This window comes from Hyla sarda, chromosome 5 (genome assembly GCF_029499605.1).
Source record: "Hyla sarda isolate aHylSar1 chromosome 5, aHylSar1.hap1, whole genome shotgun sequence".
NCBI lineage: Eukaryota > Metazoa > Chordata > Amphibia > Anura > Hylidae > Hyla > Hyla sarda.
This window is the reverse complement of record NC_079193.1, coordinates 197745288-197817376: the sequence shown is the minus strand read 5'-3', so window position 1 is coordinate 197817376 and position 72089 is coordinate 197745288.

The following is a 72089-nucleotide window of genomic DNA, read 5'->3' as shown; positions in this document are numbered from 1 at the left end:
TGTATGTCAGTGTGTGTATGTATATATGTTAGTGATTGTATGTCAGTGTGTGTGTATGTATATATGTGAGTGATTGTATGTCAGTGTGTGTATGTATGTATATATGTGAGTGATTGTATGTCAGTGTGTGTGTATGTATTATGTGAGTGATTGTATGTCAGTGTGTGTATGTATATATGTGAGTGATTGTATGTCAGTGTGTGTGTATATGTATATATGTGAGTGATTGTATGTCAGTGTGTGTGTATGTATATATGTGAGTGATTGTATGTCAGTGTGTGTGTGTATGTATATATGTGAGTGATTGTATGTCAGTGTGTGTGTATGTATATATATGTGTGTGATTGTATGTCAGTGTGTGTATGTATATATGTGAGTGATTGTATGTCAGTGTGTGTGTATGTATATATGTGAGTGATTGTATGTCAGTGTGTGTGTATGTATATATGTGAGTGATTGTATGTCAGTGTGTGTATATGTATATATGTGAGTGATTGTATGTCAGTGTGTGTATGTATATACGTGAGTGATTGTATGTCAGTGTGTGTATGTATATACGTGAGTGATTGTATGTCAGTGTGTGTGTATGTATATATGTGAGTGATTGTATGTCAGTGTGTGTGTATGTATATATGTGAGTGATTGTATGTCAGTGTGTGTGTATGTATATATGTGAGTGATTGTATGTCAGTGTGTGTATGTATATATGTGAGTGATTGTATGTCAGTGTGTGTATGTATATATGTTAGTGATTGTATGTCAGTGTGTGTGTATGTATATATGTGAGTGATTGTATGTCAGTGTGTGTATGTATGTATATATGTGAGTGATTGTATGTCAGTGTGTGTGTGTATGTATATATGTGAGTGATTGTATGTCAGTGTGTGTGTATGTATATATGTGAGTGATTGTATGTCAGTGTGTGTGTATGTATATATGTGAGTGATTGTATGTCAGTGTGTGTATATGTATATATGTGAGTGATTGTATGTCAGTGTGTGTGTATGTATATATGTGAGTGATTGTATGTCAGTGTGTGTATGTATATATGTGAGTGATTGTATGTCAGTGTGTGTATGTATATACGTGAGTGATTGTATGTCAGTGTGTGTGTATGTATTCATGTGAGTGATTGTATGTCAGTGTGTGTATGTATATATGTTAGTGATTGTATGTCAGTGTGTGTATGTATATATGTTAGTGATTGTATGTCAGTGTGTGTGTATGTATATATGTGAGTGATTGTATGTCAGTGTGTGTATGTATGTATATATGTGAGTGATTGTATGTCAGTGTGTGTGTATGTATATATGTGAGTGATTGTATGTCAGTGTGTGTATGTATATATGTGAGTGATTGTATGTCAGTGTGTGTGTATATGTATATATGTGAGTGATTGTATGTCAGTGTGTGTGTATGTATATATGTGAGTGATTGTATGTCAGTGTGTGTGTGTATGTATATATGTGAGTGATTGTATGTCAGTGTGTGTGTATGTATATATATGTGTGTGATTGTATGTCAGTGTGTGTATGTATATATGTGAGTGATTGTATGTCAGTGTGTGTGTATGTATATATGTGAGTGATTGTATGTCAGTGTGTGTGTATGTATATATGTGAGTGATTGTATGTCAGTGTGTGTATATGTATATATGTGAGTGATTGTATGTCAGTGTGTGTATGTATATACGTGAGTGATTGTATGTCAGTGTGTGTATGTATATACGTGAGTGATTGTATGTCAGTGTGTGTGTATGTATATATGTGAGTGATTGTATGTCAGTGTGTGTGTATGTATATATGTGAGTGATTGTATGTCAGTGTGTGTGTATGTATATATGTGAGTGATTGTATGTCAGTGTGTGTATGTATATATGTGAGTGATTGTATGTCAGTGTGTGTATGTATATATGTTAGTGATTGTATGTCAGTGTGTGTGTATGTATATATGTGAGTGATTGTATGTCAGTGTGTGTATGTATGTATATATGTGAGTGATTGTATGTCAGTGTGTGTGTGTATGTATATATGTGAGTGATTGTATGTCAGTGTGTGTGTATGTATATATGTGAGTGATTGTATGTCAGTGTGTGTGTATGTATATATGTGAGTGATTGTATGTCAGTGTGTGTATATGTATATATGTGAGTGATTGTATGTCAGTGTGTGTGTATGTATATATGTGAGTGATTGTATGTCAGTGTGTGTATGTATATATGTGAGTGATTGTATGTCAGTGTGTGTATGTATATACGTGAGTGATTGTATGTCAGTGTGTGTGTATGTATTCATGTGAGTGATTGTATGTCAGTGTGTGTATGTATATATGTTAGTGATTGTATGTCAGTGTGTGTATGTATATATGTTAGTGATTGTATGTCAGTGTGTGTGTATGTATATATGTGAGTGATTGTATGTCAGTGTGTGTATGTATGTATATATGTGAGTGATTGTATGTCAGTGTGTGTGTATGTATATATGTGAGTGATTGTATGTCAGTGTGTGTATGTATATATGTGAGTGATTGTATGTCAGTGTGTGTGTATATGTATATATGTGAGTGATTGTATGTCAGTGTGTGTGTATGTATATATGTGAGTGATTGTATGTCAGTGTGTGTGTGTATGTATATATGTGAGTGATTGTATGTCAGTGTGTGTGTATGTATATATATGTGTGTGATTGTATGTCAGTGTGTGTATGTATATATGTGAGTGATTGTATGTCAGTGTGTGTGTATGTATATATGTGAGTGATTGTATGTCAGTGTGTGTGTGTATGTATATATATGAGTGATTGTATGTCAGTGTGTGTGTATGTATATATGTGAGTGATTGTATGTCAGTGTGTGTATGTATATATGTGAATGATTTTATGTCAGTGTTTGTATGTATATATATATGAGTGATTGTATGCCAGTGTGTGTATGTATACACGTGAGTGATTGTATGTCAGTGTGTGTATGTATATACGTGAGTGATTGTATGTCAGTGTGTGTATGTATATACGTGAGTGATTGTATGTCAGTGTGTGTATGTATATATGTGAGTGATTGTATGTCAGTGTGTGTATGTATATATGTGAGTGATTGTATGTCAGTGTGTGTATGTATATATGTGAGTGATTGTATGTCAGTGTGTGTATGTATATACGTGAGTGATTGTATGTCAGTGTGTGTATGTATATACGTGAGTGATTGTATGTCAGTGTGTGTATTTATACATGTGAGTGATTGTATGTCAGTGTGTATGTATATATGTGAGTGATTGTATGTCAGTGTGTGTGTATGTATATATGTGAGTGATTGTATGTCAGTGTGTGTATGTATATATGTGAGTGATTGTATGTCAGTGTGTGTATGTATATATGTTAGTGATTGTATGTCAGTGTGTGTATGTATATATGTGAGCGATTGTATGTCAGTGTGTGTATGTATGTATATATGTGAGTGATTGTATGTCATTGTGTGTGTGTATGTATATATGTGAGTGATTGTATGTCAGTGTGTGTGTATGTATATATGTGAGTGATTGTATGTCAGTGTGTGTGTATGTATATATGTGAGTGATTGTATGTCAGTGTGTGTATATGTATATATGTGAGTGATTGTATGTCAGTGTGTGTGTATGTATATATGTGAGTGATTGTATGTCAGTGTGTGTATGTATATATGTGAGTGATTGTATGTCAGTGTGTGTATGTATAGAGGTGCACCGAAATGGAAATTTCAGAACCGAAACAAAACCGAAAAAAAAAAAAATGTCCGGCCGAAACCGATACCGAAACCGAAAATGACTTCTCCCCGTCTTCTGGTAAAATGCAGCGCTCCGCTCATTAGATTAGATTCCCCCACTTTAGATTGCCAGCTCCCCCACATTAGGTCGGGATTTCCCCTACAATTGTAGGCAGCTCTCACACAATAGTAGGCAGCTCCCCCACAATAGTAGGCAGTTCCCCCACAATATTAGGCAGCTCCCCCCAACAATATTAGGCAGCTCCCCCCAACAATATTAGGCAGCTCCCCCCACATTTGTATGCAGCTCCCCCCCCCTCCACATTAGGTCAGCAGTTCCCCCACAATAGTAGGCAGGTTCCCCACAATAGTAGGCAGTTCCCCCACAACATTATTAGGCAGCTCCCCACAACAATATTAGGCAGCTCCCCCCACATTTGTAGGCAGCTCCCCCCACATTTGTAGGCAGCCCCTCCCCCCCACAATATTAGGCAGCTCCCCCCAACATTATTAGGCAGCTCCCCCCAACAATATTAGGCAGCTCCCCCCACAACATTAGGCAGCTCCCCCCCCCACAATATTAGGCAGCTCCCCCCACATTTGTAGGCAGCTCCCCCCCACATTAGGTCAGCAGTTCCCCCACAATAGTAGGCAGGTTCCCCACAATAGTAGGCAGTTCCCCCACAATATTAGGCAGCTCCCCCCAATAATATTAGGCAGCTCCCCCCAACAATAATAAGGCAGCTCCCCTCCACATTTGTAGGCAGCTGCCCCCCAACAATATTAGGCAGCTCCCCCCCCCCCCCACAATATTAGGCAGCTCCCCCCCCCCCCACAATATTAGGCAGCTCCCCCCCCCCACACAATATTAGGCAGCTCCACCCCAACAATATTAAGCAGCTCCCCCCACATTTGTTGGCAGCTCCCCCCCACATTTGGTCAGCAGTTCCCCACAATAGTAGGCAGCTTCCCCCCCCCACCCCACAGACATACAGCTTCCAGCCATATACAGTGTATGGCTGGAGGCTGTATGTCTGTACTGCTGTTACCACAGTGATCTGGTCACCGCTCCTCCAGCCCGGGGTCACATCTAAAGCTATGGCCTATGGACCATAGCAGTAGGTGCCGGGACCGGAGGAGCGGTGACCGGAACACTCAAGAAGATGACGCGGTCACTTACCAGGCCCCGGCCAGCGCGCGTTCTCCTGCGACGATCCTGCGGTCCTCCTGCGTCTCTATGGTTGTACGCATGGGACGTCAGTGACGTCCCGTGCGTACGACCATAGAGGCGGAGAAGCGAGGGACCGAACGAGGATCGCAGGAGGACGCCAGGGAATGGTGAGTGACCGGCGGACATTGTTATGTCCCGAAAAGATTTTTCAGGACACAGGGATGTCCGGGATAGGAATACTTCTTTTTATGTGCTCGGGCCGGCTCCCGTGTGTGGCTGCAGGCGGGGGCCGGCCAGCGCATATAAAACCTAATACTGTATACTAAAAACCAGGGGGCCTCCAGCTGTTGTGAAACTGCAACTCCCAGTATGCCCGGACAGACTTTGCCGGTCCGGGCATGCTGGGAGTTGTAGTTTCACAACAGCTGGAGGCCCCTTGGTTTTTAGTATACAGTATTAGGTTTTATATGCGCTGGCCGGCCCCAGCCTGCAACCACACACGGGAGCCGGCCCGGGCACATAAAAAGAAGTATTCCTATCCCGGAGAGCGCGCCCCCCCAGATGTTGCGCCCGGCCCCCCCTGCACCCCCCACAAGTGCCTCTGCCACTGGCAGTGTTTGCAACTTGTGCTGTGGGCGGGCAGGGGAGGTGGCTCATTATCGGCACATTTTTTGTTGTTTCGGCATTTCCCTGAAACAGCTATTTTCGGCCGATATGTATCGGCCGCCGATATATCGGTGCATCCCTAGTATGTATATATGTGAGTGATTGTATGTCAGTGTGTGTGTATATGTATATATGTGAGTGATTGTATGTCAGTGTGTATATGTATATATGTGAGTGATTGTATGTCAGTGTATGTATATATGTGAGTGATTGTATGTCAGTGTGTGTGTATATGTGATTGATTGTATGCCAGTGTGTGTGTATATGTATATATGTGAGTGATTGTATGTCAGTGTGTGTATATGTATATATGTGAGTGATTGTATGTCAGTGTGTGTGTATGTATATATGTGAGTGATTGTATGTCAGTGTGTATGTATATGTATATATGTGAGTGATTGTATGTCAGTGTGTGTGTATGTATATATGTGAGTGATTGTATGTCAGTGTGTGTGTATGTATATATGTGAGTGATTGTATGTCAGTGTGTGTGTATATGTATATATGTGAGTGATTGTATGTCAGTGTGTGTGTATGTATATATGTGAGTGATTGTGTGTCAGTGTGTGTGTGTATATATGTGAGTGATTGTATGTCAGTGTGTGTGTATAGGTATATATGTGAGTGATTGTATGTCTGTGTGTGTGTATGTATATATGTGAGTGATTGTATGTCAGTGTGTGTGTATGTATATATGTGAGTGATTGTATGTCAGTGTGTGTGTATGTATATATGTGAGTGATTGTATGTCAGTGTGTGTATGTATATATGTGAGTGATTGTATGTCAGTGTGTGTGTATGTATATATGTGAGTGATTGTATGTCAGTGTGTGTATGTATATATGTGAGTGATTGTATGTCAGTGTGTGTGTATATGTATATATGTGAGTGATTGTATGTCAGTGTGTGTGTATGTATATATGTGAGTGATTGCATGTCAGTGTGTGTATGTATATATGTGAGTGATTGTATGTCAGTGTGTGTATATGTATGTATGTGAGTGATTGTATGTCAGTGTGTGTATGTATATATGTGAGTGATTGTATGTCAGTGTGTGTATGTATATATGTGATTGTATGTCAGTGTGTGTGTATATGTATATATGTGAGTGATTGTATGTCAGTGTGTGTGTATATATGTGAGTGATTGTATGTCAGTGTGTGTATGTATATATGTGAGTGATTGTATGTCAGTGTGTGTGTATATATGTATATATGTGAGTGATTGTATGTCAGTGTGTGTGTGTATGTATATATGTGAGTGATTGTATGTCAGTGTGTGTATATATATATGTGAGTGATTGTATGTCAGTGTGTGTATGTATATATGTGAGTGATTGTATGTCAGTGTGTGTATGTATATATGTGAGTGATTGTATGTCAGTGTGTGTATGTATATATGTGAGTGATTGTATGTCAGTGTGTGTGTATATGTATATATGTGAGTGATTGTATGTCAGTGTGTGTGTATGTATATATGTGAGTGATTGCATGTCAGTGTGTATGTATATATGTGAGTGATTGTATGTCAGTGTGTGTATATGTATGTATGTGAGTGATTGTATGTCAGTGTGTGTATGTATATATGTGAGTGATTGTATGTCAGTGTGTGTATGTATATATGTGAGTGATTGTATGTCAGTGTGTGTGTGTGTGTATATGTGAGTGATTGTATGTCAGTGTATGTATATATGTGAGTGATTGTATGTCAGTGTGTGTGTATATGTGATTGATTGTATGCCAGTGTGTGTGTATATGTATATATGTGAGTGATTGTATGTCAGTGTGTGTATATGTATATATGTGAGTGATTGTATGTCAGTGTGTGTGTATGTATATATGTGAGTGATTGTATGTCAGTGTGTATGTATATGTATATATGTGAGTGATTGTATGTCAGTGTGTGTGTATGTATATATGTGAGTGATTGTATGTCAGTGTGTGTGTATGTATATATGTGAGTGATTGTATGTCAGTGTGTGTGTATATGTATATATGTGAGTGATTGTATGTCAGTGTGTGTGTATGTATATATGTGAGTGATTGTGTGTCAGTGTGTGTGTGTATATATGTGAGTGATTGTATGTCAGTGTGTGTGTATAGGTATATATGTGAGTGATTGTATGTCTGTGTGTGTGTATGTTTATATGTGAGTGATTGTATGTCAGTGTGTGTGTATGTATATATGTGAGTGATTGTATGTCAGTGTGTGTGTATGTATATATGTGAGTGATTGTATGTCAGTGTGTGTGTATGTATATATGTGAGTGATTGTATGTCAGTGTGTGTGTGTATGTATATATGTGAGTGATTGTATGTCAGTGTGTGTGTATGTATATATGTGAGTGATTGCATGTCAGTGTGTGTATGTATATATGTGAGTGATTGTATGTCAGTGTGTGTGTATGTATATATGTGAGTGATTGTATGTCAGTGTGTGTATGTATATATGTGAGTGATTGTATGTCAGTGTGTGTGTATATGTATATATGTGAGTGATTGTATGTCAGTGTGTGTGTATGTATATATGTGAGTGATTGCATGTCAGTGTGTGTATGTATATATGTGAGTGATTGTATGTCAGTGTGTGTATATGTATGTATGTGAGTGATTGTATGTCAGTGTGTGTATGTATATATGTGAGTGATTGTATGTCAGTGTGTGTATGTATATATGTGAGTGATTGTATGTCAGTGTGTGTGTATATGTATATATGTGAGTGATTGTATGTCAGTGTGTGTGTATATATGTGAGTGATTGTATGTCAGTGTGTGTATGTATATATGTGAGTGATTGTATGTCAGTGTGTGTGTATATATGTATATATGTGAGTGATTGTATGTCAGTGTGTGTGTGTATGTATATATGTGAGTGATTGTATGTCAGTGTGTGTATATATATATGTGAGTGATTGTATGTCAGTGTGTGTATGTATATATGTGAGTGATTGTATGTCAGTGTGTGTATGTATATATGTGAGTGATTGTATGTCAGTGTGTGTATGTATATATGTGAGTGATTGTATGTCAGTGTGTGTGTATATGTATATATGTGAGTGATTGTATGTCAGTGTGTGTGTTTGTATATATGTGAGTGATTGCATGTCAGTGTGTATGTATATATGTGAGTGATTGTATGTCAGTGTGTGTATATGTATGTATGTGAGTGATTGTATGTCAGTGTGTGTATGTATATATGTGAGTGATTGTATGTCAGTGTGTGTATGTATATATGTGAGTGATTGTATGTCAGTGTGTGTGTGTGTATATGTGAGTGATTGTATGTCAGTGTGTGTGTATGTATATATGTGAGTGATTGTATGTCAGTGTGTGTGTATATGTATATATGTGAGTGATTGTATGTCAGTGTGTGTATGTATATATGTGAGTGATTGTATGTCAGTGTGTGTATGTATACATGTGAGTGATTGTATGTCAGTGTGTGTATGTATATATGTGAGTGATTGTATGTCAGTGTGTGTATGTATATATGTGAGTGATTGTATGTCAGTGTGTGTATGTATATATGTGAGTGATTGTATGTCAGTGTGTGTGTATGTATACATATATGTGTGTGTGAATGTGTGTGTGTGTGTCTATCTCTATGTATGTGCAGAGAGGGATGGCTGGGGCCTTAGTGTAAGTGACTGTGTATATATGTGAGTGAGTGATTGTATGTCAGTGTGTGTGTGTGTATATATGTGAGTGAGTGATTGTATGTCAGTGTGTGTGTGTGTATATATGTGAGTGATTGTATGTGTGTACATGTATGTATGATGTGCTTATTGGCTATATCTTTTAGTATATATTCCATGTTATATGTGTGTCTGTGTATTTATGTTTCTTAATGTATATTTGTACCTGTATGTATGTGTCATAGTGTCTCTTTGTATGTGTGTATATTACCTATGTACTGTATGTGCCTTTATGTTATGTGCTTGTATGTATTGTATGAAGCACATTATTATGGAATTATTGGAGGAATGTAAGCACAGTATATAGGGAATTTATGGAAGCACAGTATATATTTCAATATATTGGAAAATTATATGTTCATGTATGCTGGCACTGTGTATAGATCCTTAGGGTGCGTTCACATGTGCCTATTTTTGCTGCAGGTTTTGCTGCTGCAGATTTTGCTTCCCATTGATAAATCTGCTAAAGCAAATCTGCAGCAGAAAATATGCACGTGTGAACGCACCCTTAGTGGTGGCACAGTATAGTTAAATAATAGTGGCACAGTATGTAGTTCATTAATGGTGGCACAGTATATAGGGAATTAATAGATGAATGGTGGCACAGTATATAGTTCATTAATGGTGGCACAGTATATAGGGAATTAATAGATGAATGGTGGCACAGTATATAGTTCATTAATGGTGGCACAGTATATAGGGAATTAATAGATGAATGGTGGCACAGTATATAGGTAATTAATAGATGAATGGTGGCACAGTATATAGTTCATTAATGGTAGCACAGTATATAGGGAATTAATAGATGAATGGTGGCACAGTATATAGGTAATTAATAGATGAATGGTGGCACAGTATATAGTTCATTAATGGTAGCACAGTATATAGGGAATTAATAGATGAATGGTGGCACAGTATATAGGTAATTAATAGATGAATGGTGGCATAGTATAGTTAAATAATAGTGGCACAGTATATAGGGAATTAATAGATGAATGGTGGCACAGTATATAGGGAATTAATAGATGAATGGTGGCACAGTATATAGGGAATTAATAGATGAATGGTGGCGCAGTATATAGGGAATTAATAGATGTATGGTGGCACAGTATATAGGGAATTAAAAGATGAATGGTGGCAAAGTATATTGGGAATTAATAGATTAATGGTGGCACAGTATATAGGGAATTAATAGATGAATGGTGGCACAGTATATAGGGAATTAAGGGGGGGTATGGTATATAATTAAAGGGAAACTGACAGGCTGTTTACTCGCACTAAACCCAATACACTAGGTTACAGTGTAGTATATAAAAATTGGTCTTTCCATTTTCTAGGTATTGCCCCACATTGCTAGTATGCAAAGTCAGTCTTGTGCGCAATGGAGGCGGAGCTTCCCTGCCTCCATCCTGTATGCTGTGCTATGCCTGGCCGTCTTTGTATATTTAAAATTCTTTTTTTTTTTTTTGCCAACTCTAGTATATTGTAGACTGTAAGCATATATTAGTGTGGTGTCCATCTCTTCAGTGTAAGAACCAAAGCTGTGTGGAGATTCTTGCATAAGGTGGGTGATTGGTGCTGGGTGATTGGTGCTGGGTGATTGGTGCTGGGTGCTGGGTGATTGGTGCTGGGTGATTGGTGCTGGGTGATTGGTGCTGGGTGCTGGGTGATGGGTGGTGGGTGATGGGTGCTGGGTGATGGGTGCTGGGTGATGGGTGCTGGGTGATGGGTGCTGGGTGATTGGTGCTGGGTGATGGGTGCTGGGTCATGGGTGCTGGGTGATGGGTGCTGGGTGATTGGTGATGGGTGCTGGGTGATTGGTGATGGGTTCTGTCATATAGAGGTCAGACCGGGGCATATAGGGGGAGATTTATTAAAACCTTTGTAGAGAAAAAGCCCTCTGCAAAACGATCTGATTGGTTGCTATGGGCGACTGCACCGATCTTTCTCTGCACAGGTTTGATAAATCTCCTCTATAATACAGTATATTATAGGGCAGCTGTCACATGTTTTCTGTAAATAAGACTGACAGCACAGACAAAGTGTATATACACATGAAAGACCTTCATAGAAAATGTTCTTGACTTGATTTTACAAAAACACCAACTTTTTAGGAATGTCGAGGAGGCCCGGCGGGAGTCCACTGCTGTGTCCCTGAGCCGCAGTACATCTGCCCATTAAGTCTGGCAGACGTTTTTTAAATTATGAAAAGTGCCCTCTTTTTTTTACTTGAGCCCCTGCCCTTCAAAATGTCTGTGCACGTCCCTGGACAGAAGTGTCAGCAAAGAGCACTTGTGGTCAGACAGAAAGGAAATTCAAAAATAATATAACTTCCTCTGTAGTATACAGCAGCTAAAAAGTACCGGAAGATTTAACATTTTTTATAGAAGTAATTAACAAATCTGTTTAACTTTCTGGCACCAGTTGATTTAAAAGAAAATATTATCCAGTGGAGTACCCCTTTAATTCAAGCTCAGTCTTACATTAATTCTGCTTACTGGACTATCGTTGTAATAAATCATGTGTATCATTAAAGTGTAATATACATTAAGAATCAACAAGCAGTACATTTACAGTGTCATACTTCGTAGTGGACACTTCAGAAGTTTTTTGTTTGTTTGTTTGTTTTTCTTCTGCTAATAGAAGCCATTGCAATTTTATCAGCAGGCAAAACAACCTCTCATTTGTTAATGCTCCTGGGAGAGAATAGCCAGACCTTAATAAATCATAAGCAAGAGTAAAAGCAATGAGCATTTGTCTTCCCAACCTTGTAAAGGAATCTAATATAACCAAGGATATACTGTTACTGTGGTTGTAATCACAGCTCAAGGCTAAAAGGTGCAATTTTTCTGGCTAACAATTGAGTCTCTCATCTGTGAAATATATAAGTCTTGATATTAAGATTTGCACCTGGATATGCACTTAGGTACTCAGCTACCACAGAAGAGTCATTTATTTGCTTCTTCTTTTAGTTTCCCTAAAAAATTGACACACACATTATTGTATATGGCAAAATGTGGGGAAAAATATATGTTGATTCTTGAAGCTAAAAGAATACTGGCAAAAAAAAAAATTCTCAGCTCATTGCCCCCCCGACCCACCCACACACACACACACACACACAGACAGATAGACAGACAGATAGATAGATAGATAGATAGATAGATAGATACCAGAGGCATTATTCTTTTATTTAATGACAAACACAGTTGACTAAAATCCTGGCGTGTGGCTTCCTACAAATGACAAATCACTTTTTGGGTATCTTTTGCTAATATTCCTTCTTATTATTGTCCACTATCTCTTTATAAAGACATTCTACCTCTATATTTTTTTCTTAATAAATGGTACTTCATATGATATTGTAGAGAAGGACATCCAAAAAGCAACTTTGTACCTTACAGTAATATAAATACCTCCAAGGGTCTCAAGGCATTCACCTACCTCCAAATTTCTTTATGAATTATTTATTTTCTCCCAAAACCCTTTATTTTTGGGCATGCCCACCTGTGGAAGTTGATTACAATGATTCTGCCTACCGATCAATATTTTAATACTTATATACCATTAGAGTTGAGGGGCATAGGCTATATTTGAATTCGCAATATTTTGCGAATATATGGACGAATATTCGTCATATATTTTCAAAATTCGCATAATCGTAATATTTCCGGCCTTTTTTTACTATGCGCCATAAAATTTGCATGTGCATGCGCAATATCACGTGATAAATGAGCTAAAAGAAGGGAGGGGTCAATATGCCCCAAAATTTGCATATGTGAATATTCGCATATGCAAATTTCTGGGCACTCGCCAGTCTGACACAGTAACTAGTATTTGGGCCTTGTTTACACCACAAGCTGGAAGCAGGGAGGGATGATCACTGTGATGTGTCCTGTGGAAAAAAAATTTGAATATTCGTAATTGCAAATATTTAGCGCTATATTCGCAAAGTTTGCAAATTCGCAAATATGCGATATTCGCACCCAACACTATATACCATTGCTAATGCTGCAAAAAGATATTTGTTACCCATCCTTAACCTATATGCCCAGCTTGCTATCTGTTCGTGACTAAGATAGAGACCTTGGAATGAGGCCAAAAGAAGTGAGATAAGAAGAGGAGTTGGAAGTTTAGAGACAAAATATGGCCAAGAGAGAAATGAATGATAATATGCTAATATATACATACGCAATACTCAATTAACCAATCAAAATATAACTAACCTGCCCTTTTTGTCAAAAATAAAAACGAATGTACTTCCGTATAATAAATTGATCTGGGGTACCAATTGGAGTCCTGAAAACCACCATGTAGCTCTGAACCCCTAAATGCAGCAGCTACCATTGACCGGGTCTTTTTATAGGATTAAATGGTGGGCAGCATTACTTCCTGCTGGTGGTGACGTATGTCAACTGCATATAGCAGGCAGAAGCTGCATTGTGGAGCAGGCTCAGCTGCTTCCATTGACTTCAATAGGAAATGGTTAAAATAGCATTTGGTTTTCAAAAATCAGTGATAAAAAAACAAATTATATGTCCCTTTTTCAAAGTGATTCCACTTTGAACCTCATGTTGAAATCAATGGAAAATACAATGTTTGGAAAGCCACATGAAACAGTTTGTGCAGGAATATTTTAAGAAGCTTATTTTAACTAAGTAAGAAAACCCCAAATGCAAGTTAATTTTAAAGATCTCCATTGGTGAGTACTGCACTGTTGTCGACTACTCTACTGGTCTTTTGCTGTACTTACAGAGCAACACATTGGGGAAAGTGTCAGTGGTTTATCCATGGTGCAATGAGTGGAGTGAATGGGAAAGATAGTGTGATTTCTTACTCTTTGGTAGAGGATGATTAGAATTTGTTTTTGCAGCTGTAGAAGCTTGTGCAAGATATTTTGGAAACACTGTAAAGGTGTTTTAAAGGAAACCTGTAATCAGATTTTACCTGGCAATGTGTTATATATGGTAACATTTTCTTCCTCACCATGCACGGGAGACATTTCTGCCGGCAGTGATGTGAGGATATGTTTTTTGAAAGGTGTCCGTACATGGTCCTCTGGGCCATCCTCTCCAGTCCTGTCTGTTTGGGCTGTATTCAATACTCTGCTTCAGGGCCTGACTGGGACCGTAAATAGGCGCGGGCATTTTAGACTAAGCAGCCCATTTCAGTCATGGGTGTGGCTATGTGAAGGCAGAGCCACAAAGGGTAGGGGCCAAAAGTCAATAATTTTTGGGTATAAAAGCATGCTAAGAGCCTCCATTTTTTGACCAAGAGTGCTGCTGTGTGGAGTGGATCCTGCATGTCACCCAGTCATAGGCCATATGCCCAGCAGAAGGTGAATTGATTTAGCATGTTGGGGTCCCATCCGAAATGAGGCCACCTCCGCGTTGTGGATGGGGGGACACATTTTGATCAAAAAGTTTGCCAAGAGCCTCCATTTTTTCCCCAAGAGTACTGCTGCAACCTTTCTTTCTTTTATATATACTCAGTATTTGCCACAGCAGCGTGCACCCATGTGTTAGGTAGTTGTGCTGGCTATTTTTCTTTTTTGTGTTCTTGTTTACAAGCAAGGGGGAGTGGCACCCTTTCACGCCCTGCACCCCTCCCTGTTCACAGGAGGTTTTAAATTGGTAGAGGATCCTGCATATCACCCAGTCAGAGGCCATATGCCCATCAGAAGGTGAGTAATTCAAGCATTCAAAATGGGGCCACCTCATAGGAGGTTTTAAATTTCAATTTGATAGTGGATCCTGCATGTAACCCAGTCAGAGGCCATATGCCCAGCAGAAGGTGAATTGATTTAGGGTCCCATGCAAAATGAGGCCACCTCCGCGTGGTGGATGGGGGACACATTTTTATCAAAAAGTGCACTAAGAGCCTCCATTTTTTGGAGTGCTGCTGCAACCTTTCTTTCTTTTTGTATAAAAGCATACCTAATGTGAAAAAGTTTGCATACACACACACACACACACGCACAATATACATTATCATAGGTAAGACATTTTTATATTCATCTCTAAATAAATCATATAGTTATAAAATATCATATAGTTACCAAATTATGCAAGGAGGAATATTATCACCATAAATGTACATATTACCATCATACTGTTACTCACCAAATTCTGCATACTAAGACAAATGTTACAAATAATAGCAATATACAAAGAGGAAAAATAGCCCCTATATAGTGGTAGATATCAGCTGTCCACAGGCTCTTATATCTGATGTAAATAATTATATACAGTCACATCATCGAAGGTGACATCTTCTTTAATTGGAGTCCTTTCCTTTCTCTTCTTCCTGGCAGACAATAATGGAGTATAATATGAAGAGATGCAAAGAAATTCATCTGGAACACTCACCAGGTAATTTTGATAGAAGTATCTTTATTGATAACAATCCAAACAGCTTAAAGTCCATAGCCCAAGAGAGGAAGTGACAGCGGCATGACGTAGGGTTATACGCTCCAGGAGCTCCTCCCTACCCACCTGGGAACGCAATGGCTGCTGCTGCTGAGGGGAAGATTGAAGGCTCCGGCCCCCACATGGACCAGGTGCTTGCTGGCTTTGAGGAGGACCCATGGGAAAGGAGAGCTGGGATTGGATCTGCTGGAGCCCCATGTGTGGAATGCTGTGGTCACCCCTGGTGTGGCCGTCCTATCAGACTGGCTTGGGGTGGAGGGTGGGAGGGTGCAGGGATTGAGGTGCAGGGTGGGAGGGGATAGGGGCAGCTCAGCTTGCTGTGCACGCCTCCTCCCTTCTCCCTGTGGACTTGAAGAGGGGTTGCCTGAGCCCTCTCTGTTGCTCCAGTGCTGCAGAATGATGTATGGCACAGATGGCAGAGGGGAGAGGAGGAGGGAGAGAGAGCAGACATGTGGCTTATTAGCAGCATCATAAAACAGAGCCCAGTGGGATGATTACATGGACAAGGCAGGAGTTAGCTGAGCATAGATGCAAGGAGGCTCAGCCATTATCTCCCTGTACCTTCCCTGGACTCAAGCAAGGTGGACATATCCTGCACCTACTAATCCCCAAAAGGCAAGGTATTGGAACTTGTAATTTTATGAAAGTTACCTCTGCTTATGGAATGTATTATGAGGGAAGGCTGGGGGGCCGCATAGGGAACAGAGTGAACTGTATTAGTTATTTTATGTTGTAGGCAGTGGAGGCTGCTGAGGAGACTGTAATCCTATTGTTACGGAGCTGGATGTGGATGCTCTAACCTGTGTGGCTGATGACTCGGACCGTATTGGGGAGTGGAGTCTAAGGTGCCGCTGGTCTTGACCAGAGCCCGCCGCAAGGCAGGATGGGCTTGCTGCAGCAGGCGACACCTAGGTCACTACCCCTGATACGACTTGACCACACAGGTAGCTGGGCAAGGCGAGGTATAGGAGGATAAGGCAGTAGCGTAATCAACGTAGCAGAAGGTCAAGGCAGGCGGCAAATGTGCGGAGTCAAATAACGTAGCAGAAGGTCTGGATACACGGGCAAGGCAAACAGGGTATAGGAAATGCTCAATCTCAGGCTAGGGGCACTGAAGATCTGGCAGGAAAGTGTGGGAGGTGCAGGGACTTTATGAGATAGTGTCAGGTGCAAACAGTAATTATGGGCATACTGGCCCTAGGAGACGGGGATGCGTGCCGGAGCTGAGACACAGCAGAGAAGGCGGCAGCTGTATAGGGTAAGTAAAGGGCTGGGATTCGCATGCAGGTGCATCCCGCGATGCAAATCCCTGCCCCGCTGACAGCCGGGGACAAGTGAATACTGCGCTCGTGGCCGGTGCTGGTGGCCGGAGCGTGAGACGTAACAGTACCCCCCCCTTTGGTCTCCCCCTCTTTTTTAAGGACAAAAACTTGTGGATAAGGTCATGGTCTAGAATGTTGTCCTGTCGCTCCCAAGATCTTTCCTCCAGGACAAATCCTTCCCAATCCATAAGGAAAAAACATTTTCCTCTGACCAACTTGGAGTCCAACATTTCTTTGACGACATAAACATCGGAGGTACCAGAGATGGGAGTAGGAGTGATGATTTTTTTAGAGAAGCGGTTATGGATCACAGGTTTTAAGAGGGATACATGAAAATAATTCTGGATCCGGAGAGAAAAGGGCAGATGGAGAGAATAAGCCACAGGGTTTAAATGTTTTTGATCTTGTAGGGACCCAAATAGCGAGGGCCCAGTTTATAACATGGTACTTTAAAATGGATGAACTTGGAAGACAACCACACTTTGTCCCCTGGGGAGAATTCTGGAGGAGGATGTCTTGTCCGCTTGTGACTACATGCGAGTGGTGGCATGCCGAAGAGAGCCACGTGTCTTTTGCTAGATGGAGACGAAGTTCTGCACTTGATCATCTGGCATGGGAACTCCGGAGGAAGTAGACAAGGGTAAGGGAGGACGAGGAGGAAGTCCATAAACCACAAAGAAAGGAGAAGACCCAGAGGATTCAGAATTCTTATGGTTGTATGAAAATTCAGCCCAGGGTAGCAGATCGGCCCAGTCGTCAGTCGTCAAGACCTGGTTTACTCTTTCGACCTGTCCATTGGATTGAGGGTGGTAACCCGAAAAGAGATCCAATTTAACTTGAAGCCGTGAACAGAGGGCCCTCCAGAACTTAGAGACAAATTGGACTCCTCAGTCGGAGATAATATGGGAGGGCAATCCATGCAGGTGGAAGATATGGCAGAGAAACAACTTGGCAAGCTGTGGTGCAGAAGGTAATCCCGGTAAGGGCACAAAATGAGCCATTTTAGAGAACCTATCCACAACAACCCAAATGACCATATTACGGCCAGAAGAGGGAGGATCGGTGATAAAATCCATTGCAATATTGTTCCAAGGTTTCTCTGGAACAGGCAAAGGATTTAGTAGACCAGCAGGCTTGGAACAAAATCAACGACATCCTGTTTTAGAGTGGGCCACCAATACTGTCCAGCAATGAGCTGTATGGACTTACGAATTCCAGAATGACCGGCCAATAAAGAGGAATTACCCCATTTGAGGACTTGGAGTCTTAAACGGGGAGATAAATGTGACTTCCCTGGTGGCAAGTGCTGAAGACACACTGGTGTTGCAGAGATGAGACGATCTGGGGAAATAATATGTTGAGAATGGGATTCCAGGCCTTGAATATCTGAGGATCTGGACAGAGCGTCTGCACGAAGATTCTTTTCTGCAGGACAGAAGTGGATTAAGAAGTTAAACCTGGAGAAAAACAGAGACCAACAAGCCTGTCGAGGGTTGAGCCGATGAGCAGACTGGAGATAGAGCAAGTTCTTGTTGTCGGAATAGATAGTAAGCGGGTGTACAGAGCCTTCCAAGAGGTGATGCCATTCTTCCAATGCCAACTTAATGGTTAAGAGCTCGCGATCTTCGATGGTGCATTTTCTCTTCGCAGGGGAGAAGGTTTTGGAGTAAAATCTGCAGGTTAAAGTTCTCCCCTTAGAAGACTTCTGTGTCAACACTGGACCTGCTCCAACAGACGAAGCATCTACTTCCAAGATAAATGGCTTGCTAGGATCGAGTCTAGACCGAACAGGAGCAGAAGCGAAGGCAGACTTTAACTGTTTGAAAGCTTCTTTAGCATCAGGAGTCCAAACTCTTGGATTATCAGTCTTCTTGGTAAGCGAGACGATGGGAGCTACCAGAGTTGAGTAGTGAGGAATAAACTGTCGACAGTAATTGGCAAAGCCGAGAAAGCGCTGAATTGCTTTCAAGCCCAAAGGTTGAGGCCAGTCTAGTACTGCGGACAGCTTGTTGGGATCCATTTGGAGGCCTTGACTGGTAATAATATACCCCAGAAATGGAAGGCTGTTTTTTTCAAACGTACATTTATCTAGTTTAGCGTAGAGATGATTTTCTCAGAGACGCTGTAAGACTTGACGTAGGTGAGAGCGAGGAAAGTGAACATTGGGCGAGTAGATGAGTATGCCATCCAAGTAAACAACGACACAGGAGTACGGGAGGTCTCGGAAAATATCATTAACAAACTCCTGAAAAACTGATGGAGCATTGCAGAGTCCGAATGGCATCACAAGATTCTCAGTGTCAATCATGAGTATTAAATGCGGTCTTCCATTCGTCCCTTTCTCGTATGCGAATCAAATTATAGGCCCCACGAAGATCCAACTTAGAGAAGATTTTGGCACCTCACAGATGATCAAACAACTCCGAGATTAAAGGAAGTGGGTAGCGGTTCATTACAGTAATTTTATTCAGACCACGGTAGTCGATGCAATGTCGCAGAGACCGTCTTTCTTTTCCACGCAGAAGAAACCAGCTCCGGCAGGGGAGGAGGACTTCCTGATGAATCCCTTCTGAAGGTTCTCCTGAATATAATTAGTCATGGCCTGAGTTTCGGGAACAGATAAAGGGTAGATTCTGCCCCTGGGGGGTATGGTGATGGGTAGCAAATAAATTTGAAAATCGTAGGGGCGATGTGGTGGTAACACTTTGGCTTGTTTTTCACTGAAGACATCAGCATAGTCCAGAAGAAAGGAAGGCAAACAGGGCAGTGGACAAGATGATGGTTCCAATTTTTTGACACGTATGTGGTTACAGTTTTTGTTGCAATGCAGACCCCAGCGAAGAACTTCTCCAGTGTTCCAATCCCGCTGCGGAGCATGGAGTTGCAACCATGGTAGGCCAAGCAAGAGAGGATAAGTACAATGTGGGAGAACATAGAAGGACAAGTTCTCCCTATGCGAGACTCCGACCTGCATAGTCAGCGGTTCTGTGCGATATAGCACGGTACAATCCAGTCTTTCACCATTCACCGAGGACATGAAGAAAGGCTTTAACAGGCGGGACACCGGCAGACGATGCCTATGCACTAGGGAAGCATCAATAAAATTTCCAGAAGAGTCCAGAAAGGCAATAACGGAGATGATCTCTTCGGAAGGTAGAAAAAGCTGGACCGTCATATTTAAGCGTGGAGAGGTGGAATTCACACCTAGAGAGGCCTCTCCCACAAACCCTAGGTGTGAGCGTTTCCCTGGCTGAGGACGCAGAGGATAGTCTTTTAGGAAGGGATCTGCACTGACGCAGTATAGGCAGAGATCCTCAGTTCCTCGGCGAGTACTTTCCTGCGGGGTCAGGCGAGACCGATCCACCTGCATAGCTTCCACTGCAGGAGGCAAGGGAGAAGGTTGCGGTGGTTGCTGGAAGGCTGGTGCCAGAAGAGGAAAGCACCGAGGTCGTGCAGACTCCCTTTCTTGGTGTAGTTCCTTACGTCGCTCTGAGAAACGAATATCAATCCGGGATGCCAACTGTACAAGGTTATTGAGATAAGATGGCAATTCCCGGGCAGCGAGAACATCCTTGATTTGACTTGACAGTTGTTACGCCGAGCGCTCGCGGCGTTCCTCTCTCTGCAGCGCCCCGGTCAGACCCGCTGACCGGGAGCGCTGCACTGACATTGCCGGCGGGGATGCGATTCGCATAGCGGGACGCGCCCGCTCGCGAATCGCATCCCAAGTTACTCACCTGTCCCGGTCCCCGGCTGTCATGTCCTGGCACGCGCCAGGGGCGCGCGCGCCAGCTCTCTAAGATTTAAAGGGCCAGTGCACCAATGATTGGTGCCTGGCCCAATCTGTCTGATTAGCTTCCACCTGTGCACCTGTCTATATAACCTCACTTCCCCTTCCCTTCCTGGCCGGATCTTGTTGCCATTGTGCCAGTGAAAGCGTTCCTTGTATGTCCCAAGTAGTGTTGAGCGGCATAGGCTATATTCAAATTCGCGAATATTCGCGAATATATGGACGAATATTCGTCATATATTCGCGAATATTCGCATATTTGTAATATTCTTGTTTTATTTTCGCATATGCGAAAATTCGTGTATGCGAAAATAACATATGCGAAAATTTGCATATAAAAAATTAGCATAAGCATAAATTCGCATATGCGAAAATTATCATATGCTAATTTTCGCATATGCGAAAATTCGCACACCAGTCTCTCACAGTAGTATTAGAGCCTTCTTTACACCACACAAGCTGGAAGCAGAGAGGGGCGATCAGTGTGATGTGTACTGTGAAAAAAACAAAAACAAAAACAAAAAACAATATTCGTAATTACGAATATATAGCGCTATATTCGTGAATATTCACGAATTCGCGAATATGAGATATTCGCGAATAAAATTTGTATTGCGAATATTCACGAGCAACACTAGTCCCAAGCCAGTGTTTCAGACCTCTTGCCGTTGCCCCTGACTACGATCCTTGCTGCCTGCCCTGACCTTCTGCTACGTCCGACCTTGCTCTTGCCTAATCCCTTGTACCGCGCCTATCTCAGCAGTCAGAGAGGTTGAGCCGTTGCCGGTGGATACGACCTGATTGCTACCGCCGCTGCAAGACCATCCCGCTTTGTGGCGGGCTCTGGTGAATACCAGTAGCAACTTAGAACCGGTCCGCCGGCACTGTCCACGCCAATCCCTCTCTGACACAGAGGATCCACCTCCAGCCTGCCGAATCCTAACAGTAGATCCGGCCATGGATCCCGCTGAGGTGCCGCTGCCAAGTCTCGCTGACATATCCACGGTGGTCGCCCAGCAATCCCGACTGATCGCCCAACAAGGTCACCAGCTGTCGCAGTTGACCGCCATGCTACAGCAACTTCAGTCACAGCTACAGCAGCAAACATCTCCTCCGCCGGCTCCTGCACCTCCTTCACAGCGAGTGGCCGCTCCTAACCTCCGCTTTTCCCTGCCGGACAAATATGATGGGGACTCTAGACTCTGCCGTGGTTTCCTGTCTCAATGTTCCCTACATTTGGAGATGTTGACGGACCAATTTCCTACAGAACGGTCGAAGGTGGCTTTCGTGGTTAGTCTCCTGTTTGGGAAGGCCCTGTCATGGGCCAAACCGCTCTGGGACCGCAATGATCCTGTCACTGACACTGTACAGTCCTTCTTCGCTGAGGTTCGTAGTGTCTTCGAGGAACCAACCGAGCTTCTTCTGCCGAAACTGCCTTGCTGAACCTGGTCCAGGGTAATTCTTCAGTAGGCGAGTACGCCATCCAATTTCGTACCCTCGCCTCCGAATTATCTTGGAATAACGAGGCCCTCTGCGCGATCTTCAAAAAAGGCCTATCCAGTAACATCAAAGATGTGCTGGCCGCACGAGAAATCCCTGCCAACCTGCATGAACTTATTCATTTGGCCACCCGCATTGACATGCGCTTTTCCGAAAGACACCAGGAGCTCCGCCAGGAAAAAGACCTTGATCTCTGGGCACCTCTCTCCCAATATACTTTGCAAACTACCCCTGTGCCTCCCGCCGAGGAGGCTATGCAAGTGGATCGGTCTCGTCTGACCCATGAAGAGAGGACTCGCCGCAGGGATAAAAATTTATGTCTGTACTGCGCTAGCACCGAACATGTCCTAGTAGATTGCCCTATTCGTCCTCCACGTCTGGGAAACGCACACACCCAGCTCACGTGGGAGTGGCGTCTCTTGGTATGAAGTCTGCTTCTCCACATCTCACTGTGCCCGTGCGGATTTCTCCTTCTGCCAACTCTTCCTTCTCAGCTATGGCCTTCTTGGACTCTGGTTCTGCGGGAAATTTCATTTTGGCCTCTTTTGTTAATAAGTTCAACATCCCTGTGACCCGTCTCGTCAAGCCGCTCGACATTTCCTCGGTCAACGGAGTAAAATTGGACTGCACTGTGCGTTACCGCACAGAACCCCTGCTCATGAGCATTGGACTGCATCACAAAAAAATGTAATTTTTTGTTTTGCCCAACTGCACCTCTGAAGTCCTCCTCGGTCTGCCATGGCTCCAACGCCACTCTCCTACCCTTAACTGGACCAAAAGGGAGATCAAGAGCTGGGGTGCTTCTTGCCACACAAAATGCCTCACGTCTGCTCCCAGTCCCGTCGGTCAAACCTCAGTGTCTCCTCCTCTTAGCCCCCGTCCTGGTAACACTCTGCCCTGTGCCAAGCTTCACCCTCTGCCCCCCTCCCCATTCCCACTCCTTCTTGACTGCCTGCCTTTGATGAGTTTTCCCAGGACTTCTCTGTCTTCCAGAAGGAAACTCTAGAATCGCTCCCAATGTCCTCGTCCCATGTGAAGCGACAACCGGACAAAAAGAGGGGAAGACCTAAGGGGGGGGTACTGTAACGCCGATCGCTCCGGGTCCCTGCTCCTCCCCGGAGCGCTCTCGGCGCTCCTCTCTCTGCAGCGCCCCGGTCAGACCCGCTGACCGGGAGCGCTGCACTGACATTGCCGGCGGGGATGCGATTCGCATAGCGGGACGCGCCCGCTCGTGAATCGCTTCCCAATCACTCACCTGTCCCGGTCCCCGGCTGTCACGTCCTGGCGCGTGCGGCTCCACTCCTTAGGGCGCGCGCGCACCAGCTCTCTAAGATTTAAAGGGCCAGTGCACCAATGGTGCCTGGCCCAATCTGTCTGATTAGCTTCCACCTGTGCACCTGTCTATATAACCTCACTTCCCCTTCCCTTCCTGGCCGGATCTTGTTGCCAGTGTGCCAGTGAAAGCGTTCCTAGTATGTCCCAAGCCAGTGTTCCAGACCTCTTGCCGTTGCCCCTGACTACGATCCTTGCTGCCTGCCCTGACCTTCTGCTACGTCCAACCTTGCTCTTGCCTAATCCCTTTTACCGCGCCTATCTCAGCAGTCAGAGAGGTTGAGCCATTGCCGGTGGATACGACCTGGTTGCTACCACCCCTGCAAGACCATCCCGCTTTGCGGCAGGCTCTGGTGAATAACAGTAGCAACTTAGAACCGGTCCGCCGGCACGGTCCACGCCAATCCCTCTCTGACACAGAGGATCCACCTCCAGCCTGCCGAATCCTGACAACAGTCCTCTCTTGAAGGTGGTGCAGACAGCTTCTTCATTCCATACTAACTCCAATACCAGGGTACGAAAGTGAATGGCATACTCGCCCAAAGAGGAGTTGCCCTGAGTAAGGCTCAGCAATGCCGTCTCAGTGGAGGAAGTTCGAGCAGGTTCTTCGAAGACACCCCCAAATTCCGTCAGGAACGCCTGGAGATTGGTAGTGAGAGCATCACTGCGGTCCCAAAAGTGCAGTTGCCCAGGCCAAAGCCCTTCCAGTTAAAAGACTGAGGATGAAGGCCATCTTTGCTCGTTCCATAGGGAACAAATCTGTCATGAGTTCTATGTGCATGGAGCACTGAGTCACAAAACTACGACAGGACTTTGGATCCCCCTCATATTTCTCGGGAAGAGACAGGCAGAGTCTAGAACTGGAGACGACTGCAGGAGCAGAAGGCACCACCGGAGCAGGAGGAGGCTGTGGTTGTGATGGTGTCTGCTGAGCAGTTAGCAACTGCTGCATCAAGGTGGATAACTGGCTCATCTGCTGTGCCTGCTGGACCAACTGCTGGGACTGGAGCGCCATGGTAGAAGCAAGATCCGGACAGAGGAACCCCAGCAGGATCCATGGCTGGATCTTGCTGTTACGAAACTGGATGTGGATCCTCTAACCTTTGTGGTTGATGACTCGGACCGCATGGGGAGCGGAGTCTAAAGTGATGTGGTCTTAACCAGAGCCCGCCACAAGCCCATCCTGCAGGTGACACCCAGGTCGCTACCCCCCAAGACGGCTCAACCGCACAGGTAGCTGAGCAAGGCAAGGTAAAGGAGGATAAGGCAGTAGCGTAGTCAACGTAGCAGAAGGTCAAGGCAGGCGACAAAGGTGCCGAGTAAAAATAAAGTAGCGGAAGGTCTGGATACACGGGCAAGGCAAACAGGCTATAGGGAATGCTTAATCTCAGGCTAGGGGCACTGAAAATCCAGCAGGGAAGTGTGGGAGGTGCAGGGACTTTATAAGATAATGTCAGGTGCAAACACTAATTATTGGTGTACTGGCCCTTTAAATTTCAGAGCTACGGCGCGCACGCGCCAGAGCTGAGACACAGCAGAGGAGGCGGCAGCCATACAGGGTAAGTGACAGACTGGGATTCGCATGCGGGCGCGTCCCGTGATGCGAATCCCAGCTCTGCCAACAGCCGGGAACAAGTGAACACTGAGCTCGCGGACGGTGCAGGTGGCCAGAGCGTGGGACGTAACAGTACCCCCCCCCCCTTTGGTCTCTTCCTATTTGAATATGCAAATAGGAAGAGTCTCATTAGATATTTCTCTAATACACCAGGATCATAGTAAGATGCGGGACAAGATTAATGAATTAGAATTTATGTCCCCAAGCTGGACAATAGAATGTGAGGAGTAGAAAATTATGTGAAATTGTTAAAAAAGGAAAATGGAGAGCTGAAATTTTAAGTATCGGACCTAAAAGATCTTTCTAGGCACTGTAATGTTAGGGTTGTTGGGCTACCTGAGGGAATAGAAGGAGATCACCCTGTGGAATGTATGACAGATTGGATAAAGGAGATGGTAGGAAGTGGTAATCTTTCACATGTTTTTGGTATTGAGAGAGCACACAGAGTACCAAATAAAGTCCCCCCTCCTGGCTCTCCTCCTAGAACAATGTTGTTAAAAAAAATGTCTTCAAGCGATAGATATAGTATCCTCAGGAAAGTGAGAGAAGGGGGTACTCCAACTTATAATAACTGCAACATTTTTCTGTACCCTGATTTTTCTAGAGAAACCCAGAAAAGATGAGCTTCCTTTAGAGAAGTCAAAAGTTGGTTAAGGGCAGCCAGGGTGTCTTTTTCTTTGCTATTCCCCACCCAATTGAGAATTGAGCATAAAAATATTGTAAAAAATGTTCAGGACTCTCAGGAAGTAGTTGATTTGATAGAGAGGGAGGGAACTGAGCAGCCATGATAATATGTGGATAGGTGTTAGGTGGAGTGGGGGAGGAGGAAGGAGTTAGTCACTGGGGAAGAGACATGCCTAGTATATCTATGTACGTCATTAAGAAGCAGGGGTTGGGAGGTGGGAGGGGGAGGAGAAAGAGAGTTTTCTATTTTTTTTCACTTTCTTTTCTGAGTAATGAGTCTTAAAATTTTAGTATGGAACATTTGTGGTATGGCCGGGTAGAAAAAAAATGCGCTATATTTTCGATGCAATTCAAAGACATTTGCCAGCTATTTTTGCCCTGGTTGAGACCCATAATGGACTAGATAAAAATATATTGAGAAATCAACCCCAGTATGGACAAAATGAGTAGAAATAAAAAAGGGTTCAGTGAGGACTCTCCTCTCTCTAGATTTTGAAGGGAAGTGGGGTGGAAGGAGGCATGGCAGAGTTTTAATCCAGTTCACCTGTTTTAGTATGTCATATGAAGATGCTGTTACGCCGAGCGCTCCGGGTCCCCGCTCCTCCCCGGAGCGCTCGCTACACTCTCCTCACTGCAGCGCTCCGGTCGGATCCACTGACCCGGGGCGCTGCGATACCGCCTCCAGCCGGGATGCGATTCGCGATGCGGGTAGCGCCCGCTCGCGATGCGCACCCCGGCTCCCGTACCTGACTCGCTCTCCGTCGGTCCTGTCCCGGCGCGCGCGGCCCCGCTCCCTCGGGCGCGCGCGCGCCGGGTCTTTGCGATTTAAAGGGCCACTGCGCCGCTGATTGGCGCAGTGGTTCCAATTAGTGTGATCACCTGTGCACTTCCCTATATCACCTCACTTCCCCTGCACTTCCTTGCCGGATCTTGTTGCCATCGTGCCAGTGAAAGCGTTTCCTTGTGTGTTCCTAGCCTGTGTTCCAGACCTCCTGCCGTTGCCCCTGACTACGATCCTTGCTGCCTGCCCCGACCTTCTGCTACGTCCGACCTTGCTTCTGTCTACTCCCTTGTACCGCGCCTATCTTCAGCAGCCAGAGAGGTTGAGCCGTTGCTAGTGGATACGACCTGGTCACTACCGCCGCAGCAAGACCATCCCGCTTTGCGGCGGGCTCTGGTGAAAACCAGTAGTGACTTAGAATACTACCACAGCTTCAGCAATCATCTCCTCCGCCAGCTCCTGCACCTCCCCCGCAGCGAGTGGCCGCTTCTGGTCTACGACTATCCTTGCCGGATAAATTTGATGGGGACTCTAAGTTTTGCCGTGGCTTTCTTTCCCAATGTTCCCTGCACTTGGAGATGATGTCGGACCAGTTTCCCACTGAAAGGTCTAAGGTGGCTTTCGTAGTCAGCCTTCTGTCTGGAAAAGCCCTGTCTTGGGCCACACCGCTCTGGGACCGCAATGACCCCGTCACTGCCTCTGTACACTCCTTCTTCTCGGAAATTCGAAGTGTCTTTGAGGAACCTGCCCGAGCCTCTTCTGCTGAGACTGCCCTGTTGAACCTGGTCCAGGGTAATTCTTCCGTTGGCGAGTATGCCGTACAATTCCGTACTCTTGCTTCAGAATTATCCTGGAATAATGAGGCCCTCTGCGCGACCTTTAAAAAAGGCCTATCCAGCAACATTAAAGATGTTCTGGCCGCACGAGAAATCCCTGCTAATCTACATGAACTCATTCACCTAGCCACTCGCATTGACATGCGTTTTTCCGAAAGGCGTAAGGAGCTCCGCCAGGATTTGGACTCTGTTCGCACGAGGCGTTTCTTCTCCCCGGCTCCTCTCTCCTCTGGTCCCCTGCAATCTGTTCCTGTGCCTCCCGCCGTGGAGGCTATGCAGGTCGACCGGTCTCGCCTGACACCTCAAGAGAGGACACGACGCCGCATGGAGAATCTCTGCCTGTACTGTGCTAGTACCGAACACTTCCTGAAGGATTGTCCTATCCGTCCTCCTCGCCTGGAAAGACGTACGCTGACTCCGCACAAAGGTGAGGCAGTCCTTGATGTCTACTCTGCTTCTCCACGTCTTACTGTGCCTGTGCGGATATCTGCCTCTGCCTTCTCCTTCTCTACTATGGCCTTCTTGGACTCCGGATCTGCAGGAAATTTTATTTTGGCCTCTCTCGTCAACAGGTTCAACATCCCGGTGACCAGTCTCGCCAGACCCCTCTACATCAATTGTGTAAACAATGAAAGATTGGACTGTACCATACGTTTCCGCACGGAGCCCCTTCTAATGTGCATCGGATCTCATCACGAGAAGATTGAACTTTTGGTCCTCCCCAATTGCACTTCTGAAATTCTCCTTGGACTTCCCTGGCTTCAACTTCATTCCCCGACCCTGGATTGGTCCACTGGGGAGATCAAGAGTTGGGGGCCCTCTTGTTCCAAGGACTGCCTAAAACCGGTTCCCAGTAACCCTTGCCGTGACTCTGTGGTTCCTCCTGTAACCGGTCTCCCTAAGGCCTATATGGACTTTGCGGATGTTTTTTGCAAAAAACAAGCTGAGACTCTACCTCCTCACAGGCCTTATGATTGTCCTATCGACCTCCTCCCGGGCACTACTCCACCCCGGGGCAGAATTTATCCTCTGTCCGCCCCAGAGACTCTTGCCATGTCTGAATACGTCCAGGAAAATTTAAAAAAGGGCTTTATCCGTAAATCCTCCTCTCCTGCCGGAGCCGGATTTTTCTTTGTGTCCAAAAAAGATGGCTCTCTACGTCCTTGCATTGACTACCGCGGTCTTAATAAAATCACGGTTAAGAACCGCTACCCCCTACCCCTCATCTCTGAACTCTTTGATCGCCTCCAAGGTGCCCACATCTTTACCAAACTGGACTTAAGAGGTGCTTATAATCTCATCCGCATCAGAGAGGGGGATGAATGGAAAACGGCATTTAACACCAGAGATGGACACTTTGAGTATCTGGTCATGCCCTTTGGCCTGTGCAACGCCCCTGCCGTCTTCCAAGACTTTGTTAATGAAATTTTTCGTGATCTTTTATACTCCTGTGTTGTTGTATATCTGGACGATATCCTGATTTTTTCTGCCAATCTAGAAGAACACCGCCAGCATGTCCGTATGGTTCTTCAGAGACTTCGTGACAATCAACTCTATGCCAAAATAGAGAAATGTCTGTTTGAATGCCAATCTCTTCCTTTCCTAGGATACTTGGTCTCTGGCCAGGGACTACAAATGGATCCAGACAAACTCTCTGCCGTCTTAGATTGGCCACGCCCCTCCGGACTCCGTGCTATCCAACGTTTTTTGGGGTTCGCCAATTATTACAGGCAATTTATTCCACATTTTTCTACCGTTGTGGCTCCTATCGTGGCTTTAACCAAAAAAAATGCCGATCCCAAGTCTTGGCCTCCTCAAGCGGAAGACGCCTTTAAACGGCTCAAGTCTGCCTTTTCTTCGGCTCCCGTGCTCTCCAGACCTGACCCATCTAAACCCTTCCTATTGGAGGTTGATGCCTCCTCAGTGGGAGCTGGAGCTGTCCTTCTACAAAAAAATTCTTCCGGGCATGCTGTTACTTGTGGTTTTTTTTCTAGGACCTTCTCTCCGGCGGAGAGGAACTACTCCATCGGGGATCGAGAGCTTCTAGCCATTAAATTAGCACTTGAGGAATGGAGGCATCTGCTGGAGGGATCAAGATTTCCAGTTATTATTTACACCGATCACAAGAACCTCTCCTACCTCCAGTCTGCCCAACGGCTGAATCCTCGCCAGGCCAGGTGGTCTCTGTTCTTTGCCCGATTTAATTTTGAAATTCACTTTCGGCCTGCCGATAAGAACATTAGGGCCGATGCTCTCTCTCGTTCCTCGGATGCTTCTGAAGTTGAACTCTCTCCGCAACACATCATTCCACCTGACTGCCTGATCTCCACTTCTCCAGCCTCCATCAGGCAAACTCCTCCAGGAAAGACCTTTGTTTCTCCACGCCAACGCCTCGGAATCCTCAAATGGGGTCACTCCTCCCATCTCGCAGGTCATGCGGGCATCAAGAAATCTGTGCAACTCATCTCTCGCTTCTATTGGTGGCCGACTCTGGAGACGGATGTTGTGGACTTTGTGCGAGCCTGCACTATCTGTGCCCGGGATAAGACTCCTCGCCAGAAGCCCGCTGGTTTTCTTCATCCTCTGCCTGTCCCCGAACAGCCTTGGTCTCTGATTGGTATGGATTTTATTACTGACTTACCCCCTTCCCGTGGCAACACTGTTATTTGGGTGGTCGTTGATCGATTCTCCAAAATGGCACATTTCATCCCTCTTCCTGGTCTTCCTTCAGCGCCTCAGTTGGCTAAACAATTTTTTGTACACATTTTTCGTCTTCACGGGTTGCCTACGCAGATCGTCTCGGATAGAGGCGTCCAATTCGTGTCTAAATTCTGGAGGGCTCTCTGTAAACAACTCAAGATTAAATTAAATTTTTCTTCTGCATATCATCCTCAATCCAATGGACAAGTAGAAAGAATTAACCAGGTCTTGGGTGATTATTTACGACATTTTGTTTCCTCCCGCCAGGATGACTGGGCAGATCTTCTACCATGGGCCGAATTCTCGTATAACTTCAGAGTCTCTGAATCTTCCTCCAAATCCCCATTTTTCGTGGTGTACGGCCGTCACCCTCTTCCCCCCCTCCCTACCCCCTTGCCCTCTGGTCTGCCCGCTGTGGATGAAATTTCTCGTGATCTTTCCATCATATGGAGAGAGACCCAAAATTCTCTCTTACAGGCTTCATCACGCATGAAGAAGTTCGCGGATAACAAAAGAAGAGCTCCTCCCATTTTTTCCCCTGGAGACAAGGTATGGCTCTCCGCTAAATATGTCCGCTTCCGTGTCCCTAGCTACAAGTTGGGACCACGCTATCTTGGTCCTTTCAAAATTTTGTGCCAGATTAATCCTGTCTCTTACAAACTTCTTCTTCCTCCTTCTCTTCGTATTCCTAATGCCTTTCACGTTTCTCTTCTTAAACCACTTATCATCAACCGTTTCTCTCCCAAATCTGTTCCTCCCACTCCTGTTTCCGGCTCCTCGGACATCTTCTCCGTCAAAGAGATTCTGGCATCCAAAAAGGTCAGAGGGAAAACCTTTTTTTTGGTGGATTGGGAGGGTTGTGGTCCAGAGGAGAGATCCTGGGAACCTGAGGACAATATCCTGGACAAAAGTCTGCTCCTCAGGTTCTCAGGCTCTAAGAAGAGGGGGAGACCCAAGGGGGGGGTACTGTTACGCCGAGCGCTCCGGGTCCCCGCTCCTCCCCGGAGCGCTCGCTACACTCTCCTCACTGCAGCGCTCCGGTCAGATCCACTGACCCGGGGCGCTGCGATACCGCCTCCAGCCGGGATGCGATTCGCGATGCGGGTAGCGCCCGCTCGCGATGCGCACCCCGGCTCCCGTACCTGACTCGCTCTCCGTCGGTCCTGTCCCGGCGCGTGCGGCCCCGCTCCCTAGGGCGCGCGCGCGCCGGGTCTTTGCGATTTAAAGGGCCACTGCGCCGCTGATTGGCGCAGTGGTTCCAATTAGTGCGATCACCTGTGCACTTCCCTATATCACCTCACTTCCCCTGCACTTCCTTGCCGGATCTTGTTGCCATCGTGCCAGTGAAAGCGTTTCCTTGTGTGTTCCTAGCCTGTGTTCCAGACCTCCTGCCGTTGCCCCTGACTACGATCCTTGCTGCCTGCCCCGACCTTCTGCTACGTCCGACCTTGCTTCTGTCTACTCCCTTGTACCGCGCCTATCTTCAGCAGCCAGAGAGGTTGAGCCGTTGCTAGTGGATACGACCTGGTCACTACCGCCGCAGCAAGACCATCCCGCTTTGCGGCGGGCTCTGGTGAAAACCAGTAGTGACTTAGAACCGATCCACTAGCACGGTCCACGCCAATCCCTCTCTGGCACAGAGGATCCACTACCTGCCAGCCGGCATCGTGACAGATGCGTCTAGAATTGATTTGTGCTTATGTGAAAGTCGGTCTTTAAAGTATATAAAAAAGATAGCATATCAAGTAAAACATATATCTGATCACTCTCCCTTGATTATGGAGTTGACCGGACCAGATAATAGGGGAAAACGCATACATTTCAAATTAAATCCCCATTGGATAAATCTAGTTGGGGACAAAGAATGGTTTATTAAAGAACTAGAAACATTCTGGGAAATAAATATAAACTCAACCAATCACGGTATTTAAATTTATGGGATACAATGAAGGCAGTAGTACGGGGTCTTTATAAACAGGAAATCTCGAGGGGAAAAAAAGTTTGAATCCACAGAAAGTAAATTACATAACAAAGTTCTGGGGATAGAACTAAAGGAAGGACTAGGTAGTGAAGAATGTCATAAGAAGTTAAGAGAAGCTCGAGGTAAATATGTGTCTTACCTGTTAGAAAAAGCCCATTTTTGGGCAGAGAAATTATTTTGAAAAAGGGAAACCTAATAAATTACTATCCCAAACTCTCAAAACTGGAGAGAAAACAATGAAATCATTATGTTAAGGAATGTAAAAGGAGAGATAATAGGGGCAGTGAAAAGATAGAACTGGAGTTAGTCTCATTTTACTCAGATTTGTGCAGATCTGAAGGGAGATCAAAAGATGAAGAGGTATGTAAATTTTTGGATGTCAAACTACCAAAACTGCCAGAAACAAGTATTGCAGAATTGGAAAGGGAGATCTTGAACCAGGACATACAGGAGGCTTTATTGTCAATTTGCAGCAATACCATTCCTGGATCAGATGGCCTGCCTTTCCAAAATTTATAGAAATTATGCAAAATTTTTTATTACCAAAACTGTCGGTAGTTATAAATTAATCCTAGATAGGGGGAGCCTAAATCAATGCGGGAAGCAAATATTACCCTTATTAGGAAATAGGATAAGGACCTGTTGGATGTGTGGTCTTACCTCCCCATATCCTCATTGAATACAGATATTAAAGGGGTATTCCGGGCAGAAACATCTTATCCCCTATAGAAAGGATAGGGGATAAGATGTCTGATCGCTGGGGGGCGTGGTGCGATGTCACGTCCCAGTCTCGGAAGCCCGGCGGTTTCCAAAACTGCAGACGCAGCTACACATAGAATGCTGGCTGCTGCAGGGAGATCGTGGGGGGCACCCTGTGATCAGACATCTTATCCCCTATCCTTTCAATAGGGTATAAGATATATAAGGGTATAAGGGTATAAATTAATTGCCAAAGTCCTAGCAAAAAGATTATGTAAAGTAATTGAACAGATAGTAGGAGAAGAACAAGGAGGATTAATTCCAGGATCTACAGTACAGAGGAATATTCAGAGAGTCTATGCAATTTTATGGATCTTGTCCCCGCTCTATCCTGTCATTGGATGCTACAAAGGCATTCAACAGGGTAGAGTGGGGATACCTTTGGAAGGTCTTGGAGCGCTTTGAGCTGGGTCCGAGGTTTATAAGTTATGTTAAATTACTATATACCGCATATCCCGGCGTATAAGACGACTTTTTAACCCCAAATTTTCTTCTGAAAAGTCGGGGGTCATCTTATACGCCGGGTATTGAGGTCCGGGATAGGAATACCTATGATTATCTGCCCGGGCCGGCTCCCGTGTGTGGCTCCAGGCGGGGGCCAGCCAGAGCAAGTAAAAACTAATACTGTATACTAAAAACCAGGGGGCCTCCAGCTGTTGTGAAACTACAACTCCCAGCACGGCAAAGGCTGTCCGGGCATGCTTGGAGGTGTAGTTTTACAACAGCTGGAGGCCCCCTGGTTTTTAGTATACAGTTTTAGTTTTTACCTGCTCTGGCCGGCCCCCGCCTGCAGCCACTCACAAGAGCCGGCCCAGGCAGATAATCATAGGTATTCCTATGCCGGACATCTCTGTGTCCCGAAAAATCTTTTTGGGACATAAGGATGTCCGCCGGTCTCTTACCATTCCCTGGCGTCCTCCTGCGTTCCTCCTTCGGTCCTCCTGCGGTCCGGTCCTCCGTCTCTATGGTTGTACGCACGGGATGTCAGTGACGTCACGTGCCTACAACCACAGATTCAGAGGAGCGCAGGACCAGGAGGACCGCACGAGGACGTGCGCCGACCGGGGCTTGGTGAGTGACCGGTCGTGCTATCTTAAGTGATCCGGTCACCGCTCCCCGGTCCCGGCACCTACTACTATGGTCCATAGGCCATAGCAGTAAATGGGGACCTGGGACGGAGGAGCGGTGAACGGAACACTGTGGGGTCAGTACAGACATACAGCCTCCAGCCATACACTCTATATGGCTGGAACCTGTATGTTTGTTGGGGGGAGCTGCCTACAAATGTGGGGGAGCTGCCTACTATTGTGGGGGAACTGCTGACCTAATATGGGGGGAGCTGGCTACAAATGTGGGGGGAGCTGGCTACTAATGTGGGGGGAGCTGGCTACAAATGTGGGGGGAGCTGCCTACTATTGTGGGGGAAATGCTGACCTAATGTGGGGGAATTGCCTACTAATGTGGGGGAGCTTGCTACTAATGTGGGGGAGCTGCCTACTAATGTGGGGTAACTGCTGACCTAATGTGGGGTAATTCCCGACCTAATGTGGGGGAGCTGCCTACTATTATGGGGGAACTGCCGATCTAATGTGGGGGAGCTGCCGACCTAATGTGGGGGAGCGGGCAACCTAATGTGGGGGATAACTATACTGCCTACCTAATGTGGGGGGAACTATACTGCCTACCTAATGTGGGGGAACATGATGCCTACCTAATGTGGGGGGAAATATAAGGTACGGTACATCGCGGTAGAAGGGGTAGTCTTATTTGGTGAGTATATCCAAAACTCTCTATTTTAACTGTAAAAGTTGGGGGTCGCCTTATACGCCCAGTCGTCTTATACGCCGGCATATACGGTAATCAACTGGAAGCAAATATTTTGATTAATGGTACTCCATCAAAAAAAGTTTGAATTGAGTAGGGAACCAGGCAAGGGTACCCCCTATCACCTTTGTTATTTGTGTTATATATTTAACTGCTGGCAGTATGGATCCAAGAGAAGGGGAATTTCGAGGGATTTGTAGTAGAAGGGGTGAGTAATAAGATCCTTCTGTATGCAGATGATATGCTTTCATCTGTAACTAATGCCTGGGAAAAAGTCCCCTTAATTATTAAGATGGTTGATACTTATGTTCGGTCTCCGGTCTAGATATAAACTGGGGTAAATCGGTGCTACTCCCATTGGATGAAGAAATAGAGACACCAATGAAGAAACTTAAGATCCTTAACAAATCAGAAAATTTTATGTACCTGGGGGTAAAAATATCATCTCAAATTGATAGCTTTCAGAAAGATAATCTTATACCTTGTGTATCTAACTTGACTCGAAGAGAAGAGATATCCGAGAGATCGTCAATTATTAAGATGGTCATTCTGCCCCAAATTCTGTTCTTATTTAATGCTACGCCCATAGGGATAGGACCTTCTTGGTTTAGGAAAGTTGAAGTCCAACTTGGCAAGTTATTGTGGGGACACAAACGAGTATGATTAAAATATCAGAATTTTATGCCCCCCTGGGAAAGGGGAGGTATTAATCTCCCTAACCTAAAAATATATTATATTATTGAAATTGATTAACTGAAAGGAATCTGCAGTCCTCAATAAATTGATAAGAGAAAGGGGCTTAACAAATATCTTTGAGCTTCTCGAACTAGGAATTCAGATGGAATCTGATCAGTGGTTAGGTATCCTTTGGGAAAAATTTAATAAGATATGGTGTATACTAAGAAGTAGTCTGATAGGAGTAAATAGTTTGAATTTTATACCACTGTGGGGGAATCACAAGAACTAATCCTCCTTATCTATCAAATAATATAGTCAAGCATAGCCTTTATTGTAATGTACTAAAAAATATGAAAAAATTAAATGATGAAAAAAAAGGTGTAATAAAGCGCAACACCAACAAAATAAAAAAAAAGCACACGGTAAACAGAGCCCGGGGGTGTATTATCCTGATAACAAAGATGTCAAGATTGAGAGTTAACAGCTGGTTTGACACACAACTGGAGGGCCACCCTAAACAGTAATGGGGAGGTACGGGTACTGATATACAACAGGATAAGTATAACTGTAGGGTGGTAGGATGAAAAGAGGGAGGGATAAGTGCCCACTGACAATTAGAATGGCCGTCCCTCTGTCCCTTCCTTTTGAGGGACCCACCTCCTTAACAGGTTGGCCTCAACCACAGTGTTGTTCCCTACACTACCTAAATGAGGGAGAAAACAACAAATATAGGGGGGTAGGAAATACACCCCGGGGCTCCTCAATAACCCAAATAAAAAATGTGAAACACACACAAGTGTAATAAAATCACCAATGCGGCCAAAAACAATCCCAATTCCAACGCGTTTCACATGTCAGATTGGTACAGGATCATCAGGGAAAACCATTGGCAACAAAAATATATCAGAAAAACAATAGCTGAGTGCACTAATGATAGTTACGGTACACATTGTAGATGGACAACACATAACAATCAATGCCTCATAGAACTGGGCTGTTTATAAAAAAAAAAAAGGGGTAATACGATCTGATGCTAGATACAAAAACAGCACCGTTAACTGGTCAGTTAGTTAACGCACAGCCTTGAGTAAATAAAATGCAATATGGGGCTGAAAACATACATATGTTTTGGTTTAAGATAAAAATCATGCACCAACAACAGATGTTAGTAATTCAACAGGGATGAGAGTTAGCTGATAAACATAATCATAAGCAGCAGTGCCATTTACATGCAGTCATATGAGAGGGTAAATACTGAAGTCGCAATATTGATGCACTGAGAGAAAACCAGCACTGCTGCTTACATACAATATTATGGCACAATAGTAAGCAAAGAAAAGACCCGAGGGGTGTAATGGCACACCACCAGGAGATATACTTAACACCCCCAGAAAGTAGAGTGCTGGTGCGTCAGGAGATCCACCTATCCGCCTAACCGTCTCATGCCATGCTGCGATCTGACTGTGAAGATGTCAGTCAGTATTTTATAAATGGCGTGGCTTACCTAACTACCAGTCGGGCGAGCTGATATCAGACACCACAGACTCTTGCAGGCACGGCTGCGGAAGTACAGAGCCGCATCACGTGCGCAAATGAGTCAAATGAGCGTTCCAAAAGCCAGAAGATTGCATCGGACCTCTGTCTTATGCTTTCCACACAGTGGAAATAGTATTAGCCGGTTAGGGTAGATGTAGATACTCTCAATACTACATAAAAAAAAAACATGGCTAATCTAGATATGATAAGAAAGTAAGTATGAAATTATACAAACAGTTAACATAATCTTAAAATAGTGAACTAGGAGTAAAATTAATAGAATATAATGGCTGTATTGATATTGGCATACAGTAGAGGCTGCTAGATAATGGAAGTGCATAACTCAAAAGGTATACCAATTAGCAACAATGACTAATAACGTTCCCATTTAAGTGGTTGAGATATAGTGATAGAGAATGGAATGGGTCAAAATATTTAAATAGTTGTCAAATATTATTACATTTGAATTGAAGGACATAGGTAGCAAAACATTTAATCATGGGCCTATTCAAAACAAAAAAATACTATTTGTGTGGGGTAATTTATAAGAAAAACACAATTTTGCTAATTTTTGGAAGGTTTCGCTTTCAGGCTGTCAATTTTACGGTAAAAATGATTTATTTTTTTTTATTCTGTGGGTCTATACGATTAAAATGATACCCATGATTACATACTTTTCTATTATTGTACCGCTTTTAAAAAATCTCAAACTTTTTAACCAAATTAATACATATAAAATCCCTCTATTTTGACAACCCATAACTTTTTACATTTTCCGTATAAGCGGTGGAATGAGGGCAAATTTTTTGCACCGTGATCTGTACTTTTTATTGGTACCACATTTGCGTATATAAAACTTTTAGTAAATTTTTTATAAATTTTTGGGGGAATATGATGTGACAAAAAAGCAGCAATTTTAGACTTTTTTTTTCTACATTTACGCTGTTCACCGTACGGGATCATTAACATTATATTTTGATAGTTTGGACATTTGGCGATACCAAATATGTTTCTTAATTATTATTATTATTTTTACACTTTTTGGGGGTAAAATGGGAAAAAGGGACAATTTACATTTTTATTGGGGGAGGGCATTTTTCACATATTTTTTTCCTTTTTTATTTTCCTTTATTTTTTATTTTTTTTATTTTTTACACTTTCTATGTCTATGACTATTTATTGCAATCACTTGATTGCAGATACAGAACAGTGCTATGCATATGGCATGGCACTAATCTTTATTATCGGCTATCTTCTGCTCTAGTCTGCTCGATCGCAGACCAGAGCAGAAGACCCGAGGAAGGCGGAGGAGGCAGGTGAGGGGACTTCTGTCCGCCGTTTTGGATGATCTGCTGTGGGTGATCTGATCATCCATTTTAGTGACATCACTGCCGCAAATGCCGTGATCTGTATTGATCAAGACATCTAAATGTGTTAATGGCACACTTCAGTGGGATCGCTGATGTGCGCCATTACCGGCGGGTCCCTGGCTGCTGATAGCAGCCGGGACCTGCCACGCATGACGTGAGCCCCTCCCCGCTGCTCGCGGTCATGAGCAGGACGTAAATGTGCGTTGTTAAAGGGTTAAGTGCTCTATTGAGCCTCTGCTTTTGAATTGATCTTACATATATTAACCCCTTCCCGACCTATGACATACCTGTACGTCATGGGTGGCAAGGTGTTCCCGACCCATGACATACAGGGACATTACTGCCGCTACTCGCGGCATCCCGCAGCGCCCGGAAAGATGGTGGCTATCACTGATAGCCAGCCATCTTACCGTGCGACCACGGGGGGTTTCGTCCCCCACCCCCCCCAGCGATCGCTGCTATCAGCTGGTCAAATCTGACTAGCTGATAGCAGCGTTTCGCTATCAGAATACTTAGCAGCGCGGTGTGTGAGTCCCGATCACGGGGATCGGGACACACACCGCTCTGCTAAGTGTCCCTGACCCGTCCCCCGGCATCACTTACCCGTCCGAGCGGTGTCCCGAGCGGTCCCGGCGGTCCCGGCGTCCTCCATGCGGTCCTGGCTGCGCTGCGTCCCGGAGGAGAGTTTCCGGCAGCAGTGCGGCATTTTCATTGGCAGCAGTGAGATCGCCGTAAAGCGATCTCACTGCTGCCTCTGAGAGTTTCAAAACTGCAACTCCCAGCATGCCCAGACAGCCTTTGGCTTTCTGGGCATGCTGGGAGTTGTAGTTTTGCAACATCTGGAGGTCCACAGTTTGGAGACCACTGTATAATGGTCTCCAATCTGTGCTCTTCCAGATGTTGCAAAACTACAAATCTCAGCATGCTCAGTCTGTCCAGGCATGCTGGGAGTTGTAGTTCTCTAACATCTGGAAGAGCACAGATTGGAGACCATTATACAGTGGTCTCCAAACTGTGGACCTCCAGATGTTGCAAAACTACAACTCCCAGCATGCCCAGACTGCCCAAGCATGCTGGAAGTTGTAGTTCGGCAACATCTGATCCTTCAGATATTGCCGAACTACAACTTCCAGCATGCCTTGGCAGTCTGGGCATGCTGGGAGTTGTAGTTTTGCAACAACTGGAGGCACACTAGTTGGGAAACATTGTCCGTTTCCTACCTCAGTGCCTCCAGCTGTTGCAATTGTTGCAAAACTATAACTCCCAGCATGCACTGACAGACCATGCATGCTGGGAGTTGTAGTTTTGCAACAGCTGGAGGCACACTGGTTTGGAAACACTAAGTTTGGTTGCAAAACACTTGAAAGTTTATTACTTAACTTAGTGTTTCCAAACCAGTGTTCCTCCAGCTGTTGCAAAACTACAACTCCCAGCATGCACGGACAGCCAAAGGGCATGCTCGGAGTTTGCAACAGCTGGATGTTTGCCCCCTCCCCCCCAATGTGAATGTACAGGGTACACTCACATGGGCGGAGGTTTACAGTGAGTGCTGCAAGTTTGAGATGGCGCAAATTTTGCGCTGCAGCTCAAACTTCCAGCGGCAAACTTGCTGTGAACCTCTGCCCATGTGACTGTACCCTAAAAACACTACACTACACTGACACTAACCTAAAATAAAAAGTAAAAAACACTACATATACACATACCCCTACACAGCCCCCCTCCCCCCAAAAAATGAAAAACGTCTGGTACGCTACTGTTTCCAAAACGGAGCCTCCAGCTGTTGCAAAATAATAACTCCCAGTATTGCCGGACAGCCATTGACTGTCCAGGCATGCTGGGAGTTTTGCAACAGCTGGAGGCACCCTGTTTGGGAATCACTGGCGTAGAATACCCCTATGTCCACCCCTATGCAAATCCCTAATTCAGGCCTCAAATGCGCATGGCGCTCTCTCACTTTGGAGCCCTGTCGTATTTCAGGGCAACAGTTTTGGGACACATATGGGGTATCGCCGTACTCGGGAGAAATTGCCTTACAAATTTTGGGGGGCTTTTTCTTCTTTAACCCCTTATGAAAAGGTGAAGTTGGGGTCTACACCAGCATGTTAGTGTAAAAAAATAAATTTTTTACACTGACATGCTGGTGTTGCCCTATACTTTTCATTTTCACAAGAGGTAAAAGGGAAAAAAGACCCTCTAAATTTGTAACGCAATTTCTCCTGAGTACGGAGATACCCCATATGTGGGCGCAAAGTGCTCTGGGGGCGCACAACAAGGCCCAGAAGGGAGAGTGCACCATGTACATTTGAGGCGATTTGCACAGGGGTGGCTGATTGTTACAGCAGTTCTGACAAACGCAAAACAATAAATATCCACATGTGACCCCATTTTGGAAACTACACCCCTCACGGAATGTAATAAGGGGTGCAGTGAGCATTTACACCCCACTGGTGTATGACAGATTTTTGGAACAGTGGTCTGTGAAAATGAAAAATAAAATTTTTGATTTGCACAGTCCACTGTTTCAAATATCTGTCAAACGCCAGTGGGGTGTAAATGCTCACTGCACCCCTTATTAAATTCCATGAGGGGTATAGTTTCCAAAATGGGGTCACATGTGGGGGGGGTCCACTGTTCTGGCACCATAGGGGCTTCCTAAATGGGACATGCCCCTCAAAAACCCTTTCAGAAAAACTCACTCTCCAAAATCCCATTGTCGCTCCTTCCCTTCTGAGCCCTCTACTGCGCCCGCCGAACACTTTACATACGCATATGAGGTATTTCCTTACTCAAGAGAAATTGGGTTACCAATTTTAGGGTGATTTCTCTCCTTTTACCCCTTGTAAAAATTCAAAAATTGGGTCTACAAGAAAATGCGAGTGTAAAAAATGAAGATTTCGAATTTTCTCCTTCACTTTGCTGCTATTCCTGTGAAACACCTAAAGGGTTAAAACACTTACTGAATGTCATTTTGAATACTTTGGGGGGTGCAGTTTTTATAATGGGGTCATTTATGGGGTATTTCTAATATGAAGATCCTTAAAATCCACTTCCAACCTGAACTGGGCCCTGAAAAATTACGATTTTGAAAATCTTGAGAAAAATTGGAAAATTGCTGCGGAACTTTGAAGCCTTCTGGTGTCTTCCAAAAATAAAAACTTGTCAATTTTTTTAATGCAAACACAAAGTAGACATATTGTATATGTGAATCAATATGTAATTTATTTGGAATATCCATTTTCCTTTCAAGCAGAGACTTTCAAAGTTAGAAAAATGCTAAATTTTCAAAATTTTCATGAAATTTTTTGATTTTTTACCAAGAAAGGATACAAATATCAGTGAAATTTTACCGATAAAATAACGTAGAATATGTCACGAAAAAACAATCTCGGAATAAGTAAAAGCATTCCAAAGTTATTAATGTTTAAAGTGACAGTGGTCAGATTTTCAAAAAATGCCCAGGTCATGAAGGTGAAAATGGGCTGGGTCATGAAGGGGTTAATGGCAATGAAAGATTATTTTCTACCTGAAAATCTATTAAGATTACAAAAATGCCCTAATATTTGTTTGAATATGAAAAAGTTTTAGTGCTGAAATCTTTCTTTTTAAAACTTAATATTATAGCCATGAGTACTTTGATATAAAACGACTGTTGTGCAATTTCATATTATAGACTTTGACAAATGATCCTTTTAGTCTCAAACTTTTTCATTCATGCCATGCATCTTCCAAAAAAAATCAGTTTTTAACATTTTATTTCAGAAACATAAAGCAAAAGTGATTGTCATTTTTCAAGCCGTGAGCTTAAGAAACTAAGGTGTTTTTGGTAAACCTTTTTTTTTTATATATATATATCTTTTGTACTACATAAGTTTGATTTATAACAACATCAAGTTTTAGTTTAAGTTTCTTTTTCTGTGAGCTACAGGCAATTTGCTGCATGACAAGATTTAAGTTTTATTTCAATTTGGAAACAGACAATCAGAGAGTTCTCTTCCTGTCCTATCTATTTCCTAAAATTGTAAATTTCTTCTGTGCAACACAAGCACCTTACAGCAGGTTTCCACTTAAATACATTAACTGCATGGTGCACAGTAGGTTCACATTCTAGACATATTCAGAGTACATTATTAACAACAATTTTTTCCTCAGGATAGACTATTAATAATAGGTTACTAGAAGTTTGACTCCTGGCGCCCCCTCCAATCAGCTGTTTGGAGAAATAGTAAAGGTAAGGTAAGTACAACAGCCATCATGTTTCCTGTTGCTTGTCCTTGTATCGCTGAGCTATTAGAAGCGGTGGCAGAAGTAACTTCACTTGAATTATAGTGATGCTCACGAAAATTCGCAATGCAAATTTTATTTGCGAATATCGCATATTCGCAAATTCGCGAATATTCGCGAATATAGCACTATATATTTGCAATTACGAATATTCTTTTTTTTTTTTCCACAATACACATCACAGTGATCATCCCTCTCTGCTTCAAGCTTGTGTGGTGTAAAGAAGGCTCTTATACTACTGTGTGAGACTGGCATGCAAATTTTTGCTTATGCTAATTTTAGCATGTGCTAATTTTCGCATATGCAAATTTCCGCTTATGCTAATTTTTGTACATGCTAATTTTTGCATATGTGATTTTCCGCTTAAGCAAATTTTCCCATATGCGAAAAAATTTGCATATGTGAATATTCCGAATATGCAAATTTAGCGAATATATGACGAATATTCGTCCATATATTCGTGAAATATCGCTAATTCGAATATGGCCTATGCCGCTCAACACTATTGAATTACACGATATTTCATTACCCCATTCTAATAGAGCAATAAACAATAATAAAGCTGTGGACCTCACAGGTTTTTTGTGGTCCCTTTAAATAGCTGATCAACGTTGGGGGCCAGGGGTCGAACTCCAAATTATCTAAACACTAAGGGGGATATTTATCCATTTATATGTGCTTGGCAAAAAAAAGAAAAATAAATCATATAATTTTTGTGCGAGCACTGTGCGCAAAATATATGCAATTTTTCTCAGTTTTGCACTGCTCTACCCAAATGGGCATGGGTTCATGGAAAAAGGGCGTAGTTGCCCCCAAGTGAAAATTTCAGCGAGGGGCACATAGGCAGCCTTCAATATGCAGGGATTTATGTAGCAGTGTGCAGCTCTATTTAAATCCAGCGTGTCTGTGTGCTTTATTTTCCTCATTCAATGTTTCTTTTAAAAAATGAGATGTGGTAATGCATACAATGAAGAAAACATTGCCTTGAGCAAGAAAAGGAGTCATTTTTTCTCAGGGCAGACTCCTGGCCTTACACATTTCAAAGCTGATCACACTTTACAATTACAATGTATTTACTGTAGTCCTGGTTCTCACAAGCACAGAGTTATATATTATTTACTTTCTGAGATTGTTCTTATTCAAATCTACATTTTGTAATTTTAACATACACCACATAGCCCACAATATCTGTTTGCAGTCCTAATTTGATGAAATATTGGGGCATTCTTAATGTAGTGCTGTAATAACACAGATTGCAAATGATTGATCAGTATGGTGGCAAAATTAAAATAATTAATATTATTTTACTTTGATAGAAACTTGCTGCTTATATTTATACCTATGAATACACTGAACGGTATGCATTCATATGTAAATTGCATGTATTATTATGTTCATTTGAAAGAGTGAGAGGAGGACCTCAGTAGGGTGAGGCAATGGAAAGGCTGCAGAGTATGCTATGTTCCAAAATTCTCACCATAGTGTTCTGCTTTATTTTGTAAGAGTAAAATGACTACAAGTGCAGACTACTTGATGGATGGAGTTTACAACATCAGACAATCTGTGTCTGCAAGTTCCTAAGAATTAAATGAATTTGATGTTTGAACTCTGTTGGCACATTTCTCGTAGAGCAGCTGCTGTATATTAATCAATGTATTAAAAAGTGGGGTAAATGAATGGTAGCACACTTCACTGCATCATGATAATTAGGAATTAGACTTAACTTCAAACAAGAGTGTAACTACAAGAGTCAATAGTATAGCAGCTTTCAAATGACCTAGCATCTGGGTCACCAGTGTTAAAGGGGTATTCCAGGATTTATTTATTTTTTTATTGACTGTGCTGCACGGGCTGTAAATTTTGTGTAGTTCATAATAGTGTCTGTACCTGTGTTTTTTGGATGGTCTTGCAATTCTTATGTGATCTTTGACCCGATGTTCATTTTTATCAGCATACAAAATGAGTATTGTCTTAACTTTTTCCAGGTTGCAGTGCAGCCTGAGACATTACATTACTAGTGAGGTGTTAAAAAGGGGCCTGTCAGTATTTCAATGGGTGGAGCGGCCACTGGGTAGGTGGAAGATCGTTCTTCACAGGGCTGAAGCTGTACTGCAATGGGTGGGGTGGCTAATGTGGGGGAGGGATAGAAATGACCTCACACTTACAAACAAGGGATTCTGGACTTGTAGTTCCAGCGGGATATAGCCACTCCAACAGGAAATAGCCATTTTACAAAAAGAAATCAGCATTGTTATGTTGGACTCACAACAAGGCCATTTACCCTTAAGGCAAGCACTAATCCTTCTTATGCACGTCCATTCCTGTTTGGCAGGTAAGTACTAAAGTCATCTTATGATGGATAACCCCTTTAACTGTTATAGAATGCTCCACTGTACAGAGAATTCAGAAATCATTGAGTTTATACTGTTGAAAAAGGAAGATACAATTAGGCATACAATATGGGAATATAGATTTGACAATGTGATAGAGAAAAGAATAGGTTAAAAGGTCCATTTTTCTTATGGATAGTTAAAATAGCAAGTGTAATTACTTATTTTGCCCAATAAAGCCATATACTTATATTTTGACCATATATTGAGATTAAATGTAAAGTAATGAGGGCACAGCCAGTATAACAGTGTTAAATTTTTCTGTCCCCTCAAAATAACTCAGCACACAACCATTATGTCTAAAGCTTGGTAACAAATGCGAGCACATGTCTAAATGTAAATGTCCATATTGGGACAAAAGTAATTTTTTTTTGTTTTGCCACCATTATTTTTCAGCACTGCCTTAAGCCTCTTGGGCATGGAGTTCACCAGTTTTACAGGTCGCCACTGGAGTTCTCAACTCCTCCATGATGACATAATGTTGCTGGTGGATGCTAAAGATCTTGCTCTCCTCCACTTTTCCTTTGAGGATGCCCCACAGATAGGAGACATGCTTTGCCAGACCATCACCTTAACCCTCAGCATTTTTAGGAAGGCAGTGGTTATCTTGGAGGTATGTTTGGGGTAATTATCATTTTGGATTACTGCCCTGCGGCCTAGTTTCTGAAGGAAGAGGATCATGCTCTGCTTCAGTATGTCACAGTACAAGTTGGCATTCATGGTTCCCTCAATGAGCACTCATGCTTGACTGTAGACATACTTTGTACTACTCATCGGATTGACGCCACACACGCTTGACGCTATCTGAACCGAATAAGTTTATCCTGGTTTCATCAGACTACAGAACATGGTTCCAGCAATCTATTTCCTTAGTCTGTCTTTCTTCAGCAAACTGTGGGATTTCCTGTGCATCATCTTTAGAAAAGTCTTCCTTCCTGGACGACAGCCTTGCAGGCATATGGTCTGAACACTGATGGGCTTACCTCCCACCCCTTCAACCTTTGCAGCAATGCTGGCAGCATTTAAATATCTATTTTACAATTACAGCCTCTGAATATATAACAATAAGCACTTGCACTCAACTTCTTTGGTTGATCATGGCGAGACCTGTTCTGAGTGGAACCTGTTCTTTGAGACCTTGTTACACTAACAAGTCACATGACACGGGGGGGTCGTAAAATGGTTAATTGAGCCCAATTTGGACATTTCCACTTAGGGATGTAGTCAATTTTGTGGCCAAGGTTTAGACATTAATGGTTGTGTTAAAACCAAAGATGCACACAGTAACACCCATATAATATATAATTCAACAAACATTGGTACATCAGTATGAAGGCATGTAGTAAACCAAACATTCTACACGGAATGTACTAAATAAATACAAATACAGGCATTAGTGAAGTAAGTCAGGGTGTTTGAACAAATAGCTACAAGAGGGTATGAGACATAGCCAATGCAGAGCCATTACCACTAGCACTTACCCCATTGTACGTTTTGTGTGATTGCGCTTTGTCAGGGGGCGTGGCTAACTCTGATTCTGGGTACCATATAAATAGAGAGATGGCCAAGCACTACACATCTCAGTATGATTGAAAACCTGTATAACCAGCTTCTAACTCGTGCACAGCATAACACACCTGATGTGAATGCTCACCTTAATGTGTGACGTCTATTGCCCCTACCATCGGTGGATTCCGGCGTCATAGCGCTGGGCAGAAGAGATTAACAACAACAGACATGGCTGAGATCACATGATCAGATTCCAGTCATGTGACCTCATAAGCAGACTAGTATCGGCATATGCAATAGCACTCCAATGACAGTTCCGACACAGTACTAGGCCCAAGCGCAATGGGTGGGGAACAATAAGTCATAGACAAACAAGGCAATAATTATACACATATGGAGTGACCACAGCAAACACAACTAAATGTGACAGTGAACACACTTAAAAAAATGGTGAGTATGTGAAGAAAAGTAAATGCAAAACGCATAGAGTGCTGAATACTATATGATTATACTGTAAATATGATACCCATGGATAATCCAGAATATATACAAAACACAAGCCATCAATAGTGCCATATTAATAAGGTACAACAAGAAAAAAATTACAGAATGAAGATAATAATAAAAATATGAAATAGTGAGAGCTGAAAAATAAATAAAAAATTATAAATTAAAAATGATGAATACAATAAGGTACGTGTGAGTACACTTGGAACGACAAAGAATTATAATGAAACAAAAGAAAAAATTAAAAACAATAATTGATAAAAAAAATATTAGTAAATATATATGGATAGATACAAATGTGAGACAAAAATATTACAATTATGTAATAAATACAAAACATGAGTGTGTGAAAGTATGAATAAATGTATAATGTGAAAACTACCGTATTTATCGGGGTATACCACGCACCGGCCTATAACACGCACCCTCATTTTACCAAGGACATTTGGGTGAAAAAAGTTTTTTACCCAAATATCCATGGTAAAATGAGGGTGCGTGTGTGCGCGTGTATACCCCGATATACCCCCAGGAAAGGCAGGGGGAGAGAGCCCCCTGTCCCCCTGACTATCGGTACCGGCGCCCCATTGCCAGGGGGAGAGAAGGGGGAGAGCCAGGGGGAGAGAAGCGGCGCCGACAGCCAGGGGGAGAGAAGGGGCAGCGGCACCCATTGCCGGCGCCGCTGCCCCGTTGCCTCCCCCCATCCCCGGTGGCATAATTACCTGGGTCCGCGATGCTGCAGGCCTCCGGCGTGCGTCCCCTGCGTCGTTCCTATGCACTGCGCAGCGCACTGACGTCATGCGCCGCACCGTGCAGCGCATAGCAACGACGAAGGGGACGCACGCCGGAGGCCTGGAGCAGCGCGGCCCCGACTCAGGTAATTATGCCACCGGGGATGGGGGGAGGCAACGGGGCAGCGGCGCCGGCAATGGGTGCCGCTGCCCCTTCTCTCCCCCTAGCTATCGGTGCCGGTACCGATAGTCAGGGGGACAGAACGGGCAGCGGCGCCGATAGCCAGGGGGTGAGAAGGGCCGGCAGCCAGGGCTCTAGACCCCAGGGAAGGCAGGGGGAGAGAAGCGGCCTCTCTCCCCCTACCTTTCCTGGGGCGGTATCGGCGTATAACACGCTGTCACGATTCGGCTTGCAGGTAGTGGATCCTCTGTGCCAGAGAGGGATTGGCGTGGACCGTGCTAGTGGACCGGTTCTAAGCCACTACTGGTTTTCACCAGAGCCCGCCGCAAAGCGGGATGGTCTTGCTGCGGCGGTAGTGACCAGGTCGTATCCACTAGCAACGGCTCACCTCTCTGGCTGCTGAAGATAGGCGCGGTACAAGGGAGTAGGCAGAAGCAAGGTCAGACGTAGCAGAAGGTCGGGGGCAGGCGGCAAGGTTCGTAGTCAGGATGGGTAGCAGAAGTTCAGGTACACAGGCTTTGGACACACTAAACGCTTTCACTGGCACAAGGCAACAAGATCCGGCAAGGGAGTGCATGGGAGGAGGTCAGATAAAGGCAGGGAGCAGATGGGAGCCAATTAAGCTAATTGGGCCAGGCACCAATCATTGGTGCGCTGGCCCTTTAAGTCGCAGAGAGCTGGCGCGCGCGCGCCCTAGAGAGCGGAGCCGCGCGCGCCAGCAGATGACAGCAGGGGACCGGGACGGGTAAGTGACCTGGGATGCGATTCGCGAGCGGGCGCGTCCCGCTGTGCGAACCGCATCCCCGACGGCCATGACAGTGCAGCGCTCCCGGTCAGCGGGACTGACCGGGGCGCTGCGGGGAGAGAGACGCCGTGAGCGCTCCGGGGAGGAGCGGGGACCCGGAGCGCTAGGCGTAACAGTACCCCCCCCCTTAGGTCTCCCCTTTTCTTTGACCGGCAACTGCCTCCCCTGGGATGAGGACACCGGGAAAAAATGGAGGGTTTCCTCAACGGCAGGCAGTACAGCAGGAGTGGGAATGGGGAGGGAGGGCAGAGGGCGAAGCCTGGCACGGGGCAGTGTGACACCAGGACGGGGGCCATGAGGAGGCACAGAGGTTTGCCTGACGGGACTGGGAGGGGGGGAGAGGCACTTCCTATGGCAGGCAGAGTCCCAGTTCTTTATCTCCCCGGTGGTCCAATCAAGGGTGGGGGAATGAAGCCGGAGCCATGGCAGACCGAGGAGGACCTCAGAGGTACAACTGGGGAGGATGAAGAACTCAATCCTTTCGTGGTGGGGTCCGATAGACATCAGGAGGGGTTCTGTGCGGTAACGCACGGTGCAGTCCAATCTGGCTCCGTTGACCGCGGAAATGTAGAGCGGTTTGGCGAGACGGGTCACCGGGATGCTGAATTTATTAACAAAGGACTCCAACATAAAATTCCCGGAGGCACCAGAGTCCAAGCAGGCCACGGCTGAGATGGAGGAGTTGGCTGTAGGGGAAATCCGCACGGGCACCGTGAGACGTGGAGAAGAAGACTTAGAAGCAAAAGATGCCACACCCACGTGAGCTGGGTGCGTGCGTGCGTTTCCCAGGCGTGGAGGACGGATAGGGCAATCCACCAAGAAATGCTCAGTACTGGCACAGTACAGACAGAGATTTTCTTCTCTACGGCGATTCCTCTCTTCCTGGGTCAGGCGAGACCGATCCACTTGCATGGCCTCCTCGGCGGGAGGCCCAGGCGAAGACTGCAAAGGATGCTGTGGGAGAGGTGCCCAGAGATCTAAGTCTTTTTCCTGGCGGAGCTCTTGGTGTCGCTCAGAAAAACGCATGTCAATGCGGGTAGCCAAATGGATGAGTTCTTGGAGGTTGGCAGGAATCTCTCGTGCGGCCAGCACATCCTTGATGCGACTGGATAGGCCTTTTTTAAAGGTCGCGCAGAGAGCCTCATTATTCCAGGATAGTTCAGAAGCAAAAGTACGGAATTGTATGGCGTACTCGCCAACGGAAGAATTACCCTGGACCAGGTTCAGCAAGGCAGTCTCAGCAGAAGAGGCTCGGGCAGGTTCCTCAAAGACACTTCGGACTTCAGCAAAGAAGGACTGGACTGTGGCTGTGGCAGGATCATTGCGGTCCCAGAGCGGTGTGGCCCAAGACAAGGCCTTTCCTGAAAGAAGACTTACTACGAACGCCACCTTAGACCGTTCTGTAGGAAACAAGTCTGACAACATCTCCATATGCAGGGAACACTGAGACAAAAATCCACGGCAGAGTCTGGAGTCCCCATCAAATTTGTCCGGCAGGGACAAGCGGAGGTTAGGAGCGGCCACTCGCTGCGGAGGAGGTGCAGGAGCTGGCGGAGGAGATGGTTGCTGCTGTAGCAGAGGCAGAATTTGCTGTAACATGGCGGTCAACTGCGACAGCTGCTGTCCTTGTTGGGCAATCTGCTGCGATTGCTGAGCGACCACCGTGGGAAGATCAGCGAGACTTGGCAGCGGCACCTCAGCGGGATCCAGTGCCGGATCTACTGTCACGATTCGGCTTGCAGGTAGTGGATCCTCTGTGCCAGAGAGGGATTGGCGTGGACCGTGCTAGTGGACCGGTTCTAAGCCACTACTGGTTTTCACCAGAGCCCGCCGCAAAGCGGGATGGTCTTGCTGCGGCGGTAGTGACCAGGTCGTATCCACTAGCAACGGCTCACCTCTCTGGCTGCTGAAGATAGGCGCGGTACAAGGGAGTAGGCAGAAGCAAGGTCAGACGTAGCAGAAGGTCGGGGGCAGGCGGCAAGGTTCGTAGTCAGGATGGGTAGCAGAAGTTCAGGTACACAGGCTTTGGACACACTAAACGCTTTCACTGGCACAAGGCAACAAGATCCGGCAAGGGAGTGCATGGGAGGAGGTCAGATAAAGGCAGGGAGCAGATGGGAGCCAATTAAGCTAATTGGGCCAGGCACCAATCATTGGTGCGCTGGCCCTTTAAGTCGCAGAGAGCTGGCGCGCGCGCGCCCTAGAGAGCGGAGCCGCGCGCGCCAGCAGATGACAGCAGGGGACCGGGACGGGTAAGTGACCTGGGATGCGATTCGCGAGCGGGCGCGTCCCGCTGTGCGAACCGCATCCCCGACGGCCATGACAGTGCAGCGCTCCCGGTCAGCGGGACTGACCGGGGCGCTGCGGGGAGAGAGACGCCGTGAGCGCTCCGGGGAGGAGCGGGGACCCGGAGCGCTAGGCGTAACACACGCACATAGACTTTAGGCTAAAAATTTTAGCCCAAAAAGTGCGTGTTATACGCCGATAAATACGGTATATATACAAATAATCATGATATGGTGCAAATAGATGAATAAAAAATAGGAAATGATAAAATATACAAAGTGTGAAATATACAAAATCTATAGGTGTTTACTAATAAAATATTTGTTAATACAGTTGATATAATATAGAGAGATGAATATGAATCAACTACTAATATAGAATCCCATATAAGGAAATAACACCCCATAAAAAATGCACAAAGATGAATCATACACACACACACACACACACATATATATATATATATATATATATATATATATATATATATATATAATTCATATTTGTGCATTTTTATGGGGTGTTATTCCCTTATTTGGGAATATATATATATATATATATATATATATATATATATATATATATTAATAAAGTGCATTGACATTGGATCTGCAATTACTAGAATAAAGTGCACATAAAGGGAGAAGAATATTGACCGGAAACAAGGACCAATGAAGAAGGTATCCCGTGAAAGAAATGGCAAGAAGAAAACAAGAGAAAGAAGAAAAATTAAAATACCATAAAAGCAGACTATAAACAAATACTAAAATCAGATATAGATACAGGGATGGATCAAAAAATTATTATTACAAAAGGTGGCAATAAATGTTCATTTAAAAAAACGGAGCATAACTGACATAGTAATTTAGACCCAATGGTTGCATTGCTCTCAGCTTGACAATCCATTTAACCTCCCATTGTGCAGTAATGTTTTCCAGTCACCACCATGTGGACTGATGATAATTTTATCAATACCACAGAATTTACATTCAGATGCATCACATTTGTGATGTACTTTGAAGTGCCTTGGGATGGTTGTGAGGCTAGATATGTCCTCCTGATTAGCTGCAGCCTAGGACACCTAGGATACCTAGGACATGTTCACGTATTGTGCGTTTAAATTCGCGAGTTGTGAGACCAATATAAATTAACCCACATGGGCACGAGGGTGGCACCAAAGATATCCGCAGGTCATGTATCAACATGATGATTGTGGATTAGTTTGTTCAGAGGATTTGTAGATCTTCTATAATTAATTAATTGAAGGGTACCCTTGAATATACACCTTCAAACTTGGTACTAGGGTCAAAAGGTCCCAATGTCTTGCCAATGCAGCCCTTATTTCATTTGCTTGTAAATGAAAGGAGGTAATGAATCTCAACTGATTATCTCTGCTGCGTGGTGATCGAGATTGAAGAAGGGCACTGTGGTTGTTAGAGTTGGCTTTGTAATACAGTCGCTATCCCCGCTCTCTAAATCTTTGGCTGAGTTCCTGGGCCTGCATCTCAAATTACTCGTCTGTCGAACAAATACAACAAATACGTAAATATTGGCCTATCGAAATGCCCTGTATTAATTCCCTCGGTTGTGATGAATGGGATGTAATAGCGAGTTGGTTAAGGTAGTTTTTCTATATAAATCAGATTGAATAACCCCATTAAAATCAACCTTGAAGAAACGTCAGGAAAGTCCAAATTCTCTCTACCATAGTTGTAAGTGAATTTGATGTTAAAATTGTTTTGATTTAAATCATTGATAAACTCACTTAATTCCTTTGCTCTACCTTTCCATATGAAGATGATGTCATCGATAAATCTGGCCCACAATTGAACCCTGCCAATGTGACGGTGAATATCAGTAATTAAGACCATAAGTTCCCATGCACCAAAAAACAGGTTGATATATGAGGGTGCACAAGCCACACCCATATCCGTACACTGTAATTGCAGATAAAATGTCTGCCTAAACATGAAGAAGTTGTGAGTTAATGCAAAATGAAGCAGATTGACAATGAACTTACCAGCATCCAAATCCATGTTTGACATCCTCAGAAACGTTCGGACTGCAGTGATCCCCTCCGTGTGTTGAATAGATGTGTATAACGGTTCTATATCGCACGTGACTATTGTCATGTCGTCATCCAAATGGATGTCTTCCATCCTGTGAAGAACATCAGTTGTATCTTTAAGATACGATGGTAACGTTTCAACCATGTTAAGTAGGACAGAAATCAATAAGTTTAGAAATGGATTCGTACATATTGGGGGAGATTTATCAAAACCTGTACAAAGGAAAAGTTGCTAAGTTGCACATAACAACCAATCAGATCACTTCTTTCATTTTGCAGAGGCCTTGTTAAAAATGAAAGAAGCGAGCTGATTGGTTGCTATGGGCAACTGGGCAACTTTTCCTCTGGACAGGTTTTGATAAATCTCCCCCATTGTTCCTACCTGAGATGATCAGTCGACCAGGTGGGGATGTTGGATGTTTATGGACCTTCGGTAATAAATATGGAGTGGCCACTGTGGGATTCTTTACCAAAAGATAGCCCATTTGTTTCTGTGAAATAATGCCCTCTGAGCCAGCTTGAAGTAGAATAGCTTTCAATTCCATCTGAAATTTAAAGTAGGGTTATAGGTAAGGTTTTTCATAGCATGATGAATCACGTAGCTGTTTCATGGCTTCCTTTTCATAAAGGTGGGTGGGCTAAATGACTACATTTCCACCTTTTTCAGATGGTTTAGTAACCACATCTGACATCTGTTGCAATTCCGTAATGGCCACACGTAGACTATCTGTAAAATTATCAAACCTATGGCCCCCTTGAATGTTCTCAATTTCTTTTGTCACCAGTTGTACAAATAAATCAATATTTGGAAACAAGGTTAGTGGGGGGCACTTACGTGACTTCGGGGTTGGTTTGGTTGGAAACCACTCTGGCAGAGATCCATAATTCAGCACTCTATGCTTTTTGCATATACGGTACTTTCCTTCACATACTCACCATTTTTTAATGTGTGTTCACCGTCACATTTAGTTTTTTATTGTGGTCACTTCATATATGTGTAATTGTTGTCTTGTTTGTCTATGTTATTGTTATTATTATTATTATTATTATTATTATTTATATGGTACCCAGAATCAGAGTTAGCCTTCCCCCTGATGAAGCGCAATCGAGCTAAATGTACGTTTGGGTGCTAGTGGTAATGGCTCTGCATTGGCTATATGTCTCATACTCTCTTGTAGCGATTTTTTCGAACACTCTGACTTACTTTAGTAATGCCTGTATTTGTATTTATCTAGTATATTCCATGTAGAATGTTTGCTACATGCCTTCATACTTATGTACCAATGTTTGCGATCCTTACTTCTTGCACTCTGTCCAGCGATGTTCTCTGTGCCTATACTGTTTTTATCATATTTTTATAAAATATGTGTTTAATAAAGATTTATATTTCTTTGTACTGGTGTTACTGTGTGAATCTTTGGTGTTAATTTAAAGGGGTATTCCAGGCAAAAACTTTTTTTTATATATCAACTGGCTCCGGAAAGTTAAACAGATTTGTTAATTACTTCTATAAAAATGTTTTAATCCTTCCAATAGTTATTAGCTTCTGAAGTTTTCTGTCTAACTGCTTAATGATGATGTCACGTCCCGGGAGCTGTACATGATGGGAGAATATCCCCATAGTAGCTGGACAGCTCCCGGGACGTGAGTCATCAGAAAGCAGTTAGACAGAAAACAGCAACTCAACTTCAGAAGCTAATAACTATTGGAAGGATTAAGATTTTTTAATAGAAGTAATTTACAAATCTGTTAAACTTTCTGGAGCGAGTTGATATATATAAAAAAAAGTTTTTGCCTGGAATACCCCTTTAATGTTTGCTCAGCAACACACTTTTTCCCCTTGGTTTGCATTGTTTGGTGACATTAATGGTTGTGTGCTAATTTTGAGAGGACACAACAATAAACACTGTTATACAGGCTGTGCACTCACCACTTTACATTGTAGCAGTGTGTTATTTCTTCAGCATTGTCATGAAAATATATCATAAAATATTTACACAAATATGAGGAATGTACTTCTGTGAGATACTGTGAAGGAGTAATAGATATATTCCTAATGTAGATTCTTTATCTCCTTCCACAATTTGCCCAATTCATGTTGGAACTGCACCCAATTATACCATAATTTAGCACTATGTTGTGTAATTGGAGCACTTACAACACTAGGTTGCGCAATTTGTTACAGTCTACTTACATCTTTGACAGTAAATTTTTATTTTTGTGTTTTTACTTCCCCCTTCACTCCCCCTTTTACTTCCCCCATAACTTTTTTTTAGTTTTCCATATACAGAGACATATCCCTCATATGTGTTGATTTCTATGGGACCAACTGTACTTTTTTATAGAATCTTACATTTTTCCATAGATTTCAATTTGAAGCCAAAATTGAGGAATTAAAAGTAAAGTAGAATATGCAATTCTGTGACTTTGGGGGATTTATTCATGTGCAGTAAAACTGACATGTTACCTTTATTTTACAGGTCAATATGATTACAGTGACACCTAATTCATATAGTTTTTATTGAATCACTACTTTAAAATGTTGTTATCCTATTGTTGTTTCTCTGACCTCTATAACTGTTTTTAGGTAGATGGGGCATTCACTTTTTATTCTTATTTTACTGGTATCAGGCTTTTTTTGGAACATTGTCCTATTTATAGTTCAGTAACATTGTTTTTAATAAATCAAACATTTTCACACATAGAAATTTTTGGGGAGTTTGGACTTTCTTTTTCCATATAGAATTGGTAAAGGAACAATAAAGTGTTTTTAAAACTTTATTTTTCTTATTAGAATTCTAGTGCCCCAAGTGGACTTTATTATTATTATGTGATTTCTTGACTGCTTGGACATCTCACAACAATTTCTATTGTGGCCGCCACAGATGCCTTCAGAAGCCCTGTGACTGCCTTGGCATGCAATTTTCTACTCATTAATATGTATCCAAAGGATAGGGGATGAGTATTTGATCGTGGTGGGGGGGTCCGAGTGCTGGGACCCCCCCCTCCCCCCCCCACGCGATCTCCTGCAAGGGGCCACACCTTCTCCATGTATCTCTATGGGAGAGGAAGGGAGGCAGCATTTGTGCCTTCCCCGCCTCTCCCATAGAACTGTATTAGCCGCTCATATAGAGCGGCAATGCGGGGCCCCGTTTGTGGATAGGGGATAAATTATATTTTGCTGCAGATGTCCCTTGAATGCTTCTGCCAGCTTGTAAATGGTGAAAAGACCTACATAAGAGATAGCTTTGCTATATATGCCTTGGAGGATTAAGGCTTATGCCTTCTAATAAGTTCACATTCTCTGGCCTGTGTGCAGAGTGTCCAGATCAGTAAATGTGTGGTGCCTGAAGGTGAATGTATTATTGTATCATCTCCAATTACTCTTTGACACACCTGGCCTATTGAGTATTCACTGAACAAAAGGCATAATGCATTTGTGCCTCTTGCTCAGTTTCTCATTTCCATGTAGAGGGACAGGGACTAGTTTTATTGGAGTTAAATAAAACATTATTTGGGTGAATATAATCATGATATATGGAAGTGGAGGACTAGTACCCTTTTCAGCCACCTCTAGCTTGGATACAAGATAAGATATGGTTGGACATGGAAGCATACAGTTTCTGTATGGCATTCTGTGGCACATTTGCTGGGCCTGTAGATCCCAAACTTGGTGTACCAGCTTATCCCATACATGTTCAATTGACAACAAATCTGTTGCAATTTTTAATAGACATTCCTTGCAGCGAGCATTATCCCGCTGAAAAATGCTACCTGGAAGCCTTGTCATAAGAAGCAACATATGTGGCCACAGGATGTCTAGAACATATTAGTGAGCTGGTGGTGTACCTTATATCACTACTAAGTGACTGTCATATGCCATGGCTCCTCAGATCATCACCCCAGCAGAGCAACAAAGACAAGATTGAAGTGTTCCCTTTGAGGCATCCATACTTGAGCTTGACTGTTGTCAGATCCCAAAGAGAACCTAGATTTACCACTAAATGTGTTTCTGTATGTGTGTCTGTAGCAGTCAAGGTTTCTTGTTCACAATACCTTTGCAAATACAGGCTACAGTGGCTGTCTGACAATGGCGGGATGCGTAATGGGTGCTATGACACAAAATTTATTTCTGCTACATACCTGTAAATAGTCCAGGATTGAATAAAATAACTTGCTTCAGAAAGCGGTGGTTAACTTTGGGCTGAATGATCCACACAGAGGGTAAAAGACAGTATAAATTTATTTCCCAAGATGCAATAATGTCATTGAGCTCATTCACCTTTAAATAAGAGATATACCACTCTGTTCTGTGACAAATTGCTTTAGTATTTGTATGAACAACCTAATTTTATCCAAACCTGTTGTTTTATCAATGGAATGTATCAATGGAAAAAGTGTCCAAAAGTTAAAAAAAAATAAAAAATAAAAAAAACATGATTTTGTAGTGTTTAGCAGCTTTGCTTTTACAGAGTGCACTTTATGGTAAAATCGACACTATGGGGGGTATTCTTGAAAAGTGGAGGTGGAGAACATCTTTTTACTCCATTAATTCATGTGGTGGAAACTGTGTACCTGCACCAAATGTATTACATGTGAAAAATCTGGTGCTGATCACATTTCCTACTTCAGTACTCAAATTTGTATTGTAGGTGTCCACACTGGTGTGATGCTCAGTGGAGGCCATTGTTTCTATGATGCTTTGTCTGTGGGGTTGTGTGACCCAGAGCCAGGGGCTGCCTGGCCACTGGGTTGTTTACCCTTGTACATGGTGTCACGGAGTCAGTGGTCGCCGCCCGGCGCTAGGCCAGTGTTAGGTTAGGGACCCTCTCTGACTAGGTGGCCTTGACGTGGCGAGTGGGCTTGTACTTTTTGATCAAAATGTTTACTAACAACCTGTCAGTTTTTGAAATTATGCTGAGAAGCAAGTAGATCAAAATACAAATGGTGGATGTGCGGATGTTTCTCTATTTTTGTTCCACTTTGTATTGTGATTCCTTTGCAACTTTTTGTGCACCTCTTAACCCGTGCAATAAATGTGCAACTTTTTCCTAATGCTGTCCACAGTCAGTTTCCAAGCAAACTGAGGACTAGTGCAGAATTGCTCCTCAGCAAGCGCAGTTGCGCCTAATGATATGACAAACTAAAAAATGACAAATCATAAATTCCTCACCACTGCATGATTTCAACTGAAATCATGACTTCCAACGTCACTTTGAAAAAAAATGTTCTATTTGGTTTGGCGCAAAACATTGTTGCAAAAAACAATTGGGTCAAAAAAAAAAGCGACAAATCACAGTCAAAATAATGAAGTAAGAGTTTTCATAAATACCCCTCAATATCTTTATTTTTTGGATCAATATGAATAAAAAAATTTTTTTTAAGTCAGACAAAATAAGTATGCTTAAAATTTACCTATTCTGACCCCAATCAAATTTTTATCTTTAAATATATGGGGCTGTATGAGGGCTTATTTTTGCACCCCAATCTGTTGTTTTTGTTGGTATAAGTTTTTTGTTTTAAATAAACTTTTTGATTACTTTTAGGCTGAAAAATAGCAAAATGTGAAATTAATTAAAGGCTCTGAAGAATTTCCAAATGCACTGAATTTGCTGTCAATAAAAAAAAAAAAAAAACAGTGCACAATTGCAAATTTTACTTTACCCTATTGATACAGAGGAAGAAGAATTAACCCATTAAAACATAAGTCAATCTACCTTATAAGCCAAACTAGTGGTCACTCTGGATCAACATTCATACAGGTACTCTATATAATTTCTTAAGCACTGATGTTAAATTTCTTTTCAAATAAATCATTGAAGCTGTTCTTAATGCGATCAATAGTTTCTGCTAAAACGAACTAAACTTTGGTAAGCGATTCAACAAAAGGTTTTAAAGGAATGTTATCGCCTCTGTAGAATGAACTTTTCTTTCTTCAATTGAAAGGAATGCCCCTTGTCATTTGTTAGCACATTCTGTGCTATATTTCTTTGTAAAGGCCATTTATATACTCATAAATGTATTGTGCCTTGTCTTTTTAAAGGACTAGTCCACTACTTTTCCTCTTTATCCCCTATTCAAAGGATAGGGATAAGTGATTGTGGGAAATCTGACGGCAGGGATCCCCTACACTGACAATCTCCTGTACAGCACCCCTGTTGTTCTTGATGCGCCCTGAATCTCTATGGGAGAGAAAGAGATAAACAAGTACTGCAGGAGAGATGGGGTGCTGTAGAGGAGATCAAGGGGTGTTCCAGCAGTAGGACCCCCGTGATTAGACACTCATCCCCTATCCTGTGAGAAATACCACTTAAATTACCCCATTAAGACAAAATAAATTATATTCTTTATTCTTTCCTTATAACTATGACCATTCATGCTCCTTAGACATGAATTTTCTCTTTGTGTTTTTTCCAACTCCATTATATTCTGTTTTTATGAACTTGTGCCCAGCACTGAACAGCATATGGCAGATGAAGCAGCACTAATGCTTTGTTAATTGTTAAAATATGTCCCTGTCTTGTGATTTCAGGTCACAGCAGTGTTTCACAAAACATCTTCCTCTTTGGTTATACAATATGTATTATAAAAATGTCCTATAGAACTGACTGTTCACAAGAAACTATTAAAGGTACACTAAACAAAAAAAAAAAAAAGCAAGTTGTCAGCAATTACTACTGTCAACATATCAGATGTTAAGCCGGTTCAGAATGCATGTGTGGGACTGGCTTGAGTTTATTTATCGTGCTTCTGGGCATCTGTTATGGAGTATGCTTTCGGTTTAGAAGCACTACTGGCATCATATCTTGTGTTCAGGAGAGAGAAGGGGAGTTAGGTGTTTCCTTGGTGTGTGCAGTCCAGTCAACTGTTTGTTGGTGTTAGATAAGGACCAGTCTCTGGCAGTGCTCTCTGCTGACCTTTGCTGTCCATTTTAGGAACTGTACAGAGCAGCATATGCTTTCTATGGGGATTTTCTCCTTCTCTGGACAGTTCCTAAAATGTACAGCAGAGGTCAGCAGAGAGCACTGTGTTCATGACATCAGAGGAAATGCATTTCTTTTTTGGATTTCTCTTTAGTATACAGCCCCTAAAAAGTACTGGAAGGATTAAGACATTCAATAGAAGTGGTTTACAAATCTGTTCAACTTTCTGGCACCAGTTGATAAAAAAAAAAAAAAAAAAAGTTTCCACGAAAGTACTCCTTTAATGCCAGTTGCATCAGTAACAGACTGACAAGTTTAAGAAAAGAGACAAGTGCGGCAAACTCTAGCCCCACATTTAAAATAACCCTCCTGTTGCAACCACTGACTGCCAAAAGAACTTGTAGACTGCATTATACTAGGAGATAATTTGTCCAGCAAGGTGTGAGCCCTCTTAGGAACAATATGGCAACCATTATACAAAATCTGGTCAAGGATATGGTGCTGTTTAAGAAAATGTAAGTGACAATTGATGATGACCTTAACCTTATTAAATTGGGGGTGAATAGGTTACAGCAAGTATAGTTTTTTTTTTAATCAGAAATTGTATGTGTCCGACCAGTGGATATTAGAGAGTAACATTGTTTACATGCTACCATCTCCTTGGCCCTATTTAAGGGGTGCTGTTCATAGCCTCCCTGTAATGTCCATTTATTTTTGTTTGTATTTTTCTGTTTAGGTGTGTATTCACACAATAGTTTGCTTAGAGCAGTTTGTTATTCTACCTGGATAGGGAATAGTTAATGCCCTGAACGAATGAGTACTTGGGTGGAGTTATTTAATAGGAGTTCTCCTGCATTCTGGTGCTGGTTATTGAGTGCAATACTATTATGTCTGTTTGTGCTATATTCTGACTACATCTGCTTGAGCATTTACCTTGTATTTATCTTGTCTTTTTATCTGGGTTTTTAGCCAAGGGTTATATAGCATGTTCCTTGTATTTAGTGCAAATCCATAGCAAAAGAATATGAAGGCACTCGCCCACTGTACTGTGTCTTCCTCTTTATTTTCAGTGCAGATACATACAGGTATTCGGCGGTTGTATGCCGCTCGCTTTGGGTAGACGCCAGTGCGCTCAAAGTGGTTACAGCTGTTTCTTTCCTTACGGAACTTCAACAGACCATTTCCTCACACCAGTGTTGTGCGTCATAAGTACCCTCCTCTTTCAATGACGTCAGGTACAGGTGAGTGGAGATAGTGATACATATGTGAAATACATAGTGTTAGATATATAATATAATTATAAAAACATTCTCAAATTACATCTTGCTAGATAAAGACACCAATGTCTATCATGTCATTGAGCCCTGCATTTTCTTGCGCTCGTGTCCTAAGTATCCATTTGGCCTCTGTTTGTCTCAGTTTTCTGACTAAGTCTTCTCCTCCTTCAGCATTAACTTTTTGCTTCCCCATAAACGTTAATTTGTCTGTATGTCCGCTGTGTTCTAGGTTTATGTGTTCTATTAGTCTTGGTGAGCCTGTGGTTATTGAACGAATATGTTCTCTGAACCGTGTGTTCATAGCTCTTATTGTGCTACCTATATAATAACGTTTACATTCACATTAGCATTCACATTACATTAGCATAGACTATGTTCTTAGTTCTACAGCACATAAATTCATTTTTCATTTCATTTTTCATTTCTTTTCTTAATTGTAATAACATGAACATGAGGTTCACTTCTAAATGGCATAAACAAGAAATAAAATTCCTTGAGGTTAAAGTCCTCCTACACAATGACCACTTTAAAATGACAGGTTTCTCTAAACCAACAGCTACTAACACTATTCTTCATTACTCTAGTTACCACCCAATTCACACAAGAACAGCAATACCATATGGACAACTATTGCGTTTAAAACGCATAAATAGTTCAGAGGAAGAATCTAATCTACAAGCGGCTGCCCTTATGAAACAACTTACTAACCGAGGTTACCCACAGAAAGTTTTAGAGGAAGCGTATACACGAGTCCAAAAAACAGATCGAAAAACACTACTAAGAAAGACACACAGAAAACATACAAAATTCAAACAAGACAGTGTCAATACCACTGGTCGCTTCTCCTTTTCCTTTAAGTTCAGCCCTCTGGCAGAAACAATAAAAAATTCTATAATGACCCACTGGGGTATTCTCGAGAGAGACCCATCACTTAATTTATTGTGTAAACAAAAACCCATGATAACATTCAAACGTACAAAAAATGTAAACGTTCTCGTAAAAAGCCGATACCAACACAAATAATAAAAACTGCCTTAAAAAAACTGAATTGAAAGGAAACTGGAAATGTGGCCACTGTAATTGGTGTTCATACTATCAGAATGGCAAAACAGTCTCAATAGGTGGTGTGAACAGAGTCTTTAACAAATTTATGTGCTGTAGAACTAAGAATGTAGTCTATGCTGTCATATGTGAATGTAAACTTTATTATAAAGGTAGCACAATTAGAGCAATGAACACACGGTTCAGAGAACATATTTGTTCAATAACCACAGGCAAGACTCACCAAGACTAATAGAACACATAAACCTAGAACGTAGCGGACATACAGACAAATTCATATTTATGGGGATACAAAAAGTTAATGCTGAAGGAGGAGAAGACTTAGTCAGAAAACGGAGACAAACAGAGGCTAAATGGATACTTAGGACACGAGCGCAAGAAAATGCAGGGCTCAATGACAGGATAAACATTGGCGTCTTTATCTAGCAAGATGTAATTTGAGAATGTTTTTATAATTATATTACATATCTAACACTATGTATTTCACATATGTATCACTATCTCCACTCACCTGTGTCTGACGTCATTGAATGAGGAGGGTACTTATGACACACAGCATTGGTCAGAGGAAATGGTCTGTTGAAGTTCCGTAAGGAAAGAAACAGCTGTAACCACTTTGAGCGCACTGGCATCTACTCACAGCGAGTGGCATGCAACCGCCGAATACCTGCATGTATCTCCACTGAAAATAAAGAGGAAGACACAGTACAGTGGGTGAGTGCCTTCGTATTCTTTTGCTATGGATTTGTACACACATGAAGTTTTTCGCACAAATGAGCACCTCTACACTCTGTGCATAAATAGATTTTTCCAGCCAGGAAGCTATCATATCCTCACTAAGAAGACATATCTGCAGTGCCTGCACCTTTGTCTTTCCAGTATTTCCTTGTATTTTAGTCTGTTTTACATTAGTCGGTTTTAGGATTTATAAATCCTTTTTGCTATGTGTCTGTTCACACTGTGTTTTCTCTTGTATCCGTTTATATGAAGCTCTGTGTTTTATATTTATGTTTTCCTACTGGGTCAGCTTCTGACCACACTGTGGAGTGTGCCGCTGGCCAGTAGTCTATTTGGATTTATTATTAATGGCTACTTCGTTAGTGGAGTGGGGAGTCCAGTTTGTATGTTCTGTGTCCCAGTGTGAACGGTGTGCTATATTTATATCCTGTTTGGTTGATCTGATCTTTGTCCTTTGTACTTGTACCTGTTTGTGAAGAGTGTTCTATTTTACCTGTTCTGTTTAGTGTTTTGGCTCTCAGTTCTTCTGTTTATCCCCTTCATCTCCTGGATTCTGGTGGATACTCATATCATGCCTAGTCTTGTTCATTTTATCATGTCTGCTGTTTATCTGATATCCGGTTTATGAACTATTTGTTAATTTAATATATTCTGCTCTGTTTGTGAGTTTATATTCTGCCGTGTTAGTATTTGCATTCTGTCTGTTATATCTGGTTGTCTAGTATTTTTTCTGTTTCTGTTCTGGCCTGTGACCAACTAGGTATATTATGTGTTTTTACGCCACTGCACTTTAGCGCATGAAGGAATCGATCCATTGTTTAGCATGGATGGGCAAGTAGGCAGGGAGAGATGTTTTGGGGTCAGTTTAGGGCTCACTCTCCCTGTCCCCCAGTCGGTCATGACATCCTTTCCTTCAACCTCCATATAAAGTCTTTTGGCTATGTCACAAATAAAAGAGGATCACTACAATTCCACTTCAAACATTTAGTTCTCCTACAGGTATGGCTTTGACAGTATGTGGAGGATGATTACTATCAGCTCTAAGAAAGATGTTACCAGAGACAGGTTTACGGAAAGTAAACTGAAAGAGGCTTTATCATTGGACCTTTCACAGAGGTCCAAATTGATTTGTTGGAGAGTAAGCCCCATTGGTATAGTTACAGGAAAATTCAACTATAAAAAACAATTAATTTATGACCCATTGATATCTCATTTATCTAGTATTTCTCATTTAAATTAGCTCATATCATCAAAATAGTCCAACAGGAAATCTGTTTCAATAGATCAGGCCATACAGATTGTGTTACAATCAGGGAACGATACATCGTTGTCTAAGGAAGATACTGCAGATGCATTCAGGGGTCAAGTCCTGGCAAAAAAAAAAGTTTGGTAACTCACCCAAGATTTCCCCTCAAGGGCTGGTCTTGCAGGACTCGAGGAAAAATGTCTGATTGTGGGGGATCCAACCGCTGGGACTCCCCCCACTCGGCCTGGCTGAGCTGTTGTGTGTGACGTTTTGCACATAGCAGGTCAACTGGTAAAAGTGAGTCGCCTCCATTCATCTCTAAGGAAGAGGCAATGACACGTGTTTCGACCAGCTGATGTGCTGGGTACAAAACTCACTTTAGCACCGCAGAGCCAAGGCCCCATATGGGTGATCACGAGGGGTCCCACGGTCGGACAGCCAGTAATCAGACATTTATCCCATGTCTTGCAGACAGGGAATACATTTCCTGGCACTGGACATCTTCTTTAACCCCTTAAGGACACATGACGCTCTCATACGTCTCCATTTCCGAGTCCTTAGAGACACATGACGTATGAGAACGTCATGTGTTTTACCGGCCCCCCGCAACCATCTGGAGCGGAGCCGGTGCCCGATGCCTGCTGAAATCGTTCAGCAGGCATCGGGGCATATCGCCCAGGGGGGTTATGATGACGCCCCATGTCGGCGATGGCCGCAGATCGCTGGACAATTCAGAGACGGCCCCGAACAGCCAGAGCCAGTAGGGGTGAGGTGGCACTGGTGCCACCTCACGATCGCCCTGATTCGTCGGCCGGATTACCGGCCGACCAATCAGGGCGCCTGCTGCGGGTGTCACTCCCGCAACCCGCTCCGCCCCTCTTCCGGAGGACGTGAGCGGGTGCGGGACGTGCACCCCGGGTGCTGGGGACCCCGATCCCCGGCGTCCCTGTTGGGATCGGGGCCCCAGGAGCAGCGGCGGCGGCGACGAGGGACTGATCTGATGCGGCTGGATCGTTGGAGGTGAGTGACAGCCTCCTTCTGTTGCTTAGCAACAGCTCCTAGCATGCAAAAAGGGCATGCTGGGAGCTGTAGTTATGCAACAGCAGAATGCAGACCACTACAACTCCCAGCATTCCCTTATGGGCATGCTGGGACTTGTAGTTTTGCAACAGCTGGAGGCACATTCTTTCTATGGAAAAGTGTACCTTCAGCTGTTGTATAACTACAACTCCCAGCTTGCACAATCAGCTAAAGTGCATGCTGGGAGTTGTAGTGGTGCATCTGGTGGTTGCATAACTACAACTCCCAGCATGCCCATTGGCTGTCGGTGACTGCTGAGAGTTGTAGTTTTGCAACAGCTGAAGGCACACTAAGTTAAGTAGCAAACCAGTGTGTCTCCAGCTGTTGCATAACTACAATCCCCAGCATCCCCAGCCAAAGTAGTATGCCTCCAGCTGTTGCATAACTACAAGACCCAGCATGCCCTTCCGCTGTCAGTACATGCTGGGGGTTGTAGCTTTTGCAACAGCTGAAGGCACACTGGTTGCAAAACACTGAGTTTGTTACCAAACTCGGTGTTTCACAACCAGTGTGTCTCCAGCTGTTGCAAAACTACAACTCCCAGCATGCACTGATAGAGCGTACATGCTGGGAGTTGTAGTTTTGCAACAGCTGAATGTTCCCCCCCCCCCAATGTGAATGTACAGGGTACACTCACATGGGCGGAGGATTACACTAAGTATCAGGCTGCAAGTTTGAGGTGCGGCAAAATTTCTGCCGCAGCTCAAACTGCCAGCGAGAAACTACTGTGAACCCCCGCCCGTGCGACTGTACCCTAAAAACACTAGACTACACTAACACACAATAAAATAAAAAGTAAAAAACACTACGTATACACATACCCCTACACAGCCCCCCTCCCCTCCCCAATAAAAATGAAAAACGTCTGGTACGCCACTGTTTCCAAAACGGAGCATCCAACGGTTGCAAAACTACAACTCCCAGCATGCACTGATAGACCGTACATGCTGGGAGTTGTAGTTTTGCAACAGCTGGATGTCCCCCCCCAATGTGAATGTACAGGGTACACTCACATGGGCGGAGGATTACAGTAAGTATCCGGCTGCAAGTTTGAGCTGCGGCAAATTTTCTGCCGCAGCTCAAACTGCCAGCGAGAAACTACTGTGAACCCCCGCCCGTGTGACTGTACCCTAAAAACACTACACTACACTAACACAAAATAAAATAAAAAGTAAAAAACACTACATATACACATACCCCTATACAACCCCCCTCCCCAATAAAAATGAAAAACGTCTGGTACGCCACTGTTTCCAAAACGGAGCCTCCAAGTGATTCAAAACAACTGCTCCCAGTATTGCCAGATAGCCGTTGACTGTCTAGGCATGCTGGGAGTTTTACAACAGCTGGAGGCACCCTGTTTGGGAATCACTGGTGTAGAGTACCCCTATGTCCACCCCTATGCAAGTCCCTAATTTAGGCCTCAAATGCGCATGGCGCTCTCACTTTGGAGCCCTGTCGTATTTCAAGGCAACAGTTTAGGGCCTCATATGGGGTATCGCCATACTCGGGAGAAATTGCCTAACAAATTTTGGGGGGTATTTTCTGCTATTACCCTTTTTAAAAATTTAAAATTTTTGGGAAAACAAGCATTTTAGGTAAAAAATATATATATATTTTTTTACATATGCAAAAGTCGTGAAACACCTGTAGGGTATGAAGGTTCAAATTACCCCTTGTTATGTTCCCCAAGGGGTCTATTTTCCAAAATGGTATGCCATGTGTTTTTTTTTTGCTGTCCTGGCACCATAGGGGCTTCCTAAATGCGGCATGCCCCCAGAGCAAAATTTGCTTTCAAAAAGCAAATGTGACTCTTTCTCTTCTGAGACCTGTAGTGCGCCAGCAGAGCACTTTTCATCCCCATATGGGGTGTTTTCTGAATCGGGAGAAATTGGGCTTCAAATTTTGGGGGGTATTTTCTGCTATTACCCTTTTTAAAATTGTAAAAATTTTGGGAAACCAAGCATTTTAGGTAAAAAAAATATATATATTTTTACATATGCAAAAGTCGTGAAACACATGTAGGGTATTAAGGTTCACATTACCCCTTGTTACGTTCCCCGAGGGGTCTAGTTTCCAAAATGGTATGCCATGTGTTTTTTTTTTGCTGTCCTGGCACCATAGGGGCTTCCTAAATGCGGCATGCCCCCCAAAAACCATTTGTTGCTCCTTCCCTTCTGAGCCCTCTACTGCGCCCGCTGAACAATTAACATAGACATATGAGGTATGCCCTTACTCGAGAGAAATTGGGTTTCAAATATAAGTAAAAATGTTCTCCTTTTTACCCCTTGCAAAAATTCAAAAATTGGGTCTACAAGAACATGCAAGTGTAAAAAATGAAGATTTTGAATTTTCTCCTTCACTTTGCTGTTATTCCTGTGAAACACCTAAAGGGTTAATACACTTACTGAATGTCATTTTGAATACTTTGGGGGGTGTAGTTTTTATAATGGGGTCTTTTATGGGGTATTTCTAATATGAAGACCCTTCAAATCCACTTCAAAACTGAACTGGTCCCTGAAAAATAGTGAGCTTGAAAATTTTGTGAAAAATTTCAAAATTGCTGCTGAACTTTGAAGCCCTCTGGTGTCTTCCAAAAGTAAAAACTCATTAATTTTATGATGCAAACATAAAGAAGACATATTGTATATGTGAACCCAAAAAAATATATCTTGAATATCCATTTTCCTTACAAGCAGAGAGCTTCAAAGTTAGAAAAATGCTAAATTTTCATTTTTTTCATCAAATTTGGGGATTTTTCACCAAGAAAGGATGTAAGTTACCATAAAATTTTACCACTAAGTTAAAGTAGAATATGTCACGAAAAAACTGTCTCGGAATCAGAATGATAACTAAAAGCATTCCAGAGTTATTAATGTTTAAAATGACAGTGGTCAGAATTGCAAAAAAAGGTGTAAAATGGCCTGGTCCTTAAGGGATTAAGATATTGCCAGTGAAACCAGAGCTATGGAAATGGTAACAAAGTTCACCTTCGGATCGAAAAGCAACCCCTGGTTGATTGAACACTTAGCACGGACTTTGCACTGGATTTTTACAAAACATATTGGAGTGTCAGCATATCTTGATAATTTCCTGTTACTAGAGTTCCCAGGGGTCACTCTGGGGTATTTGGCCTTGTTACAGGTCATCCTAAGTGAGCTAGAAACACATGTATCTCCTAAGAAGGTCCTACAACTGTTAGCTTTTTTTGATGTGGTGTTAGACTCAGAGAAGATGGAGGCTAGATTACCAGAGGACAAATTGGTCAGGATTAGAGACGCCATTCATGGGCTAGCAGTGTCACAGGTATCCACTAAGGCTGAACTAAAGAGTCTGTTAGGGATGTTACATCTCTCCATGCAAATTACAACAATAACAATAACAATCAATAGCAGATTTACTCATTGCGGATATATTTTGCACAGAGTGGAACAGGATTTTATTTTTCATACCGACAGTTTGTGAAAATTTGCCCTGTATATTTACTGATGTATCATCCTCCAGGGGGTTTGCTGCCAGTTTTAATAATCACTGGTTGGTTGGTCCATGTCTGGGAGTGGTCATGGGTACCCTTGGGTTTAGACAATTATCAGCGCTTTTTGATATCTACCCTTTAGTGGCTGCAGCGCAAGTGTGGGGTAGTTGTTAGGCAAAGTCCACAGTAGTGTTAATTTCTGATAATATTGCCATGTCCAGGGCACTGAAAGTTATGTCTTTTGCCGGGAGTCTCCATAACTATTTTTATTTCATATGCCAGCATAAACCGGGGGTGCAGAATGTGGCAGTGGATGCCTTGTCATGTTTTAATTAGAAATGTTTTTCCAGGTTATGCTAAAGGAGGGCAGAATAGGAACCCTAGTTCCACCAAACCAACAGCTAGGTTACTTATTCATAATTCATTGTCTCCTAGCATGGCTAGGTAGCACAGCTTAGCCTGGAAGACATTTAAAGCATTCTTGTGTTTCTATCCACAAATAGGTTCAGAACATATACTTGTACTACTCTTACTTGTAGCTTTTTTGGCACTCACCTTTCACATAATACTATCAAGTTATGTTTATGTCAGTAGAGAGCCCCCATAAGATTTCCACATTTTCCACCATCCTAACAAAGTGATCCTCAAGGGCATTCAGAATAAAGGAGTCTATACCAGGCAGCCAGTTACTGGGGAGATGTTCAGGGTCATGTCGAAATTGTCAGGTGGTAGTCTATTTGGCCTTCTTTTTAGCCTTTTAATTAAAGCAGTAATGTATCTAGGTTTCTATGGATTATTGAGATGGAGGGAATACCCTAGTTACTCATCTAAAGCTAGGGTTTTATTAAAGAATCAGTTAGGTTGGCAGAGGAATCATTTTGTTCTTTCTGTAAGTTCCACCAAGACTTTCTATGTGGGAGAAAAGATGTAATACTTTTCTACTGGTCACAAATGGTGCTTGGTAAGAGTGCTGAAGGTGTTACAAGAGGCCACGAATAGCCACAACCAGTTTCAGGCTGACTTGGGTCCTTAGTCATATCACAGTGGAAAAAACAAGCACTGATGAAAAAGAATCTCTGGTCTAATTGTACATATCCATTTTATCACATAAGTCCAATGGGGAAAGATCCAATTGGGAAAAAAGTCTAACACTCCAGATAGAGATAGAAAAATATAAAATGGATTCTATATAAAAGGTCTAAGGGGACGCAAGTACATTAAAAATCATGTTCTGCCATAGAGAGAAAGGCACATCCCCATAGATCCATGTACAGAGATTTCATTCAAATGGAATAAAGTATCTACATTATTTTATTGAATTCTGGAATCTGCTACAATGGTAAGTCCTAAGTTTTGACGATGGCACTTCTAACAAGGAGATTACTTATTTTTGGCGGTTGTATTAGAGAAAAGGAAAGCCTCAGAATAACTATTTCATACTGTTATCTTAGGAAAGTATGGGTTTAAGATGAGCATCAATTTTTCTCAAGATGTTCATTGGGGTTTTATGTGACCACTGAAGGTGCTGTTATCTTCCTTCAAATTGTACTCCAAGAGGCTTTTTTTTATTAAATACATTGGCCCTTTGGATCTATCTATAACATCTGTGTCATGCTCATGAGGGATGTTAGATTACTGGGCCTCCCCACACATAAAACCTGAAATAATAATCACTAAAACAAAGTAATGGTATATTACCTGAAACAGCATTGCTTCAACTTTCAATAATTTTATAGTTGCATAAAGATATGAAAGCTAGAAAATATATTTTTTGCAAAATATTGAATTCTCTGCCCTGATTTCTATGCATCTTCATTACTATGTCTGGCGGTCCTGTTCTGACTATATGCTTTAAGATAGATGTGTGATCTGTTAAGTGAGCCCCAAGGGTGCAATAACAGTGCAGTATCTGGGGAAAGACCACATGAACATTTCTGAATTAAGTATCAATATTTCATTCCTTGATAGTAGAAAATGTAATGGCCCCCTAATTTTTTTTTCTTATATATGATAATGTTTCAGCCTGTAATCTCCTACTAATCTCCAAAGGACACTTCAACCTCCTCAAATGAAATAAAATATCTACTGCGGGTCAAAAAGAGTTAGAGCAAATGTATTTTTATTTTTTTGAGTGTTAAAACAGTAAGACCCTTTAGACTCCGCTATCATTTTAGGTTAAAATGTTAAAAGTTTAATTTAAGGCGCCAACAGCATTAGGAGACCATATGGTGGCACAATGACACAGCCTGGAGGTGGCAGCAGCATGGGGAGACCACAATGTGGCAGTATGACACAAACTGGAATTGGTGGCAGCAAGAGGAGACCATACAGTGGCAGAATGACCCAGCCTGGAGGTGGCAACAGCCTGATGAGACTATAGGGCCTCACAATTGAACAGATTAAAGATTTATTTTGGAAAATTTTAGTTGAAGATTTAAAATATATTAAGATTAAGTTTCATTTAACCCCTTAACGACCAAGGACGTATATTTACATCCTTGGCCGGCTCCCGCAATATAACGCAGGGTCACGCGGTGACCCCGTGTCATATTGGGTCGGTCCCGGCACGTAGCTCATGCCGGGACCTGGGGCTAATAGCGCGCTGCAGCTATCGTGGTGCCGCTCGCTATTAACCCTTTAGATGCGGCGTTCAAAGTTGAACACCGTGTCTAAAACAAAAGTAAAAGCTTCCCGTCTGCTCAGTGGGGCTGATCGGTACCACTGCAGTGAAAATGTGGTGTCTCAATCAGCTGGGACATGAGCGGAGGTCCTCTTACCTTCCTCTGATGCGTCCCTTCGGCGATTGATTGCTCCAAGCCTGAGATGCAGACTTGAGCAATTGACCGCCGAAAACACTGATCAAAGCAAAGCTATGGCTTTGCAGGGAACAGTGTATAAGATCAGTGTGCGCAGTGTTATAGACCCCTATGGGAGCTATAACACTACAAAAAAAAAAAAGGTGTAAAAAAAAGTTCTTGAATGTCATTTAACCCTTTACCTAATAAAAGTCCAAATCACCCCCCTTTTTCCCATTAAAAAAACACGTAAATAAAAATAAATATGAACATATGTTGTATCGCCGTGTGCGTAAATGCCCGAACTATAAAAATATATGTCATTAATTAAACC